Source organism: Quercus lobata, chromosome 4, assembly GCF_001633185.2.
Source record: "Quercus lobata isolate SW786 chromosome 4, ValleyOak3.0 Primary Assembly, whole genome shotgun sequence".
NCBI lineage: Eukaryota > Viridiplantae > Streptophyta > Magnoliopsida > Fagales > Fagaceae > Quercus > Quercus lobata.
Window position 1 is genome coordinate 8,551,239 of NC_044907.1, and position 72,089 is coordinate 8,623,327.

The 72,089-nt window shown below is 36.8% G+C and overlaps 3 protein-coding genes and 1 pseudogene across 3 annotated transcripts; all 4 read left to right on the top strand.

Annotated features, from left to right (window-relative positions):
* Positions 1-5,344: 5,344 nt before the first annotated feature.
* Positions 5,345-11,152, top strand: LOC115984063 (protein OBERON 4-like). Its single transcript, XM_031106940.1, has 2 exons — positions 5,345-8,983; positions 10,297-11,152. Exons 1-2 carry the CDS (start codon positions 5,761-5,763, stop codon positions 10,845-10,847), a joined length of 3,774 nt encoding a protein of 1,257 aa, XP_030962800.1. The 5' UTR covers positions 5,345-5,760; the 3' UTR covers positions 10,848-11,152.
* Positions 11,153-17,213: 6,061 nt separating this feature from the next.
* Positions 17,214-24,703, top strand: LOC115986348 (DNA topoisomerase 2-like). Its single transcript, XM_031109217.1, has 19 exons — positions 17,214-17,893; positions 18,661-18,953; positions 19,046-19,112; positions 19,216-19,486; positions 19,575-19,774; positions 19,873-20,082; positions 20,188-20,301; positions 20,397-20,507; positions 20,608-20,772; positions 20,858-21,199; positions 21,314-21,447; positions 21,559-21,916; positions 22,010-22,196; positions 22,288-22,337; positions 22,442-22,873; positions 22,963-23,152; positions 23,233-23,294; positions 23,382-23,499; positions 23,840-24,703. Exons 1-19 carry the CDS (start codon positions 17,291-17,293, stop codon positions 24,472-24,474), a joined length of 4,542 nt encoding a protein of 1,513 aa, XP_030965077.1. The 5' UTR covers positions 17,214-17,290; the 3' UTR covers positions 24,475-24,703.
* Positions 24,704-28,135: 3,432 nt separating this feature from the next.
* On the top strand, positions 28,136-31,417 carry LOC115984509 (putative disease resistance protein RGA4). The gene has a single exon (XM_031107530.1). It carries the CDS (start codon positions 28,136-28,138, stop codon positions 31,415-31,417), a length of 3,282 nt encoding a protein of 1,093 aa, XP_030963390.1.
* On the top strand, positions 29,888-46,341 carry LOC115986351 (annotated as a pseudogene).
* Positions 46,342-72,089: the final 25,748 nt, after the last annotated feature.

Here is a 72,089-nt window from a genome sequence, read left to right on the forward strand (position 1 = left end):
TAATGGATCATTTTAGGAAAATTTTCATACTATTTTTATGATAAATATTTTTTTTAAAAAACTATTAAAAATCAATTACTTGTTTCCCATAAAAAGTTTTTAAAAATACTTCTTAAACCAATACCCTTAAAGTATCTGTTAATTTTTCCCTTTAATATATAAGATATGATTAGAAACTTGTGACTTTCACTCTTTAATATTAATAGGGTTTTGTTAATGAATATCCTTAGGGTAATTGTTAATAAACTATTTTAGAAAAGTTTTGACATCACTTTTATTGAAAATATAAAAATAATCAAAAAATTAATTTTTTTCATAAAAATTTTTAAAAATAATTCCTAAACCAATGTCCTTAACACATGCATTAACTTTTTCCATATTAATATTAAATTTTATCATTATGTTGAATATTAATGAGTTTACTTTTGATGTAAACTAGATTCAATCATGGATCTATATTTGACAACAAAACCTTCTCTTATTATATATGTAATGTACAAATGTTAATTCGTTAAACAATTTTGTAGCTCAATGTTATTATCCAAAACTTTTATAGAAAACTATTTTTTTAGAGGTAAAATTTCAACTTATAGCATTTGCTCCTAATGATTGTCTTTTATCATTAAACCAAGATATCAATTAATTTTTAGTGCAGGCAAAGATAGAACCTCATATCTCTTATTGAAATGAAAAATATATATATTTAATGTTAAACCACCACCAATCTATTTGTCTAAAAAATAAAAATAAAAATTATTTGTCTAAATAACATTAAAAAAAAAAAAGTACAATGTTGGAAGTGAAGGAATCAAATACTATATTGATGTGGATTGACAAACTCAATTTTGTATTCATCTCATTCAAAATGAAGCGTAGACACGATACTAACTTTCCAAAAGCTACATTGTTTTAATTGGTTAATTTTCCACTCTCCCAACAGAAATAAAAATTGTTCCTTGAAAGTAATTGAAAAAAATGAACATGCATGCACTTGTTAGTTTTATAAAGAAAAATGGTCTAACTTAAGGACAATGCAACAGTCAAAATTGACCGATTAATTATCATAAGACGCCCTTTGGGTAGACTGTCGAGTAGTAAACATCACAATATCATACATATTGATTGTGAGATACATAAAATTAACAAGACCCACGTGTGTCAAAGCGTTTGAGGCATGCAACAACGTGACAATGTACTAGAAGATATGGAGTCCTCTTATATATATTTAAAACAATGTACAGTAATATTATGGGATGTCTTAAGAGTATTAATTAGTTTAATAAATATTTTTATATATTTTTATGGAAAAAAACAATTGATTTTTTTTTTTACAGTTTTTTTATATTTTCATGGGAGTGGTATTTAAAGTTTCTTAAAATGGTTAAATTAATAAGTGCCTTAAAGACACTCATTAACAGGACCCTAATATTATTTATTATGAGTAAGTGTCCTTCCATAACTAGCTTTTTTTTTAGATTTTAGTTTTTTGAACAGCTTTTTAAAATCTCATTTTTATTTCACTTTTCAAAATACGAGCACATTTAACACACTTACAAAAACAAAAACAAAAACAAAAAATTATAAATAAATAAGTAAGTTGATGTCAAACGCACACTAAAAGTATCTTATGGAAGTTAAGAATTTTATAACTCAACTAATACTTTTTGATGTTTTCAACAAAAACTTTCCGGATTTAAATCCTCAATTTCCCAATTATCAGTTATAGAAAAAGAGAATCTTTTCAACAAACAATGATTCCATCCGGATAAAAATGATCTAAGTTCCTAAAATAACTCTATGGTAGAGTTTTTGAAATCTTATCAGTTCATTCTGAAATGAAAATGATGAATTTTAGAATATTTTGAATAGATACTAAAAGTCAAGATTTTTCTAAATGTTGATGACATGGTAAAATTCAATCCACTCATTTCAAAATAAATGAATAGGATTTCAAGAACTTTCTAATAAAGGGATTTGGCTTACCTCCAATACTTTTTTAATTGGAATCTCATTTTATTTGAATGAGAAACTGCCACATCACTTACTAATTAAATAAAATGTGAAGATTAAAACTCATTACCGCTTGCCATTGTGTATTTAAAACAAAAGAAAACATATAATTAAAAAAAGTACTGGATATAATCCAAACCCCTAATAGAATTACCTAAAAACTCTAAAAGATCTGCATCCTTGTTGGTTCAATGTTCAAGTGTAGTAAAAGATCTGCATCCTTGTTGGTTCAATGTTCAAGTGTAGTAAATGAAACACAAAAGTGATAAGTGCTCAACAACATTGTTACGTGTTATATCTAGTGCTCTAGCATTTTATTCAATGGTTTATTTTTTATTTATATAAAATAAAGTTAAATTATACACAAATATTAACAGAAGTAGGCGCCTACACCAAAAACTCAGTAAACATATTTAATAATCCTTAACTTGTATCATATAGAAACTCTAAAAAGTAATATTATTTTTTAATAATTAATGTCTTATAAAATATGACTCCATTTGTCAAGAGCTTTGAACTTCAACAACATTGTTTAATGTGGGTTCAATTAGGTCAACTGATAAAAAAAATATTCAAGGTTCGAATTAGGGATGGCAATTCATGTTCGTGGGTCGAGTTCATGTCATGTCGAGTCATGAGTATTTTGTTATATGGATTAACCCGAATCCAATCTGTATACTAAAAGTGTTAGAAATCCTTAATCCGAACACGATTTGTTTATTAAAAAAGTCAACTCAACCCGACACGTTTAACTCGTTTAATTAACAAATTATGTAAAAGTCAATACAAATGACCCGTTTTATAATCTATTTAATTAATATGTCATACTTAACCAATATAATCTTTATCAATTCCCATGTATATAAAATTAAAATACAATTACAACTACAAATATAGTAATAAACATATAAAACAACCATAAATTAAGTAATAATATCAAAATAATTAATAACTTTATAAGCTAAACGGGTCAAACGGGTTAGGTGGGTTCACATGTTGAACATAAATCTGACCCGTTTATTAAACATGTTAGCTGTGTTAATCTGAATATGATCTGAAACCGTTTAGCCTTAATCTATGACCTGTTTATAAACAAGTTAGTCATTTCAGATTCGTGGGTTATGTCAAATTTTGTCACCCCTTGTTCGAACTTCAAACCTGCCTATAACAAAATTTCATTAAACATATTTAATAATTCTTAACTTGTATCATATAGACACTCAAAAATATTAATATTTTTCTAAAAATTAATGTCTTATAAAATATTGCTCAATTTTTCTAGAGTTTTGAACTTCAACAACATTGTTTAATTTGGGTTCAATTAGGCCAACTAGTAAAACAAAAAAAAAAACAAAAAAAAATTCGAGGTTCAAACTTCAAACCTGCCTATACCAAAAATCCATTAAACATATTTAATAATCCTTAACTTGTATCATATATGCACTCATAAATAATAATATATATGTGGGTGTCAAAAACAACCACCAAAATGATAATGATGGAATAAATGACTAGCACAATTAATTTCTAAAAAAAGGGGAAAATATTGCACAATGGGAGATCTAAACAGAAAATTAAATGAACAAAAGGATCATTTCTTCCATCATTATCATTTTGGTGGTTGTTTTTGACCCCCACAATATATTTTTTTAATAATTAATGTTTTATAAATTATTACTCCTTTTGTCAAGAGTTTTGAACTTAAACAACATTATTTAGTGTGGGTTCCAATTAGGTTAACTGGCAAAAAAAAAAAAAAAAAAAAAAAAATTGTTCGAGGTTCAAACTTCAAACCCACCTACGCCAAAAATTCATTAAACATATTTAATAATCCTTAACTTGTATCACATAGACACTCATTAACAATACTGTTTTTTTTTTTTAAATAATTAATCTATACTACTATTTAAGGGGCTTCTCCGGTTTGGATTCCATATTTTTCATGCCTAAAATACCCTCATCATACCCACTTACAAGTTTTCAACTACCGGGAATAGATATGTAAATTAAAACTCCTATGTTTAAGTAGAGACAAAACTAAAGGACAATTCCGTAAAAATACAATTCTAACTCCCCTAAAACATGGCCTAAAAAATAGGACAAGTTTCCCGTTAATTGTCAAATTATTTTACCCACTTATAAATTAAATTGTAAAAATAAAAATTATATATATATAAAATAAAAACACAGTTTATCTGAAGTTGAAGGACCTCATTGATTTAGCAGCTAGGGTCTTATAAAACATTTTTTTTAGTGTAGGTTCCAATTAGTTAACCAATATAAATTTCTTTCATCAAATAAGAAATATGATTTGGAATTTGAATTCTATTTATTTCATAAATTAATTAGTGTTTTAACTTGATGATAACAAGAAAAAATTGTTTAGTGTGTTGGAACTCATCTTCACATTTTTTTTTTTTGGTTGAAAAGGATGATATGCATTGATTAGCTAGCCATAAAAGGCGAAGTATTGGCTAAAAGCCTTAAAGAGTACAAACCATAAGCATCAGATTCTAATTTGATACAAAGCTCATCCGAGTTAGGAGCATCTAAAACTACAAAAGTCCCTATCATGTTACAGCCTCCTTTTGCGAGATGATCGGCACATCTATTCGCTTCTCGGTAAACATGGCTGATCCTGACTTAGCTGAAATGGCGAAGAAGGTACATGTAGTCATTGAGCAGAGCAGAATAGGAGTTATTGAAGGATTTTGAAGAAAGCATCAGGTCTACAATTACTTTGGCATCCAGCTCCACAAGCAGTTGGGTGAAAAGTTCTGTTGACGATTGTCTTTATAACATTTGATAATAAAACATGGGTGATGTATTAATGGATGTCCTTAGAAAAATTGTTAATAAACTACTCTCATAATAAGAAAGTTTTAACATCACTTTCATGTGAGAAATATAAAAAGCTATCAACAATATTTATTATTTTATCATTTTCCTAGTAAAATATTTCTAAAAATAGTTCTTAAACCAATGTAAAAATATTTTTAAAAAATTTTGATATTATTTTTAAGATAAATATAAAAAGGTGTTTAAAAAGCCAATTGCTTTTTTTTTTTTCTTTCCAAAAAAAAAATGTTTCTATTTATATTTGCTAAACCAATACTACTAAGACATGATTAACTTAAAATTAAAAAATAATAAAAGAAAAAGAAAAAGAAAGAAAAATGGTTGAAAGTGGAGGGCATGTGGAATCATGTGAGTGGTCACACCAAACACACTTACATTTTGACCTATACTACACTCTACCCAAACCCCTCGAACCCCGAAACTCTCTCTCCACCAACAACTATCATGCGCCTTAAAGCGCATTACGCACCCCTCCAAATCCCATAACCCCAAAAACCCAATCCTTTTCACACTTTTCTTATGCCCCCTTCCACGCACTTTGCGTATCCAACTCTCTCTCTCCCTCTCAGTAGTTAAACTGCGTTGACTCCTCATTTCTTTATTACCCATTATGCCCTCACCCAGTCCTCACATTTTACACCGGCGTACCACGAACCAAATATCCCACCACCTTTTATGGCAGTCTCTGTAATTTCGGCGTAATCTCTGGGCTTTACAATACCAAATCTAATTAATTAGAAACAACAACAACGCCACCTCTTCGTAGCTCTGAAGCTGAAACCAAAAAAAACCCTAAGAGATAGAGAGAGAGAGAGAGAGGGGTAGTTCTCGTAAATATTGCATGAGTTTTGGGCAAAAGAGAAAGAGGCGAAGAAGAAGAGGAAGAGGAAGATGAAGAGGTTGAGGTCTAGTGAAGATCTCGATTCGTACGGCGACAAATGCAAGGATCCGAACCCGAGTTTGAATCCGAACCCGAGTTCGAATTCGAACCCGAGCCGTTCCTCTTCGCAGTATCGGACTAGCTTCTACCACAAGTCGGATAATGTGCGGAAGGGCGGGTTGGTTTCTTCGTCGTCTGCGGCGGCGGCGGTTTCGTCGAGGTACGACCGGGATCGGTCGTCCGGCGGGGACGATGATCGGGAGGTGTCGAGGGTGGTGAGGAAGAGATCGGAGCATGATTTCGATGGGTTCGATAGGAGGAAGGGGTTCGATCGGTATAGTGGAGAGAGTAGAGGAGGTGGCGGAGGTTACGATCGGAGTTTGATTCACCGGTCGGAGAGTTTCTGCGGCGGCGGTTCGTCGACTTCGCTGTCTTTGTCTTCGTCGAGGAGGGAGTTTCCGAAGCGGTTCAGATCGGAGCGGTCGTCTTCGGGTTCGGATCCGTCAAGACGAGAAGGGAGCGTGTCGTCGTGGCGGCGGTTCGGTAACAATGGGAATAAGGATTCGGAGGAGAGGAGTAGAATTGGATTGAGGGATGTGAAGTCGCCGACTTGGTCTAGGGATTCGGGGGCGAGCGAGCAATCGAGGATGGTTAGGGTTTCGGCGGCTTCGACGGTGACGGCTAATACGGTTTCGAATTCAGGTTCGTCGCCGTTACGAACGGTGTCGAGATCGGATTCGAGGGCAGTGGCTGCGACGAAGGAGAATTCGGCTTATTCGAATAAGTCGAAATCGAAATCAAAGTCGCCGACTTGGTCGAGGGAATCGGGTGCGAGTGAGCAATCAAAGAGAATGGATGTGGAGATGGCGAAGAAGAGTGAGGAGCCTCAAGTTGAGAGTGGAAGTAGTAGCGAAATGGAGGAAGGAGAGCTCGAGCCGGAACCAGAACCCGAACAAGAGCCAGAGCCTGAGCCAGAACCAGAACTGGAATCGAACCTCAAAGCTGAGGCTGAAGCTGAAATCGAATCGGGTATTGAGAATAAGGAGGATGGGGTGAAAGTATTGAGCAAAGAAGAAGAGAGAGAGGTGCAAAATAAGGAGAGTGATAGTGAGGTGAAAGATGTGGAGAAAGAAGATGATAAAGTTGATGAATTGAGCAGTGGAAGTGAGGACGGGGACGGGGCTGAGGCAGGGGATGATGAAGGTTGTGGTGGTGATGATAAGGAAGAGTGTGTGAAGGAAGATGGGGAGTGTGTTGAGGAGGAAGGAAAGAATGATGGCGTTGTTGATGATGATGATGACGACGACGAAAAGTCTTTGGGGTCAGAAGAGGAGTGTGATAAACAAGACAAGGGTGTGAGCATAGATCTTGAAGCCAAGGTAGAGGATATGGAAATGGAAGTGGAAGTGAAAGAAGCACAGGAGTTGGATAAGGAAGTTGGGGAAGAAAATGGAGGAGAGGGTGAAGTGAATATGGGAAGAGAAAGAGAGGAGGGTTTAAGTCAGAATTTCAAGGATAAGGGGAAAAGTGTGTCGATTGAACCAACCCATGTTGCGGATTCTGCTGAAGATGGTGTATGGATGGAGAGGGAATCGAGGGAGTTTGAGAGGGATAGTGATGATATGGAAGGACCAAGTACTCGGGGGTTTGAGTTGTTTAGTACATCTCCGGTTAGAAGGGAGGAGAAGAATGATCAATCCGGTGTTAATAGGCCGAAGGAAGAGAAGCTGGTGTTGGAACCGTTTGATCTTTCGTTAAGCTTACCGAATGTTTTGTTACCGATTGGTGCTGCTCAGGATACAATTCGAGCAGCTCCTGGTTCACCTAGTCAAGCTAGGAGTGTTCAGTCCATGAGTACTACATTTCGTACTAATTCGGATGGATTTACTGCATCGATGTCTTTTTCAGGTTCTCAGTCGTTTTTCCACAACCCCAGCTGTTCTCTGACACAAAATTCGATGGACAACTTTGAACAATCGGTTGGCAGCCGCCCCATATTTCAGGGAATCGATCAAGCTTCTCAGGGAGCTTGGCAGGGACAGTCTCAGAATGAGTCTAAGCCTAAAGATATCCCTCTATGTCAGAGAATCTTGATGAATGGAAATGGCTCTCTTAATCAGTCTCAAGTATTACAAGGCATTTCGAATGGTCAAGCTGTGCAAGGACAACATCATAGGGGTTTAGAAGGAAGCTCTAAAATGGGCAATGGACTAGAAAGGCAGTTGAGCTTTCATAGGCAGCAGTCGTTCAACGATGATGTTAGATCGCCTTCGCAAAGTGTAGGGTCTCATGACATTGGATCAAATTATAGTTATGACAAGAAGCGGAGAATGAGGGAAAAGAGTAGTGGTAGTTTATATAGGAGTAGTGGCCAGAAGGAGTTTGAATACAGTGGTGGTGGAGCTGAATATGTTGAGAAAATCATTGCCAAGATAGTTGAGGAACCGGTACATGTAATGGCTAGGAAATTTCATGACATGACACCACAATCCATAGTGCGTCTGAAAGAGAGCATCACCGATACCATGTTGAGTGTTGATAAGCAAAAGCAACTCGTTGATTTTCAGAAAGCTCTGCAGAACAAGTCTGATATAACCTTGGAGACACTACAGAAATCCCACCGGGCTCAACTGGAAATCTTGGTCGCTTTGAGAACTGGTCTTCCGGAATACCTTCAGCTAGACGACAGCGTTACGAATGCTCATTTGGCGGAGGTATTTCTCAACTTAAAATGCAGAAATCTTGCCTGTAAGAGTTCTTTGCCTGTGGATGAATGTGATTGCAAGGTTTGTGTGCAGAAGAAAGGTTTTTGCAGTGCTTGCATGTGTCTTGTGTGTTCAAAGTTTGACATGGCAAATAAAACATGTAGTTGGGTTGGTTGTGATGTTTGTCTTCATTGGTGCCATACGGATTGTGCGTTACGAAAATCTTATATTATAAATGGAAGAAGTGCAAAAGGGGCTTATGGGACGACGGAGATGCAGTTTCATTGTATTGCCTGTGATCATCCTTCAGAGTTGTTTGGCTTTGTGAATGAGGTTTTTCAAAGTTTTGTAAAGGAATGGACAGCTGAAACTCTTTCCAGAGAACTTGATTATGTGAAGAGAATTTTTCGTGACAGCAAGGATATGAGAGGAAGACGGCTTCATGAAATTGCTGATCAGATGCTGGTACGATTGGCAAATAAGTTGGACCTTCCTGAGGTTTGCAGTCATATCTTGGCTTTCCTTCGTGGTAAGTCCTTTACAACTCTGTTGGTAATATGAGTTCTTTATATTGGGTACTGTATTTTTTTTCTTCCTTGTATGATTATGAGATCATGTTAACGTAGCAACTTGTCATGGACATATCTACTTGAGATTCTTTACCTGTTTCATGTATTTGTTACAAAATGACATGATTTGGGATAACTTTTGCTCGTTGTCTATGTGGTCTATAATTACATTCATTAGGAAATGATTTTAGATAACTTTAGCTATTCACAGGATACCAGTAAAAGAGAGCTGATGACTTCCGAGGAAGACAAATAATTTTTGGTTCCTAGAAGTTATTTGGGTGAAATTTAATGTGTGGGGAAGGTGCTTTTTGGAAGAAAAAATGCCAACTAAACTGCCTTATTTATCATTATGCCTTTTGTTTCTTCTATCATAAATGTGAACACTGCATGATCTGCATTATTTACAATATATGCATGACATATTAGGGGATATGTGCCAAGAGCCTTGTAGTTCAACTGGTTGGCACCTCCTATGGAGCCATCTAGGGTTCAAAATCCCCCACTTCCAACTGTTGATGTATCAAAAAATTTATTAGGGGATATGTGTGACTTATTTTGATAATTGCTTGAGTTTCTGTATTTATATTTGTGAAGCATATGATGATAAACTAGTGATGTTGTAATGCAGAATCGAGCAATTTTTTTTTTTAATGGAAGATAGAGAAGAATCAAGCAATTTCTGAATTCAATATAGTGAATAAAATATAAAGCATCTCTAGTCCAAAACCCTCCCTCTTTTAAGTGTAAATCATATCAATCTTTGGGCAACTCAAGAATTCCATATGAAGTAGACTTTAGGAACTGATTATTTTATGTAAGACAGAAAATGTTGCTGAGCAACCAAAAACTAATCTGCTTTCCGTAGTTTTGTATTGAAATCATGCATTAGTGTTTTGCTTGGTTATGTTGAGTGTGGTTCTTAGCATTTGACTTTTGTAATATAAGAAAATGGTAAACCATTCAATACAGTGGCTTGGAACTGCAATAGTTGCTTCATTGCTGTTCAGAGGGCAATTTTATGTTTATAAGATCAATAAAGGGTTTAAAGAGGGGAAAATTATTTTTTCTTTTTCTGAGATATTTGCATCAGGTATTGGAATGGGGAAGGGGAAGATATGTCATTTTTTTTGCATGGGTTCATATGTGTGATAGACCTAGTGCCATCAAATGAAATATACTGCAGTGTTTTCTTCTTTTCTATATATCATTCTTTTGAGATCTCAAGCTGAACCACGAGGTTATAATTTATATCCTTTAACTGTTACTGCAGAAGCCGAAACTCCCAAGTTAGGCAAGATGCCAATCTCATCTGGCAATGAACAAGGTAAAGAAAGCAATGGGATTGCTGGGACGAGCCAGGATCCCAGTTGGCTAAAAGCTGTTTATTCAGAGAAGGCGCCTCAGTTGGACAGGGCACCTGTTGTATTTCCTAGATTCAGTTATGACCAGATTGATAAACGCACTTTGGAGACTGAGTTGCAGACAAGTATTCAAAAGGAACCTGTGTTTGATGAATTGGAGAGTCTTGTGAGAATCAAAGAGGCAGAGGCTAAAATGTTCCAAGCCCGTGCTGATGAAGCAAGAAGAGAAGCTGAGGGCCTAAAGCGCATTGCCATTGCAAAGAAGGAAAAAACTGAAGAGGAGTATACAGGTCGATTCACAAAGTTGCGTTTGGCTGAGGCTCAAGAAATGCGTAAACAAAAATATGAAGAAGTCCAGGCTCTAGACAGAGCACATCGAGAGTACCATGATATGAAGAGGAGGATGCAAGCAGATATTAAAGATCTGTTACTGAAAATGGAAGCTACCAGACAATCTTGATTTGTGATTAGCCGATCAGTAGGTCTTTCTATAGAATTGTCATCTTCTCAGGTAATTGTACCCTTACTGCTGAAGGTTCTATGTTGTATTATAACATCATGTGTCCTATCTGTTATAGTTCATGATCATGATCAGTAGGTGAATTTTCTGTTCTAGGTTCTGTTTTTCTTTTTTCTTTTTCTTTTTCTTTTTATCAGCTGCTAACCAGAATCTGTACAGAGATTGCAACATCTCTTTATATCTCTTTGTATGATGAAAGGTTTCCCCTTTAGTGAAGCAATATGAAAGAGATTATTTTACATCAAGCCTTTATTTGCTGATGGAATTTTTAGTTAAAGAAAAGGATTTCAATTTTAAATTTTAGTTTGAAATTACTTGAGCTAAATCTCCAAAGATTTCAAACAGTTTATATTAACAACTATTCTTTAAATTTGTTTAGATTTTAAATCCTCAAACTCAAAACACAACCCGAAGGGATTTATTGTAATGGTTGTGACTTGAGATCTCCATTTTGGACTGGCCTGATTGCATTGATTGGCAATGAATTGGTATTTTGTTAAACAAAAAGTACTCTAAGGAGTGAGAAAAGGAAAAAAGAAGAAGAAAGAAACATTTATGTTTTTGTTTGTTTGCATAGGTCACAAAGTAGACAACTTTAAAACAACGCGTGAGATCTGTTTGGATTAGTTATATTTGCTGGTTTAAAGATGCTTGATTTGCATTATTGTGACAACTTGCAGGTATTGTGTAATGTAATCATCAGATTTTATTTTTTATGGGGTTTAAAAAAAAAAGTAGAAGAAGACTAAAAAATAATATTAGAAGAAGTAGTTAAAAAGACATGTCAATTAAGGAAGTAATGGACTAATAGGGAATATTTTTAATCAAATAAAATTGATAAAAAAAATACATGTAACTAAGCCAACATTGACTAACACAGACTAATGTTGTTGAGAATTCAACCACTCCAAAGAAATTGATCAAAGTATATTTAAAGCCCCCCTATATTTTAGGGTGGTTTTAAATAAATTCTTATAGTTTTCAACGTTTCAAATTAAACCTTAAAATCTAAATTTGATACAAATAAAATAAAACCATATAGATTCATTATTTGTTAAATGGATTTTTCAAATCAGTCCCCCTAATCAATTTGTTAAATGGCTTGAAAAATTCAGGGGTTAAAACAAAAAATAAACAAAAAGATACCAAGAAGGTAAAAGTTTTTCCTATTTTGAATTAAATAAACTGCACGTTGAATCATTGATCTATACAAAATTCACAATGAAGCCAGGATTATGATATCCTTTGACTATAACAGATGTAGAGTCCCAAGCCCAATGCCATGTAGCTATTTTGCTATCTTTTTTTTAATTTATATTGATTTCTTTCTTTCCTACTTTGGTCAAAAGTTCAAAAATAATGAACAAGTCTTCGAAAGGAGCTATCAAAGGGTTGGCCGAAAGCCTAACAAAGAGTCAAAACTCAAACCGGCCTTTCTCTTTTACCCAATTGAAGTGGAAGTGATGATACACTCACCAGTCACCAGTTTTATATACACTTGTGCTTGGTTCTAAAATAATGTCTAAAAGTCCTTTTGGTTCCTAATGCTGTTAAGATTGAGGACTTTCATTACCATATTTTTTATTTGCTTGTCTTTATGCTATATCAATTATCAAACCAAATCAAGATTGTAACTCATTTAGCACGTATCAGTTAAGTGATAGGCGATTCATTTTCAAGGAAAGGGGAATTAACTTTTTGATAGATACAATATTATTTCAAATTTATGACATCCACTTCGAGACGATTGTTCTTTATCATAAGGTTAAGATACCAATTGATTTTCGGTATAGGTGGTGATAAAACCCTAAATCTTTTATTCAACGACAAGAGATTTTAATATTTGATATACCATATACCATTGAAACCCCTCCTTTGTTTAATTAGGGCTTGAAATATTTGACATTCATGAAATTAAAATGTTATATGTGATTTTTGAGCAATGACAAGGATATAAAATATTTCCCTCCCTCTCCCTCTCTCTCTCTCTCATGAATTCATTAAGAAGAAGAATGCTCTCTCCTCCAAACCTCACAAACAGAAGGTGGGAGTGAGAAATTACTGAATACGACTAATGTGGACTGAATAGGTGCGAAATGAACAAAATGGACATATGGACCAATCACAACTGAAGTGGACTGAAGAGGACCAAAGTGGACAGAATATGACCAAAATAGACCGAATAAAACGGATAGGACTGACATGAGCAGAATGGACCAGATAAGAACAATGTGGACTGAATAGAACCCATATTGACTGAATGGACTGAATGAGACCAAAATGTTGGCATTCCTTCTCACCCAACAGAAACTAGTACTACATTTGAAAGAATCTAAACTCTAGAATCATTACCAAAACTTTAAATTTCTCAAGGACAATCAGGACACTCGGTATCCAGTGCATCAAAGCACACTTTTGCATCACCTTCTACAAATAAACCTTATGAAAAAGTTTCAGTTTTGCAAACTGGATTGCCCATAAAATAGCTTCAGCTTCAACTACAGCAGGTGTCCAGGATTGAGCTTCCTTGGTCCAAGCTTTCATAATCCCTCCTGATTTTATTTTGAGCTACCACTGCTAATGTTGCTATAGTTGCCTTCACATTTAATATTACTGTTTCTGTAGGTGGCCTTTTCCAAGCTATGTAATTTATTTACCATTAGTCTCTTCATGGGATTCCACAGCTGCAGTGTGCTCCATAAACCTGTGTTCCAGGGCTTCGATAGTAGTTAGAATGTTTACCTCTGCTGCTTTGTACTCTTACCTAGTTTCTAAGGTTCTAGAGGGCTTCCAAAGTGAGTGCTATTTGCAAGGAATATTGCTCTTGGAGAAGTTTTGATAATATGCTTGAGTTTGTCACAAAATCTGGTGCATCCAAGACCAGCTCAGCAATCTCCACATGGTTGTTGATAGGAATTAGATTTCAATGCAAACCAGATAGCTCAGGCCAGTGGCCACAGCACAGTTGAAGAAAAAGTATGTTCCAGATTCAAATTCCTCCTTGCAAAGAGGACAATTTGTGTCGAATCTGTCAATGGTTCCTAGTTTTTGAGCCAATATTTTTAGGCACTGTCAGTTACAACTTGTCACTTCAATAATTAATTGTGAAAAAAGCATGTGAAATATGTTACGTATATAAATTTATTCATGATTCTAATATGTTTCCCTTGCAAAATCAAATCCATGTCAATCTGGGATTGAGGTAGACGGGACTGGGAAGTTTTTTCACATTGATGGTTTGGAAAAGAAAAACTTGAAAGTTGAAACATAGTTTTCGAGAGAACAAAGTATACAGTAGAACTTATTCTCATTCCTTCAGTTTAAAATGGTTCCAAATATAGTTATTATTAAATTTTAATTTGGAAATCTTATAATAATATAAAATAGGCTAAAATGCAAAATTGATCCTCTAAGTTTTTTTCAGATTTCATTTCAGTACTCTTAACTTTGCTTTTGTTTATTTTAGTCCTTTAACTTTCAAGTTTATTCAATTAAGGTTTTTCTATCAACTTTTATTATATGTTGTGGTTAATTTTTTCAATTTTTTTTTTCTTCAATTTTTTTTAATTGAAAAAAAATTCAATTAATGATTTTTTTTTTTCAAACAATTTTAACTAAAGTTGAGGGAAATGTTTTAATTGAATAAATCTAAAACTTAGAGGATTGAAATTATTAGAAACAAAGTTAGAAAACTGAAATAAAATTTGAAGAAACTTAGAGTCAGTTTGCATTTTAGCTTATAAAATAAGGGTTGTGTTAACGGACACCATAAGGTGCCCGTTAACAACAACTTTTTAGACTTTTTTTTTTTACAACTCGTCTTTTTTGCAGTTTTATGTCATTTTTTTAAAGTTTCATAAGTATTTTTATGTCTTTTTCTTTCATTTATCTCTTTTTTTATTATGTAGGAATCATATTAGGAAAACCTTAACAAGTACCGCACGGTGTTTGTTAACATTCTTTCATTTATCTCATTTTTTAGTTCATTTCAATTATCTAACTTTTAAGTTTATTCAATTAAGACTTTTCTATTAACTTTTATTATATGTTGTGGTTAATTTTTCAATTTTTTGTTTTAAATTTTTCTTCAAATTTTTTTAATTGAAAAAAATTCAATTAATGATTTTTTTTTTCAAACAAATTTAATTAAAGTTGAAAAAAATGCCTTAATTGAATAAATCTGAAATTTAGAGGATTGGAATGAATAAAAATAAAGTTAGAGGACAGAAATAAAATTTGAAAAAACTTAGAGGATCAGTTTGCATTTTAGCCTACAAAATTAGGGTTGTGTTAACGGACACCAAGTGCCTGTTAACAACAACTTTTTGGACTTTTTTTTTTACAACTCTTTTGTCTTTTTTTGTAGTTTATGTTTTTTTTTCTTTTAACTTTATAAGTACTTTTATGTCTTTTTTTTTTTATTTATCTCATTTTTTATTGCATAGGACTCACATTAGGGAAATCTTAACAAACACCACATAGTGCTAGTTAACATTTTCCATAAAATAATATGTCCTGATAAATAAGAGCAGGTAAGTTTTTAAAAGATAAAATTTGCTGCTAATGGGTAGATAAAAGATAAAATTTGTGATAAGGTAATTGATGATTGTATATTTTTACTTTGATGGTTACATTACAGTGTGTAGTGTCTTTTATTGATTTAATTTCATGCTCAGCTTGGAGATCTCTAGGGGCCATTTGGATTACACATGGCTATCATGCAAATGCTGAGAAAGTAGAAACAAATTGAAAGTCATAAAACTTTCAAAGCCTTCGCAGAAGACTAGATTAATGTGAACTGGGCAATTCAGGCCTTGTTGGCCCTTTAAAAAAAAAAAAAAAAACGAATTTTGAATATATATCAAGAGAGAGGAATTTATGTTCTATACTTAGGTCCATTGGTTAAGAAATTGTAATATGCATGTGGCTATATCTAATCTTCTCTGTTCCTGCAGGCCGCGGATCTTTCTATCAGGGAAAGAAGATAGACTTGGCCCAACTGTTTCTTTTGGGCTAAAGCTTAAAGGCTAGGCCTATGTAGGACAAGGAAGGGAATCCATTTCTTTTTGGTGAAAATGGATAAATACCATTCAAAATTTCAAATATTTGAGTCTAGTATTAAGTCTAGGAAGGGAAGCCATTTATTTTTCAAATATTATTATGTCTACAAAATTTCAAATAAAGAATACCAATTTGCTAAATAATATTTGATGGTGATTATAACAAGTTTCATTCATCCATAAGGGTCGTTCAAGCCCAATAACGTCCAAAATAATCTTCAGAAAAGAGAAAATAGAAAGATGCATCACAAATATGAAAATAAGTTGTCCAAGGAAATGCTGTTCGTCCAAGAAGATATTGGTCGTCCATACCATAGGAAGGTGTAGACAACCAACTAACACTTGGTGTGTTTTAGAGTATTTTCTACAATCACAAAACGATTGGACCAGGATTTACTATTCCAAGATGTAGGGAGAGTTTCTTGAAATTTGCTCTACTCTCCTCACTAAGCCCACACATCTCCCATGATGTTAGTGGAGCCTAACTAATAGTCCCACTTCAAAATTCTCCACAAAAGGGCCATGCTTCATCCAACCAAGATATGTTTTATTATTCATCCACTTACTATACTTGAGTTCTAAAGAGAAAAATGACTTAATTGTTAAAGGATCTTTGGTCGGTTCACCCCAATCATCTTTGATAGTCTCTTTCTTTATTTTCAGGTCATCCAACTACAGTTAAAGCCTGAAGCATTTAGCTTACTGATTTCACACCATCATCAATATTAAAACTTTTTTTTTTTTGGTAAAAATAACAATATTTGAAAGTTATTGATAAAATATTGTATTTGTATCAAAACATGGAGCACATCTCTTCAAACATGATATTTTTTCCTGAGTTTTTAACATGAATATTGTTTCCGAAAAAGTTAATTTACCAAATAACTTCAAATGTTATTATTTTGAATTTTTTTTTTATTGATATTAAAAAGATTACTATTTAGCAAAAATGGCCTAATAAAAAGAATTGCATGAACATGACCGAACGAATATATGGCAATATGTCATACATCTCTCTATATTTGAACAAAAATGTATAAAAAGCTAACGCAAAAATGTCCAGATACCTCACGTGACCTCCCGAAATCTAACCACAACCGTCCGATCCCTATCATCGAATCCCATCCATCCAATCTCCACAATTTCAAAACCCCGCCCAAACTCCCTCAAATTCAAATTCAAATTTCAAAAAATCCCACACTCCCCTTCTCGACCGTTGGAATCTCCCTATAAATCCCATCTCTCTCTCTAAAACCCCAAAAACTCATTTCTCTCTCCAAAAAAACCAAAACCAAATACACCGCCGCCACCACAACAACCACCATGGTAGTCGAGAAAAAACGCCCCTTACAGCCCTCGGCCGCCGCGAATGTGGACCCCACACCACCCCTCGCAGCGGCGGCGGCCCCCTCAGCCGCCACCAAAAATGGAAAAACCATCGAGGAAATGTACCAAAAGAAGTCTCAACTCGAGCACATCCTCCTCCGGCCGGACACATACATCGGCTCCATCGAGAAGCACACGCAGTCGCTCTGGGTTTACGAGCCCGACCGCGGCATGGTTCACAGGCCGGTCACCTTCGTCCCGGGTCTGTACAAGATTTTCGACGAGATCTTGGTCAATGCGGCGGATAACAAGCAGCGGGACCCGAAGATGGACTCGCTGAAGGTGGTGATCGACGTTGAGGAGAACCGGATCAGCGTGCAGAACAATGGTGATGGAGTGCCTGTGGAGATTCACCAGGAGGAGAAGGTGTACGTGCCGGAGTTGATTTTCGGGCACTTGCTGACGAGTAGCAATTACGACGATACTGTGAAGAAGACCACTGGTGGGAGGAATGGCTATGGTGCGAAGCTCACGAACATCTTCTCGACCGAGTTTGTTATCGAGACTGCCGATGGGAAGCGACTGAAGAAGTACAAGCAGGTTTGGTTTGGTTTGGTTTGGTTTGCTTTGTTTGTGTTTCTTGAGAGGTTTTAGGGTTTTTGGATTCTTGGAAATGAGTTTTTGGTTTGATTTGAACAAGAAAGTGATGTGTTTGACCTTTTTTTTAGGGTTTCTGTGTGTATGGATTTGGATTCTTGGACTTGATTGTTTCTTTGTTGGAATTTTAGGGTTTTTTGGATTCTTGGAAATGGTTTTGGTTGTTATGAGTTGGGGTTGGTGATTTCAATTTTTGGGGTTTTGGGACTGTTGGACATTTTAGGGTTTTCTTGGTGCTGGATTTGGATTCTTGGACTTTGTTTTGGTGGCATATATGGTTTACTATGTTTATGAATGAATGCTCTTGGATATCTGTGAATTTCAGTTTTTGTTTATGACAGTGAGAATTCTGATCCTGTTTTTTGATTCTAGTCTTTGCTTATTTATCAAATAAAAAAAAAAAAAAAAACTGTACAAAAGTACTTCTGTTATGTAGTTATAGAAGGGTTCTTGTCTAGATGCATATGCACAAGGTTCTGGGTTTCATGGGTTATTTAGTGATTATGTCATAATTAAAATGTTAATGGTTCATAGATTTGTGGGTGTTTTATTACCTAATGTGGTTCAGAGTTCTGTTCACTTTGTGGAGACGTAATATTGGTCACTGAAATTTATTGTTTAATGTAGTTCTAGATTAAGTCTTATTCCTTTGAAAAACATAGCATTTCGTCAATGTGCTAATTCAGTAAAATGGTTTTGGTGATCTGAAGGTATTTTCCAACAACATGGGAACGAAATCTGAGCCAGTCATTTCAAAGTGCAAAGAGAGTGAGAACTGGACTAAGGTTTCATTTAAGCCCGACTTGGCAAAATTTAACATGACTCATCTTGAGGACGATGTGGTTGCGCTGATGAAAAAGCGGGTATTTGACTTGGCTGGGTGCCTTGGGAAGTCTGTGAAGGTTGAACTGAATGGAACTCGGATCCCCGTAAAATCATTTACTGATTATGTTAATCTCTACTTAGATTCTGCTGCTAAATCTAAACCTGAGAAATCTCCAAGGTTCTTTCTATGAAACTTGGAATGTTTTCATTTTATTTGTATTTTTCCCCCTCATAGTAATAATTGCTTACTAGAATCTTTTGTTTCCTCAGCTATCATGTGAAAGTTAATGATAGGTGGGAGATATGCGTTAGTCTTAGTGACGGGCAGTTTCAACAGGTACCTAGGTCTTTTGAAGAAAAGGGAATAATGAGTCAATTGAAATTGCAGTTGTGTGAGACTTACATCGTTTTTTTTTTGTTTTTTTGTTTTTTTTAATCAGGTCAGCTTTGTGAATTCGATTGCCACAACCAAGGGTGGAACTCATGTTGATTATATCACTAATCAAATTACAAACCATATAATGAATTTTGTAAATAAGAAAAACAAGAATGCCAACATCAAAGCCCATAACGTGAAGAACTACTTGTGGGTTTTTGTCAATGCTCTTATTGACAACCCTGCCTTTGATTCCCAAACCAAAGAAACTCTGACACTTCGTCAAAGCAGTTTTGGGTCCAAGTGTGAGCTTTCACAAGATTTTCTGAAGAATGGTTCGTTTCACTTTATTTTTCATTATTGTAGACTAGGTTGCCATTGAAATGCTGGAAAGTGATTCTTATGAACCACTTGTTTTTGCAGTCTCAAAGTCCGGAATTGTAGACAGTCTCCTATCATGGGCAAATTTCAAGCAGAGTAAAGATCTTAAGAAAAGTGATGGAACAAAGACAGAGAAGATTCATGGTATTGAAAAACTAGACGATGCTAACAAAGCAGGAGGGAAGGAATCTGATAAATGTACCTTGATTTTAACTGAAGGAGATTCAGCTAAGGCTCTTGCAGTAAGTTGTTGTGTCATTGTGCAGAGTATTTTAGCATTAAAGTTAGCTCTATTGGGTACCACTTTGTATGATTTTTGACGTTATTCATTTTAATACAGTTGGCCGGGCTTGCTGCTGTGGGTCGAGATTACTATGGTGTGTTCCCATTGAGAGGTAAATTGCTCAATGTGAGGGAAGCCACTGCTAAACAGCTCACTGAGAATAAAGAAATTGGGTACATAAAGCAGATTCTTGGACTTCAGCAGCATAAAGAATACGCCAATGTAAAATCTTTGAGATATGGTCATTTGATGATAATGACTGATCAGGTGCGCCTTAAGTTTCTCTTATTGTTTTTATGCTTACAATTCTCTCTACAAGGCATACTGACAGCCTTCAACAAATATAAAATTTTAACTATAATTGTTGTACAGGATCATGATGGTTCCCACATCAAAGGGCTGTTGATCAATTTTATTCATTCGTATTGGCCATCACTGCTAAAAGTTCCATCTTTCTTAATTGAGTTTATCACTCCTATTGTGAAGGTTGGTATTTTCCTGAAACTAGTTCAAATATTAGCACAACTTCAATATTATTGGAATGTTTCTTGAGGAAAAATGATCATTTATCATCTTTGCAGGCAACTCACAAAAATGGGACACAATTATCATTTTATACCATGCCTGAGTACGAGTCATGGAAGCACAATTTGACGGGCAATGCAAGTGGGTGGTCTATCAAGTACTATAAGGTTTGCATTGTTAAATTTGTTACAAGTGAACCAATTACAGAACCTTTTAGATTAATATCTGTTTTCTGTCTTTTGCGTATTGATTTGTTTGTCTTTTTAGGGGTTGGGAACAAGCACATCAAAGGAAGGAAGAGAGTACTTTGCAAATCTTGAGAAACACAGAAAAGATTTTATTTGGGAAGATGAACAGGATGGGGAGGCCATTGAGCTGGCATTTAGTAAGAAGAAGATAGAAGAGAGGAAGAGTTGGCTTAGGCAGTTTGAGGTCAAAGTTTTTCCATGCTTTCTTCTTGTGTTTTTAGAAAAAGTGAATGAATATATATCTAATATGACACCTTCTGAATGTGCAGCCTGGTACTCACCTTGATCAGACGGGCAAGCTCATAAAATACAGTGACTTTGTCAACAAGGAGCTTATACTGTTTTCAATGGCAGATCTTCAGAGGTCTATTCCCTCCATGGTTGATGGCCTGAAGCCTGGCCAAAGGAAAATTCTTTTCTGCTCTTTCAAGAGGAACTTTGTCAAGGAAGCAAAAGTTGCCCAGTTTTCTGGTTATGTGTCTGAGCATTCAGCTTATCATCACGGCGAGCAGAGTCTTGCGAGCACCATCATCGGAATGGCACAAGATTATGTGGGCTCCAACAACATTAACCTGCTTCAACCAAATGGCCAATTTGGCACTCGTAATTATGTGAGATGAACATGCCTCGTGTCACTCTTTAAAGCTGAATCTAGTTCAGTATGCGTTTTTAGTTCTAATCTTATTATCACATTTTGAATTCACAAATGATCTGTTCGATTTCAGGGAGGAAAAGATCATGCAAGTGCTAGGTATGTCTATACGCGGCTTTCTCCAATCACGCGGTTTCTGTTCCATAAGGATGATGATGACCTTCTTGACTACTTGAATGAAGATGGGCAATCAATTGAACCAACTTGGTATCTTTTTCCCCATTCTTCTATCTATTTGGTAGAAGGGATTTTAGCATTTTGTATGAAGAACTCCTATATATAAATAAGGCTTATACTTTAATTTTTTGGTTATTTTAGGTACATGCCAATTATACCAACGGTTCTTGTCAATGGTAGTGAAGGAATTGGGACTGGTTGGAGCTCTTACATTCCTAATTACAACCCAAGAGACATAATAGCAAATGTTAGGCGCTTGTTGAATGGTGATGCTATGGAGCCTATGGATCCATGGTATAAATGGTTTAAAGGGACTATTGAGAAAACTGCTGCAAAGGAAGGAGGGAATAGCTACACTATTTGTGGAACTGTAGAGGAAGTTAATGAGACGACACTAAGGATAACAGAGCTACCAATCCGTAGATGGACACAAGATTACAAGGAATTCCTGGAATCTATTTCTTCTAGTAATAAAGAATGCAAAGATCCCTTCATTGAGGTAAATTTGCTCAAGTTCTTGAGAATTATGTTATCCAACACAATGTGAATTAGATTGTACCCAATTTCTCATGAAAAATAATGCTGGCTGCAGGATTTTGATATGAATTGTGATGACGTAACAGTAGAATTTGACGTCTTCTTGACCCCTGAGAACTTGATTAGGGTCACTCAAGAGGGCTTGCTGAAGAAATTTAAACTAACCACTACAATTAGCACAACTAATATGCACCTATTTGACCCAAGAGGCGTGATTAAGAAGTATGACAACCCGGAGCAAAGTATGCGAGAGAAATTGGAGTTGTTTACATTGATTTACCAATATAATTTCCATGATAACACACTTACTGTTTGTGATTTTCCCTCCTGCAGTTCTTGAAGAATTTTTTCATTTAAGACTTGAATTTTATGAGAAAAGAAAGGTGAGCTCACTTATGCTCGTAGCAAAAGAGTAGAACTGATACTCTTATTTTCAGCCATTTCTTAGGGAAACAATTATTAATTGCAATTTTTGTATTTTGTGCAGAAATTTCTTCTGAACAAACGTGAAATGGAGTTGTTGAAGTTGGAAAACAAGGTTAGGTTTATCCTTGCAGTTGTGAAGGGAGAGATCATTGTAAGTAATAGGAAGAGAGCTGATCTGTTTGTGGAGCTGCAAACAAAAGGTTTCACTCCTTTTCCAAAGAAAACTAAGGCTGTTGAGCCAGAAGTTGCTGGTGCAACTGATGATACAGAAGAAACAGAAGTGAAATCTCCTGCTGATAGCAGTAGTAATGGGGTACAGATCAGTGATTATGAGTATCTACTGGCCATGGCAATTGGAAGCTTGACCATTGAGAAGGTTCAGGAGCTATGTGCTGAAAGGGATAAGCTCAATAAGGAGGTTGATGATTTGAGAAAGGAGACTCCAAAGTCCTTTTGGAGGAAAGATCTTGATGCTTTGGAGGGGCAACTCGATGTATGACTGAAAAGTTAACAATTCCTTGTGATGATTTGTTTATTTTTGTGTATTTCTGTTTCTTGACTGTTTAGTTTTATGTCATTTAGGAGCTTGAGAAAAGTGATGCTCAGTCAGAGGAGTCAAGAAAGAAAATGAGAGGAAAAGCAAGGGGTGAAGCTGCTATGAAGTCTACTAGACAAGCACCCAAGAACCCACGGAAGAACAATAATAAGAAGGCAAATAATGCAGAATCTGTTGCAGAAGCTGTCTCGTCATCTATGGCTGCAATGGAAATCGGTAGGTGTCAAACAATTTTATGTTTATAATATGTATTAGTTTTTGTTTGATTTTTGGTTTACATCTGCTTGATTTTCCAGAGAAAGCTCCTGAGGCAGCAAAACCCAAAGGCAGAGCAGGCTCTAGGAAAGCTCCTGTTAAGGTCTGTTTCTGTTTCTGTTCCTATGTTTTATTTTTCCTTGTAAAGGATTTCTCTAGAACTCGTGTTGATATTACTTTTTCTTTTCAGGCGAAAAAGCAAACTTTAGTCTTGAATGATGACGATGACGATGACGACGATGATGTACTTGAGCTTAAAGAACGACTTGCTGCCTATAACCTCGACTCATCTCCTGATCAATCAGCTGGTAAATGCTGTATATTATATTTCATTAGACTATTTATTATGATCTTTACACAAACCAGATAATATATGATCTTGTGTGAGAAATTGTGTTTCTATTATTCTTCTTCATAAAATCAATTCCAAGAGAACAAAATACTGTAATGTACATAGATAAAAATTTTCCATGTTACAAGCATCAACTAAAATTTCCACTTGAGTTTCAGCTGAACTAATAATTAGTTTCTTGTGAATTTTTCCATGATCTTTTACTGTGATCATTAGGAATGTGTTGGAGTGTTTTTCTGTAAGTATTTGTGAGGTAAATTTTTTTTTTTTTTTTTTTCTTTTTTGATGCCCGACAGCCATGGAGACTGAAGTGCCCAAAGTACCAGCCAAGAAGAAAGAACCTAGCAAAAGGGCTGCTGCTGCACAGAAGAAGAAGCCCTTGGCAACTGTTTCGGAGATATCTGATGGTGATGATGATGATATTAACGACATTGATGATGATGATGAAGATAGTGAGATAGAAGTTGTAGCTGCTCCAGAAGCCGGGAAAAAGGGCGGGAGAAAACCGGCTGCAAATGCTAAGGCAGGTAAGGCCCCTGCAGCGGCAAAGAAGAGAGGTGCAGGCAATAAGCAGCAGCCTCAGACATTGGGCCAGAAGCTTTTAACTGACATGTTAAAGCCTGCTGAAAATTCTGGGATTTCACCAGAGAAGAAAGTGAGAAAGATTAGGGCATCTCCATTCAACAAGAAAAGTGGTTCTGTGTTGGGAAGGGTTGGTAAGGTAAATGAAGTGACTGAAAATGAAGAAAATTTGGGTTCTGCTTCTACTTCTGCCAGTACAGAAGAAACTATTGAAGTTGCACCAGCAAGAGCAAGACCTCAAAGGGTGAACCGTGCGCAGACAAGGTATGTGTTGAGTGACTCTGAAAGTGAACATGCCACCGAGGATTCTGAATTTGATGAAGTGACTGATGAAAGTGAAGATGAATAGAGTAGTAGTTCTGTTGAGAATGTGACTGGAATTCTTGAAATGGGAACTTAATCTCATTCCCCTTGTAACGTACTCCATTACTCTTAGTTGTGACTTGGATAATTTGCTAAACTGCATTTCCTGGCAATAATCTTTGTCTATTGTGATTTGTTATGGGGCAAGTATGTTCTTTCCCCTTCACTGCAATTCTACTTTAACAACTTACTAATATATATTACAAATTAGAATGTCTGCAATTTAAATAAGTGGAATATTTTCAAAAGAAATAGATGTACCAAATAATTGAACTTGAAGAGATATATAGCATTTTCAGGTGTGTGTTTGTTTCCCAAGAGTCACTTATTAATTCTGATTTATTGTCTAAAAGGGATGGAAAGAGGATTTAAGAAGTCTAAAGAGGATTTCCTTGCGCTCCATCAAAAAGAGTGTCGAACTTTTGGGTTTTGAGTGTGCCAAATTATTGCTAATAATATTTTAAAATTCTTGATTTATAAAGCATGAGCGTGAAATTCACTATTAACGTAAGAGGAGGTGGTATATCGTTATTGTACTTTGAACAAAGTTTAATTATAAAATTGGTTGTAGTCTTAGCTAGTTTAAGGTTACAATCTTTTTTAATACATTTTTATTATAGATGAATTTTGACAAATACATCATTAGATTACATTTTTTTCTTATATCCTCTATGTTTGCAAAATATCTAGAAAAATAAAAATCAATAGTTATGTTATCAATAAATTGTTTAAATTACAAGTTTTTGTAGTTTAAAATTTTGCATAAAATGTAAACTTATAGATCATATAGTAAATAATATCCGATTGACATAAAATTTGACATGTATATTAAGAGTATAAAGAACATGCAATTTCACAGTTAGATTTTCAAATTATTTGTAAAAATATTTATTTTATTGAGTAAGATTGTAGTCTTAAGTTACAACTAATTTTGTAATTAAATTTTGTTTGAGTTTGCTTTTATTTATATCAAATATCATGTAGTTAAGTAGTTTTACTTTAAAAATATCTAATAATTACTTGATATAAAAGTGAGAAAAGATTTTTCTAGACTTCTAATACCATTTACTCAAATACCTTGTCTTCTATCATGGTTTGTTAATGTAAAAGGTTTAGTGCTAATAATATTGTAGTTCACCAATGTTGCATGTATGAAATGAGCACTAGATTTGAACGTGACCTTGGGAAATATCACACCCCTCTCAAATGGCATCCTATGCATGTGGCACTGTGTGTGGGGGTTCAAACCATCATCACTTTGAATCTAAATTGGGGATCTATGCTTTGTAGCAGTTTTAATGATGTTTTGAACCCTCTGGTCACATTTTTCCTACATGTTTATGGCCTTGTTGTTGCTATAGTTGTTGGAATGGATGGATTTAAAAAACAATAATAATTTACAAAAGGAAAAAACCAGAAATAGTGGGAAAGAGCCTTAGTTAGCTAGCTCACAGTATAATTCTCTCACTACTATACCCATGAAAGGTGGAATTTCGAAAATGAGGATGAGGAGGAGGTGATGACTTTACGTATTAGAGAGATAGAATGTGTGGAATTTTGAAAAATCAAGAATAAAGTAAGGTGGTGGTAGTTAATGTTATCTCATTATTAATTTTATAGCTGATGTGATATCATTGTTTTCAAGTTTTAGTTAGTGAATTAATGACATAGTATAATTTGAACTATTTATTTTAAAATGAAATGTTCATATTAAAATAACTCTACGTGGTTTCTCAAAAAAAAAAAAAGAAAAAAAAAGAACTTTGCATGGAATCCTATACATGTGACACTGAGTGGGTTCAAACCATCATCCCTTTGAATCTAAACGTGGGGATCCATGTTTATGGCCTTGCTGCTATAGTCGTTGGAATGGATGGATTTAAAAAACACTAAAAATTTACCCAAAAAAAAAAAAAAAACAGAAATAATGGGAAAGAGCCTTTAGTTAGCTGGCTCACTGTGTTATTCTCTCAATGCCATACGCATGACAAGTGGAATTTCGGAAATGTGGATGAGGAGGAGGTGATGATGACTTTACTTATTAGAGAGATAGAATGTGTGGAATTTTGAATAATCAAGAATAAAGTGAGGTGATTCTCAAAAAAAAAAAAAAAAAAAAAAAAAAAAAAAAAAGTGACGTGGTGGTAGTTAATGTTATCTCATTAATTTTGAGAATATTAATGAATTAACAAGTAATTAATTTGTCACTATTAAATCTGATAAAATATCTCCAATGGAGCTACATAGTAACGGTGTAAAAAAAAATTATGATTAATTTTTTGTAAATATTATTTATAAAAAACAGATTTGGAAATTGGGAGATAACATTCTTGCTCAAATAGTTGCTTTGGTAACCATTAAAACAAAGTCTAGTAAAAAATAAAAACATATTTTAGTAACATAAAATCAAGAATACAAAAATAAATGTAAGATTAAATTAATAAAAATGACTAAATAGTCTTTTAATTCACTCAAGCAATAGATTCATATTTTTAATTATAATAAGGGTACATTACTCCAACTTTCATTGAGGTTTTACAAATTCATACTCCAAAATGTTTCATGAAATAGCACTCTTCCTCTAAGGTTCATATAAATGTTATAGTTAATTGCGTTTTCAAGATTCTTACCCAAATTTTGGACAAAATGATACTTGTCTTAATTTGTTGAGATTTGTGGATGAATAACACTTCCTTGAGATATGTATAAATTAATAGAAATCTTTTTTTTAAAATGAAATATTTTAGTAGTGAAAATTTAATTGTTGATTTTTTAAAAATTGGACGTACTATGGAACCTAAAGGGAGATTGTTATAATTTACCCTTAAAACTATCTTTGTTTACTCTATTTCTAAATGACATGCAATATACTTGATTTTTTTTTTTTTTTTTTTTGAGAAGAAATAAGAAACTTGAAGTTGATTCCTTCAAATATTATAGCACATAATAATTATAATACAAGGGCCATAAGATACTTTCTTACAAAATGTTTCAAAATTATGTGGGGGACGGCTAGTCCTTAGAGTTACTACACGAACCATAATGGTGAAGAGTGAAATGCAATTTGTCATGTTAAAGCGATTTAAATAACAATATAAACCTATGAAATAAAAAAAGCTTACATAGAATAAAAAATCTTAGGCTCAATTAGATACTTGATAATTACAAAGTTCTAAGCCTTGTAATTAGATTCTTGAGAATTTATAGGTTGCTTTTTGCTCTGCATGATTTTGGAGTATATTTTTATTTAAAGGAACACAAAGGTAATGATTAACGGGAAGGAATCAACTTTTTCTTTAATTTAATTATTTTTAGTGAGATCATATCATAAGGTGACCTAACAAATGGGCAATCTATTGAGAGAGAAAAGAATCAGACATAACAAGCTGACACTTTGTGAATGTGAAGGAGACCATTTCTTGTTTGCAGAGAGAAGAATCAAACATACTTGACATATGTGAAGGAGAATATTTTGTTTGTCATCGTTCATAAGCAAAGAATACGTGCGTTATTATCAATGTAATGCAAGCACGCAAAAGCAATTAGTATATATATTGGTTGCTCTGTCTAGTTCATCCTCCTCAAAAAAATTTGTTATCATCTTTCCCCTTTCACAAAGATAGCATTCATTTAATTCCCAGTAAGAAATGGCCGAAGGAGTTCTTTTCGAAGTTGCTAAGGGAATGATTGAGAAAGCCAGCAACCTTGCAATCCAGGAGATTGGACTACTATGGGGTCTCAAAGACGAGATTGAAAGGCTCAAAGACACAATTTTGACAATCAGTGCTGTGCTTCTGGATGCTGAGGAGCAGCAGCAGCACAACAATCAAGTCAAAGTGTGGTTGAAAAGGCTGAAGGATGCCATTTATGATGCAGACAACTTGTTGGATGACATCTCCACTGAAGCTTTACGACGGGAGGTAATGACACGAAATAAGAAGGCAAAAGAGGTACGCATTTTCTTTTCCAAATCGAACCAGCTTGCATATGGTTTTAAAATGGGTCATAAGGTTAAGGCAATGAGGGATAGGCTAGATGGCATAAAAAAGGATAGGGAGTTCCACTTAGAGGAACATCCTGTAGAGACACAAGTGAGGGGTTATAGGATGAGAGAAACTCATTCTTTTGTACCTACTGAAAAAGTCATTGGGAGAGACAATGATAAGAAAGATATTATAAGAATTCTTTTGGATCCCAATGTTAAGGAGAGTGTTTTGGTCCTTCCGATAGTAGGACTTGGAGGACTAGGAAAGACTACCTTAGCTCAACTTGTATTCAATGATGAAAAAATCCGAAATCATTTTGAGCAAAAGCTTTGGGTGTGTGTCTCTGATGACTTTGAAGTAAAAGTAATTGTTAAAAAAATTTTAGAGTGCGCAAAAAATATGAAACAAGAAAATCTTGAAATGAACCCATTGATTAATGATCTTAAGAAAGAAATTGATGGAAAGAGATACCTACTTGTGTTGGATGATGTATGGAATGAGGATCCTCATAAATGGCTTAGCCTAAAAGATCTTTTAATGGGCGGAGCAAGAGATAGTAGAATAATAGTGACAACACGCAGTAATAAAGTTGCAAAGATTACACAAACGGTTCCACCATACGTGTTAAAGGGTTTAGATGAAAAAGAGTCTTGGTTTTTATTTAAACAAATGGCATTTGAAAATGGACAAGATGCAGAGAAACCAATCTTTAAGGAAGTTGGAAATGAAATCCTTGAAAAATGTAGAGGAGTCCCTCTTGCCATAAGGACTATAGGAAGTTTATTATATTTTAAAAACACAGAAAAAGAATGGATGTCTTTTAATAATAATGAACTTTCACAAGTGGCTCAAAAAGAAGATGATATCCTACCAACACTTAAATTGAGTTATGATCATCTTCCGTCGTATTTGAAGCAATGCTTTGCTTATTGTTGTTTATTTCCGAAGGATTTTCGAATTCATAAACCAACATTGATTAAAATGTGGATGGCACAAGGGTTCATTAGGTCTTCAAATCAAAACCAATGCCTAGAAGATATTGGTCATGACTATTTTATGGAATTACTTTGGAGATCATTTTTTCAGGAAGTTGAAGAAGATATGTGGGGAAATATATCACGATTCAAAGTACATGACCTTATGCATGACCTTGCGAAATCAGTAGCAGCAAATGATAGCGCCACTTTTTATTCAAAAGAGGAAGATATTCATCAGAAAACTCTCCACGTGTCATTTGATAGAATGTTTCTCTCATCATTGGAAATTCCAATCTCATTGTATAAAGCAAGTAGGATAAGAACATTTCATTTGCCAACTCAATCATACTATCAAGAAACAAAATTGGGTAAGTCAACTTGTAATGCAATTATTTCAAGTTTGAAGTTCATACGCTTGTTGGATCTAAATACAACGGGGATTGAAACAATTCCAAGTTCTATCGGGAAGTTGAAGCATTTAAGGTATCTCGATGTATCTTATAATCCCATCAAGATGCTTCCTAGTTCCATCACAAGATTATATAATTTGCAAACATTGAGACTCTTTGGATGTAAAATTAAAGAATTGCCTAGAGGTATGAGCAAATTAGTCAACCTCACATATATTGATGGGGAATTGAATTTGACTCACATGCCATGTGGACTGGGACAATTAACTAAGCTTCAAACATTTTCACTATCTGTGATGAGTCGGAAGAGTAGGCGCCACAAGTTGAGAGGAACACTAGAGATTGTGCGATTGATACGTGGGAAAGAAGATGCATCAGAATCTGAGGATTCAAATATGAAAGTGAGAGTACATCTTCAAGACTTGAAGTTTTCATGGATAAAAGAAAATGACGTGGATGCGTCCAACGTTGGGTATGATGAAGAGTCACTTGAAGCCTTGCTCCCACATGGCCGACCTTCAAATCTTCAAGAATTGGATTTAATTAGATACGGGGGAGTGAAATTTCCAAGTGCGATTTCTTCGCTTTCAAATCTCGTAAATTTGTCCTTACTTGCCTGTAACAAATGCCAACATCTTCCACCGTTGGATCACTTTCATTCTCTCAAAACTCTCTCTCTTTGGCAAATGAATGATTTGGAGTACATATCAGAGAGAGAAAACAACGGGGAGTTCTCTGATTCTTCATTCCTCCCATCTCTAGAGCAACTCACAATTAGAATTTGCCCTAATCTAAAAGGATGGTGGCAACGACAGAGGGATTCTGTTGAGGAGTTCCATGATCATTCACTGCCTTCATTTCCTCATCTTTCCGACTTACAAATTTGGAAATGCCCTAAGCTGATATCCTTACCTCTCTTTCCATATCTCGAAAAGCTAGAGCTGTATAAATGTAGCTTGAAGCCATTGGAGCAAACACTGAGAATGGAGGTGATAAACACGGCAACCCCAAAGAACCTAACATCAATAGCAGCAACATCAACCTCTTCTTCTTCTACACTTGCCGCTTCCTCGTCTATCCCTCTCTCCAAATTGAAGTCCATGGAAATTAGGGATATGGAGGAAACTCTGCCCAAGGAGTTGATGTGCAACCTCATTTCTCTCCAAGATTTAAAGATATATAATTGTTGTGGTCCTCTCCCTCTCTCTCGACATCTCACTGCCCTTCAGAATTTGACAGTTTGGGGTTCTGAAGAGGTTGATTTAACAAACGATGGAGATGAGATGGAATGGCATGGCCTTCAGAGCCTTCGCAGCCTAGAGTTCCACAATTTGGCAACTCTACCGGTGGGGATTCAACATCTCACCTCTTTGCAAAGCCTCGAGATTGCCCGTTGTCCAAGTTTGTCGGCTATACCGGAGTGGATCCGTAACCTTACCTCTTTGCAGACACTGCGAATTTGGAGATGTCCCATCTTATCGAAAAGATGCGAAAGGGAAGCGGGTGAAGATTGGAGCAAGATTGAGCACATCCCAGACTTACGTATAGACAGGTAGCTATCTAAGTCTCTCTTTTATCCCAGTCCTTGATAGAACATCAAAATTCCAATTTCTTCTTCTTCACTAAATTTCCTGGTAATTAAGTTTCAGATGAAGAACCTACTCTTATGATTTGGAGCTTAATCAAACCTTTTGGGCGCTGCAATTGCTCAACAAGTCAACAAATTCACCGGTAATATCTCTTTTCTTTTTTCGTCTTTTAGATGCTCATAGGATTTTCATTCTTTAATTTATGAATTCCCATATTAAGAAAAAGAAGGTGTGAATTTTTCCAAATCTATTTCTTCATTTTGGCATATTACATCTTTGTATTTTGAACTGAGTTGATCTGTTTTATACGCTTTATAAACAGAGTAAAAGATCAATGGTACAAGGTGATATCGGGTAATATTGTGAGAAGAATAAAATCTGGTAGACATTCTGCAGGAACTAGCATGTTGTGCAGGTATTTGTTTGATTTAATTTCAATTTCTTGTTATATCTACAGAACTTTTTATTTTTTTGGGGTAAATACTACTATATCTTCAAATAATGATAGACAGTTTAGTATCTGAATTAACAGAGTAATTTTTGTATTTCATCCTGATTTTATTTCAGTATTTGTAAAACACAGTCTTGATACTGAATAGTCCTCACTTTTCAGTTTTTAATAAAAATTTTCATTTATTGTAGGAGACCTATCATTCAGTAAGGGATTTAGCACATCTTGAAGCTTCATTCTATTTATATATGTATACAATTTTCTGGAATTGGCTTACAAGGTGAAGGCAAGGCCCCATCTCAATCAAGCTAAATGAGAAAGATCAATGCTTTTAAATCTGCACTTCCTCTCTGTATGCTTCTCTTGAATGATGGTTAGCACTCTTTCTATCTCTCATCTGTTGATTGTGGAAATTTTTCTTTTTGAATGGTAATTTTTATTTATTTTTGAGGTGGGTATGTCACTTTTAGGAGAATGAAGCATGAAGCAATGCAGGCTATTGGAGAGGTGGATTCGCCACTGATATTTGTGCCCTCACCAGTGAGGATTTTCCAAAGATTTGTAGATACTGGGAATTCATCAGTGTCCCATCTTACCACTAAGATGCAAAAGGAAGTATGTGAGGTTTTCCATAAGATTTGTTACATCCTAAAGTTGGAAGGAGATCCAATTCAGTGGTAAGAAAACTTATGTCTACATATCATTGTTTTTTTCCCTGTCCTTGATAGAAATCAAAATCAAAATTTCTTCTTTGTTCTCTCCAAGAAATGGAGCTTAATGAAAAACTTTTTGGTTTCAACAACAACTCAATGGTATTAGTATTTTTGTTCTCTACAACTCAACAAAATATGTGAATTTTCCTTTTATCTATTTCTTATTTATATCATGGTATCTCAAACTGAGTTGATTAGGTGGCGTATCTGGATGCCATGGTTTTTCACTGTGTAATTTGTAAATAGTGTCAAAATTGGCACTTGGTGACATTGTGGTAATGTTTGTAGGGAAGAGTAAATCTAGTGTATACATCTACAGTGCAGTAATTAGCTTGTTGTGCAGTATTTGTGTTTATTCCTTTTCGTGTTGTGTAGTATCTACAATTGATGATGACAACCACAACAAAAATTCACAAAATTTAAGTTAAGTTGCTAAGAACTATTTTGTCAATAACAGATAATTTCTGCATTTCCTTCTTATTTTGTTTAGTATCTTGGTGTTAATTGAAAAGAAAGGTGCTAGTGCTACACTTGGTGTTCTAGAAGTTCACAATTTTAGGGGTTCATTTCACTTGGTGCTGCACTTGGATTTCACAATTTTAGGGGTGGATTTGGATTCTTGGACTTGATTTTGATGCAATATCTCTGTTTATTTATGTGTTTCTTTGTTTGAATTTTAGGGTTTTAGGTTCTTGGATATGGTTTTGGTTGTTATGAGTTGGGGTTGGTGATTTCAATTTTTGGGGTTTTTGGACTGTTGGACATTTTAGGGTTTTCTTGGTGCTGGATTTGGATTATTGGACTTTGTTTTGGTGGCATATATGGTTTAGCTGGTTTGTGAGGATTCATGGTGTTTGATTTGTTTGATTGAGTTTTCGGCACATGATGGATTTAGTTAGGGTTTCAGTTTGTTTAGTGGTTGTTCTTTGTTTTCTTTGATTCATTCTTGGAACTGATACAATTTTAGGTTATGTGATGTAGGCCAATTTTTAATTAACTCCTTTGTTTTTTCAATCAGTCTTTTGGTTCAACTAGGAATTTAGGATTTACTATGTTTATGGATGAATGCTCTTGGATATCTGTGAATTTCAGTTATTGTTTATTACAGTGAGAATTTTGATCCTGTTTTTTTATTCTAGTCTTGGCTTATTTATCAAATAAAAAGGAAAAAAACTATACAAAAGTATTTCTGTTGTGTAGTTATAGAAGGGTTCTTGTCTAGATGCATATGCACAAGTTTCTGGGTTTCATGGGTTATTTTAGTGATTATATTATAATTAAAATGTTAATAGTTCATAAATTTGTGGGTGTTTTATTACCTAACGTGGTTCAGAGTTCTGTTCACTTTGTGGAGACATCATATTGGTCGCTGAAATTTATTGTTTAATGTAGTTCATGGATATTTTGTCGAGCAGTTTTAGCATCCTGTTGTAAATTAAGTCTTATTCCTTTGAAAAAAAATAGCATTTCATCAATGTGCTAATTTAGTAAAATGGTTTTGGTGATCTGAAGGTATTTTCCAACAACATGGGAACGAAATCTGAGCCAGTCATTTCAAAGTGCAAAGAGAGTGAGAACTGGACTAAGGTTTCATTTAAGCCCGACTTGGCAAAATTTAACATGACTCATCTTGAGGACGATGTGGTTGCGCTGCTGAAAAAGCGGGTTTTTCACTTGGCTGGGTGCCTTGGGAAGTCTGTGAAAGTTGAACTGAATGGAACTTGGGTCCCCGTAAAATCATTTACTGATTATGTTAATCTCTACTTTGATTCTGCTGCTAAGTCTAAACCTGAGAAACCTCCAAGGTTCTTTCTATGAAACTCTGAATGTTTCTATTTATTTCTATTTTCCCCCTTCATAGTAATAATTGCTTACTAGAATCATTTGTTTCCTCAGCTATCATGTGAAAGTTAATGATAGGTGGGAGATATGCGTGAGTGTTAGTGATGGGCAGTTTCAACAGGTAACTAGGTCTTTTGAAGCAAAGGGAATAATGAGTCAATTGAAATTGCAATTGTGTGATACTTACATGGTTTTTTGGTTTTTTAACCAGGTCAGCTTTGTGAATTCGATTGCCACAACCAAGGGTGGAGCTCATGTTGATTATATCATTAATCAAATTACAAACCATATAATGAATTTTGTAAATAAGAAAAACAAGAATACCAACATCAAAGCCCATAATGTGAAGAACTACTTGTGGGTTTTTGTCAATGCTCTTATTGACAACCCAGCTTTTGATTCCCAAACAAAAGAAACTCTAACACTTCGTCAAAGCAATTTTGGGTCCAAGTGTGAGCTTTCACAAGATTTTCTGGAGAATGGTTCATTTCACTTTATTTTTCATTATTGTAGACACTAGTATGTTACCCTTGAAATACTGGAGAGTGATTCTTATTAACCACTTGTTTTTGCTGTCTCAAAGTCTGGAATTGTAGACAGTCTCCTATCATGGGCAACTTTTAAGCAAAGTAAATATCTTAAGAAAAGTGATGGAACAAAGACAGAGAAGATTCATGGCATTGAAAAACTAGATGATGCTAACAAAGCAGGAGGAAAGGAATCTGATAAATGTAACTTGATTTTAACTGAAGGAGATTCAGCTAAGGCTCTTGCAGTAAGTTGTTGTGTCATTGTGCAGAGTATTTTAGCATTAAAGTTAGCTCTATTGGGTTTCACTTCTTATGATTTTTGACGTTATTCATTCTATTACAGTTGGCTGGGCTTGCTGCTGTGGGTTGAGATTACTATGGTGTGTTCCTATTGAGAGGTAAATTGCTCAATGTGAGGGAAGCCACCGCTAAACAGCTCATTGAGAATAAAGAAATTGGGTACATAAAGCAGATTCTTGGATTTCAGCAGCATAAAGAATACACCAATGTAAAATTTTTGAGATATGGTCATTTGATGATAATGACTGATCAGGTGCGCCTTAAGTTTCTCTTATTGTCTTGTTCTTGTTTTATGCTTACGATTCTCTCTACAAGGCACATGGACGGCCTTCAACAAATATAAAATTTTAACTATAATTCTTGTACAGGATCATGATGGTTCCCACATCAAAGGGCTGTTGATCAATTTTATTCATTCTTATTGGCCATCGCTGTTAAAAGTTCCATCTTTCTTAATTGAGTTTATCACTCCTATTGTGAAGGTTGGTCTTTTCAGTTAACTAGTTCAAATATTAGCACAACTTCAATATAAGTAGAATGTTTCTTGAGGGAAAATAATCATTTATCATCTTTGCAGGCAACTCACAAAAATGGGACACAATTATCATTTTATACCATGCCTAAGTACGAGTCATGGAAGCACAATTTGACGGGCAATGCAAGTGGGTGGTCTATCAAGTACTATAAGGTTTGCATTGTTAAATTTGTTACAAGTGAATCAATTACAGAACCTTTTATTCTATTATCTGTTTTCTGTCTCTTGCATATTGATTCGTTTGTGTCTTTTTAAGGGTTGGGAACAAGCACCTCAAAGGAAGGAAGAGAGTACTTTGCAAATCTTGAGAAACATAGGAAAGATTTTATTTGGGAAGATGAATAGGATGGCGAGGCCATTGAACTGGCATTCAGTAAGAAGAAGATAGAAGAGAGGAAGAGTTGGCTTAGGTAGTTTTAGGTCAAAGTTTTGCCATGTTTTCTTCTTGTGTTTTTCTAGATAAAGAGAATGAATATATATCTAATATACCACCTTCTGAATGTGCAGCCTGGTACTCATCTTGATCAGACAGGCAAGCTCATAAAATACAGTGACTTTGTCAACAAGGAGCTTATATTGTTTTCAATGGCATATCTTCAGAGGTCTATTCCCTCCATGGTTGATGGCCTGAAGCCTGGCCAAAGGAAAATTCTTTTCTGCTCTTTCAAGAGGAACTTTTTCAAGGATGCAAAAGTTGCCCAGTTTTCTGGTTGTGTCTGAGCATTTAGCTTATCATCATGGTGAGCAGAGTCGTGCGAGTACCATCATCAGAATGGCACAAGACTATGTGGGCTCCAACAACATTAACCTGCTTCAACCAAATGGCCAATTTGGCACTTGTAATTATGTGAGATGAACATGCCTCATGTATCACTCTGTAAAGCTGAATCTAGTTCAGTATGCATTTTTAGTTATAATCTTATTATCACATTTGAATTTACAAATGATCTGTTTGATTTCAGGGAGGAAAAGATCATGCAAGTGCTAGGTATGTCTATGCACAGCTTTCTGCAATCACGCAGTTTCTGTTCCATAAGGATGATGATGACCTTCTTGACTACTTGAATGAAGATGGGCAATCAATTGAACCAACTTGGTATCTTTCTCCCCATTCTTCTATCTATTTGGTAGAAAGGATTTTAGCAATTTAGCAACATCTTCTTCTTCTACACTTGCCGCTTCCTCATTAATCCCTCTCTCCAAATTGAAGTCCATGTCAATTTGGGATATGGAGGAAACTCTTACTCTGCCCAAGGAGTTGATGTGCAAGTGCAACCTCATTTCTCTCCAATATTTAATGATAGGTAATTGTTGTGGTCCTCTCCCTCTCTCTCGACATCTCACTGCCATTCAGAATTTGACAGTTTGGGGTTCTAAAAATGTTGATTTAACAAATGATGGAGATGTGATGGAATAGCATGGCCTTCAAAGCCTTCGCAACCTAGAATTCCAGTTCCTTCCAAATTTGGCCACTCTACCGGTGGGGATTCAACATCTCAGCTCTTTGCAAAGAATTCAGATTAACGGTTGTCCGAGTTTGTTGGCTATACCGGAGTGGATCTGTAACCTTACCTCTTTGCAGACACTGGAAATTCGGGGATGTCCCATCTTATCGAAAAGATGCGAAAGGGAAGCGGGTGAAGATTGGAGTAAGATTGAGCACATCCCAGGCTTACGTATAGACAGGTAGCTATCTAAGTCTCTCTTTTATCCCAGTCCTTGATAGAACATCAAAAATCCAATTTCTTCTAATTCACTAAATTTCCTGGTAATTAAATTTCAGATGAATAACCTACTCTTACGACTTGGAGCTTAATCAAACCTTTTGGGCGCTGCAATTGCTCAACAAGTCAACAAATTCACCGGTAATATCTCTTTTCTTTTTTCCTCTTTTAGATGCTCATAGGATTTTCATTCTTTAATTTATGACTTCCCATATTAGGAAAAAGAATATGTGAATTTTCCCAAATCTATTTCTTCATTTTGGCAAATTACATCTTTGTATTTTGAACTGAGTTGATCTGTTTTAGATGCTTTATAAACAGAGTAAAAGATCAATGGTACAAGATGATATCGGGTAATATTGTGAGAAGAATAAAATCTGGTAGCCATTCTGCAGGAACCAGCATGTTGTGCAGGTATTTGGTTGATTTAATTTCAATTTCTTGTTATATCTACAGAACTTTTTATTTTTTTGGGGTAAATACTACTATATCTTCAAATAATGATAGACAGTTTAGTATCTGAATTAACAGAGTAATTTTTGTATTTCATCCTGATTTTATTTCAGTATCTGTAAAACAGAGTATTGATACTGAATAGTCCTCACGTTTCAGTTTTTAATAAAAAATTTCATTTATTGTAGGAGACCTATCATTCAGTAAGGGATTTAGCACATCTTGAAGCTTCATTCTATTTATATATGTATACAATTTTCTGGAATTGGCTTACAAGGTGAAGGCAAGGCCCCATCTCAATCAAGCTAAATGAGAAAGATCAATGCTTTTAAATCTGCACTTCCTCTCTGTATGCTTCTCTTGAATGATGGTTAGCACTCTTTCTATCTCTCATCTGTTGATTGTGGAAATTTTTCTTTTTGAATGGTAATTTTTATTTATTTTTGAGGTGGGTATGTCACTTTTAGGAGAATGAAGCATGAAGCAATGCAGGATATTGGAGAGGTGGATTCGCCGCTGATATTTGTGCCCTTACCAGTGAGGAGTTTCCAAAGATTTGTAGATACTGGGAATTCATCAGTGTCCCATATTACCACTAAGATGCAAAAGGAAGTATGTGAGGTTTTCCATAAGATTTGTTACATCCTAAAGTTGGAAGGAGATCCAATTCAGTGGTAAGAAAACTTATGTCTACATATCATTGTTTTTTTCCCTGTCCTTGATAGAAATCAAAATCAAAATTTCTTCTTTGTTCTCTCCAAGAAATGGAGCTTAATGAAAAACTTTTTGGTTTCAACAACAACTCAATGGTATTAGTATTTTTGTTCTCTACAACTCAACAAAATATGTGAAATTTCCTTTTATCTATTTCTTATTTATATCATGGTATCTCAAACTGAGTTGATTAGGTGGCGTATCTGGATGCCATGGTTTTTCACCGTGTAATTTGTAAATAGTTTCAAAATTGGCACTTGGTGATATTGTGGTAATGTTTGTAGGGAAGAGTAAATCTAGCGTATACATCTACAGTGCAGTAGTTAGCTTGTTGTGCAGTATTTGTGCTTATTCCTTTTCGTGTTGTGTAGTATCTAAAATTGATGATGACAACCACAACAAAAATTCACAAAATTTAAGTTAAGTTGCTAAGAACTATTTTGTCAATAGCAGATAATTTCTGCATTTCCTCCTTATTTTGTTTAGTATCTTGGTGTTAATTGAAAAGAAAGGTGCTAGTGCTACACTTGGTGTTCTAGAAGCTCACAATTTTAGGGGTGGATTTCACTTGGTGCTGCACTTGGATTTCACAATTTTAGGGGTGGATTTGGATTCTTGGACTTGATTTTGATGCAATATCTCTGTTTATTTATGTGTTTCTTTGTTTGAATTTTAGGGTTTTAGGTTCTTGGATATGGTTTTGGTTGTTATGAGTTGGGGTTGGTGATTTCAATTTTTGGGGTTTTGGGACTGTTGGACATTTTAGGGTTTTCTTGGTGCTGGATTTGGATTCTTGGACTTTGTTTTGGTGGCATATATGGTTTAGCTGGTTCGTGAGGATTCATGGTGTTTGATTTGTTTGATTGAGTTTTCAGCGCATGATGGATTTAGTTAGGGTTTCAGTTTGTTTAGTGGTTGTTCTTTGTTTTCTTTGATTCATTCTTGGAACTGATACAATTTTAGGTTATGTGATGTAGGCCAATTTTTAATTAACTCCTTTGTTTTTTCAATCAGTCTTTTGGTTCAACTGGGAATTTAGGATTTACTATGTTTATGAATGAATGCTCTTGGATATCTGTGAATTTCAGTTATTGTTTATTACAGTGAGAATTTTGATCCTGTTTTTTTATTCTAGTCTTGGCTTATTTATCAAATAAAAAGGAAAAAAACTGTACAAAAGTATTTCTGTTGTGTAGTTATAGAAGGGTTCTTGTCTAGATGCATATGCACAAGGTTCTGGGTTTCATGGGTTATTTTAGTGATTATATTATAATTAAAATGTTAATAGTTCATAAATTTGTGGGTGTTTTATTATCTAATGTGGTTCAGAGTTCTGTTCACTTTGTGGAGACATCATATTGGTCACTGAAATTTATTGTTTAATGTAGTTCATAGATATTTTGTCGAGCAATTTTAGCATCCTGTTGTAAATCAAGTCTTATTCCTTTGAAAAAAATAGCATCTCATCAATATGCTAATTTAGTAAAATGGTTTTGGTGATCTGAAGGTATTTTCCAACAACATGGGAATGAAATCTGAGCCAGTCATTTCAAAGTGCAAAGAGAGTGAGAACTGGACTAAGGTTTCATTTAAGCCCGACTTGGCAAAATTTAACATGACTCATCTTGAGGACGATGTGGTTGCGCTGATGAAAAAGTGGGTTTTTGACTTGGCTGGGTGCCTTGGGAAGTCTGTGAAAGTTGAACTGAATGGAACTGGGGTCCCTGTAAAATCATTTACTGATTATGTTAATCTCTACTTAGATTCTGCTGCTAAGTCTAAACCTGAGAAACCTCCAAGGTTCTTTCTATGAAACTCTGAATGTTTCTATTTATTTGTATTTTCCCCCTTCATAGTAATCATTGCTTACTAGAATCATTTGTTTCCTCAGCTATCATGTGAAAGTTAATGATAGGTGGGAGATACGCGTGAGTCTTAGTGATGGGCGGTTTCAACAGGTACCTATGTCTTTTGTAGCAAAGGGGATAATGAGTCAATTGAAATTGCAATTGTGTAAGACTTACATGGTTTTTGGTTTTTTAACCAGGTCAGCTTTGTGAATTCGATTGCCACAACCAAGGGTGGAGCTCATGTTGATTATATCACTAATCAAATTACAAACCATATAATGAATTTTGTAAATAAGAAAAACAAGAATGCCAACATCAAAGCCCATAATGTGAAGAACTACTTGTGGGTTTTTGTCAATGCTCTTATTGACAACCCAGCTTTTGATTCCCAAACAAAAGAAACTTTGACACTTCATCAAAGCAATTTTGGGTCCAAGTGTGAGCTTTCACAAGATTTTCTGAAGAATGGTTCATTTCACTTTATTTTTCATTATTTTAGACACTAGTATGTTACCCTTGAAATACTGGAGAGTGATTCTTATTAACCACTTGTTTTTGCTGTCTCAAAGTCTGGAATTGTACACAGTCTCCTATCATGGGCAACTTTTAAGCAAAGTAAAGATCTTAAGAAAAGTGATGGAACAAAGACAGTGAAGATTCATGGTATTGAAAAACTAGATGATGCTAACAAAGCAGGAGGAAAGGAATCTGATAAATGTACCTTGATTTTAACTGAAGGAGATTCAGCTAAGGCTCTTGCAGTAAGTTGTTGTGTCATTGTGCAGAGTGTTTTAGCATTAAAGTTAGCTCTATTGGGTTTCACTTCTTATGATTTTTGACGTTATTCATTCTATTACAGTTGGCTGGGCTTGCTGCTGTGGGTCGAGATTACTATGGTGTGTTCCCATTGAGAGGTAAATTGCTCAATGTGAGGGAAGCCAGCGCTAAACAGCTCACTGAGAATAAAGAAATTGGGTACATAAAGCAGATTCTTGAATTTCAGCAGCATAAAGAATACACCAATGTAAAATCTTTGAGATATGGTCATTTGATGATAATGACTGATTGGGTGCACCTTAAGTTTCTCTTATTGTTTTGTTCTTGTTTTATGCTTGCGATTCTCTCTACAAGGCACATGGACAGCCTTCAACAAATATAAAATTTTAACTATTATTCTTGTACAGGATCATGATGGTTCCCACATCAAAGGGCTGTTGATCAATTTTATTCATTCTTATTGGCCATCACTGTTAAAAGTTCCATCTTTCTTAATTGATTTTATCACTCCTATTGTGAAGGATGGTCTTTTCAGTTAACTAGTTCAAATATTAGCACAACTTCAATATAAGTGGAATGTTTCTTGAGGGAAAATAATCATTTATCATCTGTGCAGGCAACTCACAAAAATGGGACACAATTATCATTTTATACCATGCCTGAGTACGAGTCATGGAAGCACAATTTGACGGGCAATGCAAGTGGGTGGTCTATCAAGTACTATAAGGTTTGCATTGTTAAATTTGTTACAAGTGAACCAATTACAGAACCTTTTATTCTATTATCTGTTTTCTGTCTCTTGCATATTGATTTGTTTGTGTCTTTTTAAGGGTTGGGAACAAGCACCTCAAAGGAAGGAAGAGAGTACTTTGCAAATCTTGAGAAACACAGGAAAGATTTTATTTGGGAAGATGAATAGGATGGCGAGGCCATTGAACTGGCATTCAGTAAGAAGAAGATAGAAGAGAGGAAGAGTTGGCTTAGGTAGTTTTTGGTCAAAGTTTTGCCATGTTTTCTTCATGTGTTTTTCTAGATAAAGAGAATGAATATATATCTAATATTCCACCTTCTGAATGTGCAGCCTGGTACTCATCTTGATTAGACAGGCAAGCTCATAAAATACAGTGACTTTGTCAACAAGGAGCTTATATTGTTTTCAATGGCAGATCTTCAGAGGTCTATTCCCTCCATGGTTGATGGCCTGAAGCCTGGCCAAAGGAAAATTCTTTTCTACTCTTTCAAGAGGAACTTTGTCAAGGAAGCAAAAGTTGCCCAGTTTTCTGGTTATGTGTCTGAGCATTCAGCTTATCATCATGGTGAGCAGAGTCTTGCGAGTACAATCATCGGAATGGCACAAGACTATGTGGGCTCCAACAACATTAACCTGCTTCAACCAAATGGCCAATTTGGCACTCGTAATTATGTGAGATGAACATGCCTCATGTATCACTCTGTAAAGCTGAATCTAGTTCAGTATGCATTTTTAGTTATAATCTTATTATCACATTTTGAATTTACAAATGATCTGTTTGATTTCAGGGAGGAAAAGATCATGCAAGTGCTAGGTATGTCTATACACAGCTTTCTGCAATCACGCAGTTTCTGTTCCATAAGGATGATGATGACCTTCTTGACTACTTGAATGAAGATGGGCAATCAATTGAACAAACTTGGTATCTTTCTCCCCATTCTTCTATCTATTTGGTAGAAAGGATTTTAGCATTTTGTATGAAGAACTCCCATATATATATATATATATATAAGGCTTGTACTTAAATTTTTTGGTTATTTTAGGTACATGCCAATTATACCAACAGTTCTTGTCAATGTTAGTGAAGGAATTGGGACTGGTTGGAGCTCTTACATTCCTAATTACAACCCAAGAGACATAATAGCAAATGTTAGGTACTTGTTGAATGGTGATGCTATGGAGCCTATGGATCCATGGTATAAATGGTTTAAAGGAACTATTGAGAAAACTGCTGCAAAGGAAGGAGGGAGTAGCTACACTATTTGTGGAACTATAGAGGAAGTCAATGAGACAACACTAAGGATAACATAGCTACCAATCCGTAGATGGACACAAGATTACAAGGAATTCCTGGAATCTATTTCTTCTAGTAATAAAGAATGCAAAGATCCCTTCATTGAGGTAAATTTGCTCAAGTCCTTGAGAATTATGTTATCCACCACAATGTGAATTAGATTGTACCCAGTTTCTCGTGAAAAATAATGCTGGCTGCAGGATTTTGATATGAATTGTGATGACGTAACAGTAGAATTTGACGTTTTCTTGACCCCTGAGAACTTGATTTGGGTCACTCAAGAGGGTTTGCTGAAGAAATTTAAACTGACCACTACAATTAGCACAACTAATATGCACCTATTTGACCCAAGAGGCATGATTAAGAAGTATGACAACCCGGAGCAAAGTATGTGAGAGAAATTGGAGTTCTTTGCATTGATTTACCAATATAATTTCCATGATAACAAACTTACTGTTTGTGATTTTCCCTCCTGCAGTTCTTGAAGATTTTTTTCATTTAAGACTTGAATTTTATGAGAAAAGAACGGTGAGCTCACTTATGCTCATAGCAAAAGATTAGAACTGATACTCAATAATTTCAGCCATTTCTTAGGGAAACAATTATTAATTGCAATTTTTGTATTTTGTGCAGAAATTTCTACTGAACAAACGTGAAATGGAGTTGTTGAAGTTGGAAAAAAAGGTTAGGTTTATCCTTGCAGTTGTGAAGGGAGAGATCATTGTAAGTAATAGGAAGAGAGCTGATCTGTTTGTTGAGCTGCAAACAAAAGGTTTCACTCCTTTTCCAAAGAAAACTAAAGCTGTTGAGCCAGAAGTTGCTGGTGCAACTGATGATATAGAAGAAACAGAAGTGAAATCTCCTGCTGATAGCAGTAGTAATGGGGTACAGATCAGTGATTATGAGTATCTACTGGCCATGGCAATTGGAAGCTTGACCATTGAGAAGGTTCAGGAGCTATGTGCTGAAAGGGATAAGCTCAATAAGGATGTTGATGATTTGAGAAAGGAAACTCCACAGTCCTTTTGGAGGAAAGATCTTGATGCTTTGGAGGGGCAACTCGATGTATGACTGAAAAATTAACAATTCCTTGTGATGATTTGTTTATTTTTGTGTCTTTCTGTTTCTTGACTGTTTAGTTTTATTCATTTAGGAGCTTGAGAAAAGTGATGCTCTGTCAGAGGAGTTAAGAAAGAAAATGAGAGGCAAAGCAAGGGGTGAAGCTGCTATGAAGTCTACTAGACAAGCACCCAAGAACCCATGGAAGAACAATAATAAGAAGGCAAATAATGAAGAATCTGTTGCAGAAGCTGTCTCGTCATCTATGGCTGCAAAGGAAATTGGTAAGTGTCAAACAATTTTATGTTTATTATATGTATTAGTTTTTGTTTGATTTTTGGTTTACATCTGCTTGATTTACCAGAGAAAGCTCCTGAGGCAGCAAAACCCAAAGGCAGAGCAGGCTCTAGGAAAGCTCCTGCTAAGGTCTGTTTCTGTTTCTGTTCCTATGTTCTATTTTTCCTTGTAAAGGATTTCTCTAGAACTCATGTTGATATTACCTTTTCTTTTCAGCCAAAAATGCAAACTGTAGTCTTGAATGATGATGACGACGACGACAACGACGATGTGCTTGAGCTTAAAGAACGACTTGCTGCCTATAACCTCGACTCATCTCCTGATCAATCAGCCGGTAAATGCTATATTATTATATTTCATTGGACTATTTATTATGATCTTTACACAACTCAGCTGAAATGTAAGAAAAATTACAGTGGATGATTTGGGGATATTGTTTGCAAACCAGATAATATATGATCTTGTGTGAGAAATTGTGTTTCTATTATTCTTCATAAAATCAATTATAAGAGAACAAAATACTGTAATGTACATAGATAAAAATTTTCCATGTTACAAGCACCAACTAAAATTTCCACTTGAGATTCAGCAGAACTAATAATTAGTTTCTTGTGAATTTTTCCATGATCTTTTACTATGATAATTAGGAATGTGTTGGAGTGTTTTTTCTGTAAGTATTTGTGAGGTAAATTTCTCTTTGTTTTTATGCCCGACAGCCATGGAGACTGAAGTGCCCAAAGTACTAGCCAAGAAGAAAGAACCTAGCAAGAGGGCTGCTGCTGCTGCACAGAAGAAGAAGCCCTTGGCAACTGTTTCAGAGATAGCTGATGATAATGATATTAATGAAATTGTTGATGATGATGAAGATAGTGAGATAGAAGTTGTAGCTGCTCCAGAAGCCAGGAAAACAGGCGGGAGAAAACCAGCTGCAAATGCCAAGGCAGTTAAGGACCCTGCGGTGGCTAAGAAGAGAGGTGCAGCCAATAAGCAGCAGCCTCAGACATTGGGCCAGAAGCTTTTAACTGACATGTTAAAGCCTGCTGAAAATTCTGGGATTTCACCAGAGAAGAAAGTGAGAAAGATGAGGGCATCTCCATTCAACAAGGAAAGTGGTTGTGTGTTGGGAAGGGTTGGTAAGGTACATGAAATGACTGAAAATGAAGAAAATTCGGGTTCTGCTTCTACTTCTGCCAATACTGAAGAAACTATTGACGTTGCACCAGCAAGAGCAAGACCTCAAAGGGTGAACCGTGCGCAGACAAAGTATGTGTTGAGTGACTCTGAAAGTGAACATGCCACTGAGGATTCTGAATTTGATGACGTGAGTAGTGACTGATGAAAGTGAAGATGAATAGAGTAGTAGTTCTGTTGAGAAAGTGACTGATGGAATTCTTGAAATGGGAACTTATTCTCATTCCCCTCGGAATGTACTCCATTACTCTTAGTTGTGACTTTGATAGTTTGCTTAACTGCGTTCCCTGGAAATGATCTTTGTCTATTTTGATTTGTTATGGTCAAGGATTTGCTTTCTTCTTCACTGCAATTCTACTGTTACCAACTTACTAATATGTTAGAAATTAGAATGTCTGCAATTTAAATAAGTGGAATATTTTCAAAAGAAATACATGTACCTATCTCACTTGAAGAGATACACAGCATTTCCAGGTGTGAGTTGGTTTCGTTAGTCAGTGTCACTTATTACTTCTGATTTATTGTCAAAGGATGGAAAAGAGGAATTAAGAAGTGTAATAAAGTGCATAACGTGCCTTGCGCTCCACCAAAAAGTGTGTTGAACTTTTGGGTTTTGAGTGTGTCAAATTATTGAGAATAATGTTCTAAAATTCTTGATTTATAAAGTATGGACAATGACTTATGGAGTTGGTGAACATGGCTACCAAATCTATTCTTGTCTTCTTCTACCTGTAGGGCACTTGCTTCAATAGGGCAATCTAATTAGCTAATTAATTAGTGCAAAGTTGGAAACTACTAAGTTGTACAATATTTTGAAACTACACATGATAACATAGTTTTCCTCTCGTATGAATAGTGACTTTTGCTATGAATTAAATGAATGGAATTCAATATTACATGAGAGGAGGGAGCAAGTCATTATTGTACTATTAGTGTATAATTATTTTTTATTTAGATTGTTATATACTAAAGAAATTTTATCACCGTGCATCCTTGGTGCGGTGGTCACTCCACAAATATAAATACTTGTGAAGTGTGGGGGGCAAGGACCGGGATTTAAGTCTTCAGGAGGGAGCTTCACATTAATATATATAAAAGCAGCGATCTCATGTGGGAGAGCATGAGATTCTACCTTGTTTTTTTTTTTTGGTTAAAATATGATTTCATTCAACAAACTAACCAGGGACAACAGAAATAGAACATCCCCTGTTCACATACAGACCAACAGCATCCTCATCTAAGAACTTTCTAATGTCCACAGGCGGACAATTAAAGGAAATAAAATCAACATCTTGCTCAAAACTCATCCTAGCTAACATATCCGCACAACGATTGGCTTGGCGAAAGCAATGCCTAAGCTGAACCTGATGAAACTGAAGTAACAAATGCCTGCAATCATCCAAAATTGGCGAAACAGCTCTGTTTTGATAGTTTGGAGTAAGAAAAATATCCACCACAGCTTTAGCATCAAGTTCAATAAGTAAAGAATGAATGTTTAGGTTGCTGCAGAATATGAGACCCTCCCGAAGCCCCCAAAGCTCAGCCTCAAAGCTGGAAGTCACCCCTATGCGCCTTGAAAACCCAGCAAACCACCTACCATTCTCATCCCTAACCACGCCACCACAACCCGCCAAACCCGGATTACCCTTAGAAGCTCCATCTGTGTTTAATTTTTTCCAACCAGCCTGTGGCTTCTCCCACCTAACTCTTTTAATGATACTGCAGGTCAAGTCCCTTGGCGAAGCTGCACAGTACAGAAACTCCATTCCTTGGTTAACAATCTCCTCGGCTAATTTTGGGTTCGGGTTTTTCCCTCTAAAAATATACCCATTCCGACTCTTCCATATATTCCATAAGGCAAAAGGAAAAACCATCTTCCAAGGCAATGTCCCAACAACACCATTAGGCTTCCACATCCCATTAAAAACCAACCAATCCTGCAAATCTAACCTCCAAAAATCTTGGTTCGAAGGCAGCACACCCAGCTGCCTCCAAATTGATCTGGCCCAAGAACAATCCCTAAGGGCATGCATCACTGTTTCAACTCCCTCTTGACAAATAGAACAAGTATCATCAATACCCATACCTCTTCTAATAAGACATCCCTTCACCCCTAAGCTGTTATGAGCACATTGCCACATAAAGGTCTTGATTCGAGGCAAAGTATTTGCTTTCCAAATCCATTTAGCCGAGAAAGTCAGGTCTTGGGCAGTACCATTAGCAAGGCTATAAGCACTTCTAAGATCAAAAATACCTCTTGGATTGTCTCTCCAAGCTAAACTATCCCTTCCTCTACCGGTTAAAGGAATAGGAGTGGCTTGAATCATGAGCTTCACCTCTAAAGGGAGCACAAAGGAAATCTGATTTAAATCCCACCCCGTATCTGTCATAAGGTCTTTCACTTCCCACTTGGATTCCTCCTGGTTTAGAGGGCCTTGAATGAGATGCCGAAGGGGCCCTTTCTTAGTCCAATTCCCATACCAAAAGCTCAACTTGCTTTCCCTTCCAACCATCCACATGCTACCTGCATTAAACACTTCCCTACCCTTCTTCATTGCTGCCCAAACGCGGGAACAAGGCAGCCTATCAGCATTAGGAGAGGCAATTCTTCTGCTGTTACAGTATTTAGTTCTTAACACCTTGGCCCAAGGAGCATCTCTTTCAATATTAAACCTCCAATTAAGTTTACCAAGAAGGGCTACATTTCTTCCCTTAGCAGTTTGCAGCCCGAGACCAGCTTCATCTTTAGGCCTAGTCACCTTTTGCCAACCAACCCAATGTATCTTCCTAGCAGTCTCCGAAGAACCCCAAAGAAAATTGCGATTGACCCGATCTAATCCTTCAAGAATATTAACTGGGAGATGAGTGCATTGCATCACATACGAGGGGATAGCAGAGGTGGAAGCTTGGATGAGAACAGCTCGGCCAGCCATTGATAACAAATTAGTCTTCCAACCGGCAAGTTTTTGCTTGACCCTATCTAAGATGAAATTATAGTCATGAGAAGAGGATCTCTCATGCTTAATGGGAAATCCTAAATACTTTCCAAGGTTAGAGGTTGAAGCAAAACCAAGTATATCACAAAGGGACTCTCTAGTATCTCTATTCACATTAGGAGAAAAGAAGACTCTAGACTTGGCTTCACTTATAGTTTGGCCGGATATACTGCAGAAATCATCAAGAACGTCCCTAATAACTGAGCAATTAATGTGATCTGCTCTAGCGAAGAGGACAAGGTCATCCGCAAAGAAAAGATGAGAGAAAGTCGGTCCACTTTGAGAAGCTTTAACTGGCTGCCAAAGCTGCATATGACACTTCTCTTCAATGAGCTGGCCAAGGTAATCCATACAAAGAATGAAAAAATATGGGGATAGCAGATCTCCTTGCCTAATCCCTCTTGAAGGATAAATCGGCTCTAAGGCCTCCCCATTCACCAAAATGGACGTGGAGGCCGACGAGACGCAGCTCATAATGATAGCAATGAGATCAGCCGGAATATTTGCTCTAACAAGCATCTCCTTAATGAAACTCCATTCAAGCTTGTCATAAGCTTTCTCCAAATCAATCTTTAAAGCCATATACCCAACTTCCCCCCCTTCTTCTTTGAGATAGAATGGATAACTTCTTGGACTATAATTGTATTATCTAATCCTTTCCTTCCAGGAACAAAGGCTGCCTGAACCGGGGATATAAGCTTATCCAAGAGCGGTCTCAATCTAGCAACTAAAACCTTAGTGACAATCTTATAGACAGTGTTACATAGACTAATGGGTCTATAATTTCCTAAGGTCTCCGGACCTTGTATTTTAGGAATGAGAGCAATGTGAGTTTTATTCAAGTAGCTAGGCACTTTTCTCTCCACAAAAATCTTCTGCACTTCATTAATGACCGATCTACCTACCACCAACCAAAATCTTTGGAAAAACCCCGCATGCAACCCATCCGGCCCCGGCGCTTTGAAAGCCTTAAGCGACCACAAGGCAGCCTTAATCTCCTCCTCCGTCACTTCCCCACTAATACTTTCTTGCTCCTCTTCCGAAAGCTTGGCTTGCCAAGGCAATATAGATGGGTTTAGCCGGGAGGCACTGACCAAAGAAGTTGTATATATACTGCTAAAACCCTCCCTAATAAACTCCTTGACCTCATTTTCTTCATGCAGCCATTCCCCCATATTATCTTTGATAGCTAAAATTTTATTTCGTTTCCTTCTCACCAAAGTGGAGACATGGTAAAAAGCAGTATTGCGGTCACCTTGGATCAGCCAATTAACTCGGGATTTTAAAGCCCACAACTCCTCTTCCTGCCTTAAGATAGTATCTAACTCTCCAAGAAGCTCCTTCTCAAGCTCAAGAAGAAAGGTAGATGGTCTAACTCCAACAACCTTTTGAATGCCGTTAAGTCTAGCCTTGATTTTCTTTTTCTTCGCAAAGATATTCCCAAACTGCACCTTATTCCAAACCAACGCTTCCTTCGAGAAAGTTTCTATAGCCCCCTCAAGAATGTTATGTTGTCTCCACGCATGGGATACAATCCTAGGAAAGGTAGGATCAGTCAACCAGCATGTTTGAAACTTAAAAGGCCTCTTCCTACCCATGTGATTAGTAGGCAACATATCCAGCATAACAGGACAGTGATCAGAGTGACATCTTGTGAGGTGAACAACCCTAGCTTCAGGATACAAAGTACACCAGCTGGCATTGACAAAGAATCTATCAATTCTTTCTTGGATGAGTGCTTGAACTTCTCTTTTATTAGTCCAAGTGAACCGAGGGCCAGAAAACCCAATGTCAATCATCCCACAATTATCAAGGCATTCCTTAAAAAGAAGAGACCTATTCACACTCACCGCTCTCCCCCCAAATTTATCCTCATTTAAGAGAGGTTCATTAAAATCTCCCGCTAAAACCCAAGGCATATTATGCAGCTCAGCTACTTTATTTAGATTTTCCCAAAGAATATGTCTCTCAGCAGTCCTAGGACTAGCATAAATAGCAGTAAATAATCAGCTTAAGTTGGAATTTAATACCTTAACAACAGCATGAATTTCCTGCTCTGTGCTGGATAAAATGGAGACCTCCACCCTATCTGAGTTCCATAACATCCAGAGCCCACCAGCATAACCGATAGTGTCAGTATGAAAGGCCTCATCAAAAGGGAGTCTACTTGAAATCTCTTTAGCCCTATCACCTCCAATTTTGGTTTCCATCAACACTAAGATCGCCGGATCATGATATTGAACCAGCTCTCGGACATGACTTTGAAAAGAGGGCTTTAGAGCACCTCTGCAATTCCAAATAATTGTATTCATTAGGAATTGATAATACTTGGTAAAACAATCAACAACAAGAGCTAGGGACATCACCTTCCCCCTCAAATTCCATCCTATCATCTTCATCATTTCCCACACCATGTGACGCTTCTCCTCCGGTGAAGGTGTACTGGTTAGGACCTACCACCACGGAATCCTCGCCTTCTTCCATGCTAGGATTGTCAGTGCGAAACCTCTCTTCCAAGTCCAAATCTTCTCGTTGGACCAGCCCCTCACCCAAGTCGGTTTTGCACGGATTAAAACTACCGCTACCTCCGTTAACTCCACAGCCACCACTTCCATGTTGATTGCCCATTGCTGACCCGGACATACTTGATAGCTGACTTTCATTTGGAGATTTCGGCCTTGCCATTCTCTCCCTTTCTTGCTTTGAATCTCCATCACAACTTGGTATAGAAAGAACCTTCAACTTGTTTGCTTTCTCAAGCTTTTGAGGTGTGAACTGAAATGACTCCTCCTTTACGGCTATTGAGGAAGAAACTTGTGAAGCCCTTGTACGCGCAATGGCCTTTTTGCCCTTAACAGAGCCATTATGATTTATCTTGGTAGGCCTTACCTCAAGTTCAGCCCGTGGTTGCCCATCAGTCCCATTAAAAACTTCTGGGCTTTTAGTTAATGGCTTGTGGGCCTGCTGGAAGCTACTCGGCCTTAGACTCTTAATTGAACTAGCAACTTGGGCTTGGCTTAACTGCTTTGGAGGAGATAACTTCCTTTTGGCTTCTCTATTTGGCTCAACCCCATTACTTGGATTACCTACTGTGAACTTGAAATTTGCCTCACTTTCAACCTTTCTTTGCTCTTGTCGTAGCCTACCATTGTCCGTCCCAACCAGAGGCCCACCACTTCTCTGATTTTTCTGCGCATGTCTCCTACGTTCCACTACAATCCACGGACCGTACGTCCTTTCCTGCCCCTCCTCAGGCTCACTCCCATGCACGTCCTTGGTTTGCCCCGCTCCCATGTACAATCCCTCAGAAACATGCTTAATGCGTGAGCCATCCCTGACCTCCCTATCACTCTCCGATGCCACCTCCCTCATGTCTTTTGGCAGCGGAGCTTGACGGATCATGTATGGACAGTTCTCCCTCTTGTGCCCCATTCTTCCGCAGGAAAAACAAAGTTTTTGGACGCCCTCATAACATACCGGTTGTTCAAACTTTCCAATCAACACGGCTGTCACCAAAGGCTTATCCACATCCACCTGAACACAAAGTCTTGCAAATCTACCTCTCGCTTCATTCGCAGTATGCGTATCAACTCTAAGCACGTTACCAATGGATTTTCCAATCATCAACAGAGCTTCTGAATTGTAATATTCAATAGGTAATGCATTTAATCTAATCCAAACAGCCACCGAAGTGACATTAGTCGTCTCAGGCCGGAAATTCGGTTCCCATGGTCTAATGGAGAGAAAATGCTCTCCAATAAACCAAGGACCCCTCCTGAGAGTTGCTTCGTAATCTTCCTTCAAGTAAAAACGGGTAAGGAAGAAGCCCTGTTCTAGGTCCACACAATCCAATCTACCAGCCGGTTTCCACAAAGAGAGCAGCCTGTTTTGTAAAAAACTTAACCCAACAGCTCTTCCATAAACCTTCACGATAAGAGCTTTGGTCCATGGGTTGCGGATTCTCTGTTTAAAATCTTTAGAGAACTTAACAGCTACCAGACCTTCATGAAGGTTTTCAACCTCCTCATCAGATCCGTCTTCATCCGCCATGCTATCGTCAAAACAAAAAGCCTGAGAGTATGCGCCTGGAATATCCCCAATGAGTTTATCCCTGAAGGAGCTTGAATCAGGCCCTGTTCCTTGCTCATGAGTAGGACACTTCACTTTCTTATTACTCCGTACCAGCTCTTCTTTCTCTTCTGTGGAGAGCGTAGGAGAGTCCATCTAAAGAATATACTATAGATTCTACCTTGTGACGCTTGACAAAGAATTTGTTCATATAAATTCTTTACTCAAATGTCACATCAAAGATAAAGACTAATTAAAATTCTAAAGATAATTCCCATAAAAAAATTCAAAAGATAAAAACTTTTTATTTTCTTAGATTCATTGTATCAAGATATTTCTTAAGTGCCACATTATAGATAAGAACTAATTAAAATTTAAAAGATAATGACCCTTTATTTTCTTGAGTTCAATGTTTCAAGACTTTCCTCTCTCACAAGGCACAAAACTTTTCGTGATTCCACTAACCGTTTTCACTTCTTGTACTTCCATTACTTTAAATACACCTGCCCATAGCCTTTCATTTTCATACCATTGTTTATGTACTTTTTTGTTTTGTTTTAACCCTCATAATTTCTTGGCTTCTTTGTCATTTTTGACTACTATTTAGTGTGGTATTGGTATAAGCCTCGACCATAAAAGTAAAAAATGATGATTATTTTGGAATTGTCTTTGTTTTGAATCAAGATTATCTTAGCTTTAGTTGCAACCCCAAGTTTAGTTGCAACTATTCAAGAATAGGGTGGAAACGGTGTACAAACCTCAATCTTATTTTGTAGTTCTCTCCATCAAAGCTACAATTTAGTAGTTCTTCACATACTTTTTATATTCTTTCTCACGCATCTTTCATGTATAGTATTGATCCATTTGTATCTTTTTTATTTCTTTTGTTAATGCTATTAATTATAGTTGTTGCGGTTTGTTATGATTAGTTTCAAATTATTTAATTTGTTGTTACGGTTTTGATATACAATTGTAAGTTAAATTAGTGTGCTCTACTTCTGTATATAAAGACAAAGCTCATGTGTAAAATTAATAATACAAGATCAGTTCTCCCAATTTTAACTTACAATTTTCTTGAATTTTAGCATTCTCTCTTTGTTTTTGTTTTGTTTTTTTTTTAAAAAAAAAAAAATTATATAAAGGTCCTATTAGAGGTAATTAAATATTGATAAATGCAAGTATATTTAGCCAATTTTTCTTTATTTGATTACGTTCTCTTTATGTTGGTACACAAATAATTTTGTTTCATTTAGATTATGAGCAAAGTGTTTGAGGTTGGGGTCTTGAGATTTGGTGGTGAGAATGAAGTGGTTGAGGAAGTGTTCAATTTTAGAAATAAAGTCTACTTTTTATTTAGATGTTATTTAATTATTTTGAATATTAAATTCATAATATTGTATAGACTCTTAGAAATTTCTAATAACCATGCAATTCCAATCTTATGTATATATATATATATATATATATGTGGGGCCAGAGAATTTGCGACCCTGACCCACTTTACATTAGGACCCAAGGCCTAAGCCGAGGAGAACTATTGCCGAGGACGCATAATGAAAGTCCAAAAAAGGTCTAAGGATATGGCTGAGGACGATCTTATGCTTGGCACCTCATAGAACCCCTAAAGGAAAGGACGAGCTCAGTGCAGGAGCAGGCCAAGTGAAAAAGTTGCCAATACTGCAATAAAGAACTCTGCATCTGACAGGTTCATGCTCTTCACCATGCTATTCAACTTTTACAACCACCCCCAACCATTCTAGGTATGGGTTGATAGGACAAGTCTTAACCCCAGAAAGTAGAGCTTACACGTGGACATTGGAAGGAGGGTAAATGCTAGTATAAAAGGGAAAGAGAACCAATGGAGAGGGGGGGACTGGTCTCCCAGACCAAGAAGTCCTAAAAAAAGGAGAATGAGAAGAACACTAAGCTCCTTGGACGAGGTTTAAGGACCGGAACCACTTAGGCCGCACCAGAAGAAGGTTTTGCTAGACATGCCAGATTCACCCTCGTATAAATTTCCATAGAAACCATTACTAATCGTTGTCCGGTGACCAAATCCTAACCTTTCAAGCCCACGCTCTACAAATTATATTGTTTGGGCCCCTAACGTGTGAACCCAACATTATTTTGTGGGTTGTTACAAATTGTGTCCCTACAATATCAATATATATATATATATATTAGTAATGAAAACCCACTCAGTAGTTGAAAACTACCTCTAGGATAAGGAAAAATTATAAAATATGAATTAAGAAAATTAAGTTTTAAAGCATTCAACAATATTATGGGAAACATCATAAACATTATATAACAAAATGTTTATTATATATGGGTTTTAAAAAAATAAAAATTATTTTCAAATGAAATTACAATGCATCCGTGCATTACACGGGACATTATCTAGTGTCTAATAATTACTCATCATGAACATGAGAAAATATTTTCCTAGACTTATAATACCATTCACTCAAATATCTTCTCTTCTATCTTGGTTTGTTAATGCAAAAAGTTTATGGCTAATATTTGCAGTATCACTAGTGTTGCATGTATGAAATGAGTACTAAAATTGAATGTGACCTAGGGATAATTTGGGAAATCGAGAAATATCACACCCCTCTCACATAAGGGTGGATTCCACAAGTGTGATATATCCACAAGGTAATACCAAAATACCTTCTCATCCTAAAAAATTAGGAGTCAAATGGCATCCTATGTGTGTCACTCAGTGGGTTCAAAGCCATCATCTATTGGAATCTTTTTTTCTTTTTTTTGAGAAACAATCATCTATTGGAATAAAAAAATGTGGGGATCCATGCTCTGTAGTAGTTTTGATGATGTTTTGAACCCTTTGGTCACATTCTTGCTAAATGTTTATGGGCTTGTTGTTGCTATAGTCGCTAGAATGGATGGATTTAAAAAATAAAAAAATAAAATTAAAAATTTACCCCCAAAAAAATCTAGAAATAATGGGAAAGAGCCTTGGTTTGTTAGCTCATAGTAAAATGTACAGTATAATTATCTCACCGCCATACCCATGACAAGTGGAATTTCGAAAACGAGGAAGAGGAGACGATGGTGACTTTTTTACGGATTAGAGAAAGAATGTCTGGAATTTTGAAAAATCAAGAATAAAGTGAGTTCTGATGGGCAAGAATAAAGTGAGTTGGTGGCAGTTAGTGTTATCACATTAATTTTTAGAATATTAATGAATTAACAATTAGTGTCTTTTACTCTTTTTCATTATTAGGTAACGGTGTAACTTGAATTTATCTCATGTATATATATATAAGTGTGTGTGGAACTAATATTGTGACATGTTAGTTTCCTGTTTTTAAAATGAAATGTTTATATTAAAAGAACTCTAAGGGTGCATTTGGTACATTGAATGTAGATTATAATAGGAATTGTAATTTTTATTACTAGGAGTTGACTTAGTGGTTCCTAAAGTTTTATGATATTCATCGATCCTAGGTTCAAAACCTCTTTGGGTCATCCTCATGAGAGTCTTTCTTGTAATAACTTGGTGTGTGTAAGACAGGGGGACTGCATACACCCAAGGAAAAAGTTAGATATACTCGAAGAGATCTAGACACCTTTGTTTGTAAAAAATAAAAATAAAGAACTCTAAGTGGTAAAGTTCCCTAGGAACTCTAGAGGATCTTGGTCCTAAATGGGTATTAATAGTGTAAAAATATTAATCATTCATAGGCAGTGCATTGATTATTTGTGTAAAATAAAATTTATGATTAATATATATTTTTTTAAAATTATATAAAGAAAAACTGATTTGGAAATTGGAAGATGAAAATCTTGCTCAAATTGTGTTGCTTTAGTAACAATTAAAACAAAGTCTTGCAAAAGATTAAAAAAAAAAATTATTAACACAAAATCAGGAACAAAAAAATAAACATACAATTAAATTAATAAAAATAACTAAATAGTCCTTTAATTAATTCACTCATGAAGAAGATTTTTACCTAAATTATGGTCAATTCACACTTGCCTTTGTTGAGGTTTGTGGATGTGTAACACCTCCTTGAGGTATGTATAAATTAATAGATATCTTTTTTTAAAATGAAATATTTTTGTAATGAGAATTTAATTGTTGTATTTTTTAAAACTAGGAGTATTATTTTATGAAACCTCATATTGTTATTTACCCTTACAGCTATCTTTATTTACTCTATTTGTAATGACATGTAGTATACTTAAATTTAAAAAAAAAAAAAAAAATTTTGAGAAGAAATAATATGCTTGAAGTTCATTCCTTCAAATATTAGAGCACATAATAATTACTAGCTCAACAGAGAAAGTCTCTTTTAGCTCCTACGACTTTACTTTCAGACACTTCCTAGAAAAGAAGTACTAGACTGATAACAGGGAAGAGAACTATTTAAGACATATCACTTAACTGATTGCAACATAAGTGCAGTATTAGAGTAAAGGAGGAACTTTTTAAAGACCAATTGATTACTTGCTGACAGACAGGCTATACTCGATACCAAAAGGAATGAAAGACCTGTGGTCCATCGCACTTGCGATAGGCTACACTTGATAATTACAAAGTTCTAATAAGCGTTGTAAATAGATTCTTGAGAATTTATTATAAGTTGCTTTTGCTCTGCATGAGTTTGGAGTATGTTTTTATTTAAAGGAACACAAATTAGGTAATGATTAACGGGAAGGAATCGGCTTTTTCTTTAATTTAATTATTTTTAGTGAGATCATAACATAAGGTGACTTAACAAATGAGCAATCGATTGAGAGAGAAAAGAATCAGACATAACAAGCCGACACTTGTGAATGTGAAGGAGACCATTTCTTGTTTGCAGAGAAAAGAATTAAACAGACATAACTTAATTGCAGGTCGACACTTGTGAACATGAAGGAGAATATTTTTGTTGTCATGGATTATAAGCAACGAATGCGTGTGTTGTTATCAATGTATTGGTTGCTCTGTCTAGTTCACCCCCCTCACAAAAATTGTTCTCATCTTAACTCTCTTCAGAAAAATAGCATTCATTTAATTCCCAGAAAGAAATGGCAGAAGGTGTTAAAAATCACAAGCTAAAACAACAAGCTTCAAATCAAGAAAGAAAACACAGAGAGTTCAAGAAGATTCGAGAGAAAACAGAGAGAAAATTCTGAGTGAAAGAGAGAAAACTTTATTGCTCAATCTATGTATTACAAAGGACTATCCAATTTACACATATCAATACCTATTTATACTAGAAGTTACAGATCAGAAAGAAGAAGAAAAACGCGGGAAAACCTCTAACAAACTCTAACAGAATTTCCTAATTTTGCTCCTCCAATAAGCTTATGACAAGTGTCACTCTACTGCTAACTAACTAACTGATTACTTCTTCTCACGTGCAACTCACACGCTTCTATTTAACTCTTTAATATTGCAGCAATAATCTTCTTTAACCATACTTTAAGCTTCTTTTGATTCAAGCTTTGATTACCTTGCTTTGTTTGTGCAATGTTCTTCTTCAAACCAGTCTTACATCTTTCCTTCATTTTTGCTATACCCTTCTTCAATTCAACTACACCCTTAGTCTTTTTCTTAACAGCCCCCCTCAAGACCAAAGCTACCTCTGATGTAGAAATAGCTTCTGTGTCTTGCAATGACTATGGATAAGTAATGTTGGCACTAAAAATATTGATCAAGCCTAGCCTACTTATCAGGTCCAGAAAGGTAGGTATGCCAAGTGCCTTAGTGAAAACATCAGCCAATTGCAAATGTGTTCGTACATGGAAAGTTTTCATCATACCTGCCTGTATCTTCTCTCTAATCAAATGACAATCTACTTCAATATGTTTTGTCCTCTCATGGTATACAGGATTGGCAGCTATGTATAGGGTTGCCTTGTTATCACAATAGAGTAATGTAGCCTTTGAATGTTCAATTCGAAAATCTTCAAATAAGTAAAAGAGCCAAGTGATTTCACAGCAAGTTGAAGCCATTGATCTATATTCAGCCTTTGTTGAAGATCTGGATACAACACTTTGTATTTTTGATCTCCAAGAAATCAAATTCTCTCCAAGGAAGACACAATACCCTGTCAATGATATTCTGGTATCCGGGCAGTCAGCCCAATCTGCATCACAGAATGCTTTCAATTGAAAATCTGACTTGGCTGAGAAAAACAACCCTTGCCCTGGAGTGCCTTTAATGTATTGCAAAATCCTGAGTGCTGCCACCATATGAGGCTGCCTAGGCTTGTTTAAGAATTGACTTTTAGTCTATTTACTACATAACAGATATCAGGTATTGTCAAAGTTAAGTACATCAACCTCCCTATCAACCTCCTGTATTGTGAAGGATCATCAATTAAGTCACCCTCATCCTTAAACAATTTGAGATGCTGTTCCATAGGAGTTCTCATAAGCTTGCAACCTAACATTCCTGAATCTGTCAGCACTTCAAGTGCATACTTTCTTTGGTTAAGACTGATCCCCTTTAGAGGTAGATTGAAAATCTGAATCCATAAGCGTGACCATTTTAGCTCAATCTCCTTTGGGGTTAACTCTCCTTCAAAGTCTTGGATTAGCACCAACTGTTTTTCATAGCTCCATGGACATATATCAATCACTTCCTTCTTATCTTTCCCATGTCCGAACTCTACCAGAAACAAATCCGCCTCTAACTCAAAAAAATTAACTCCCTTGTTTGTTTTCCACAACATCCTCAAGTTCTTCCTCAGTGCATCTAGGCTTATGCTTCTATGGCTCAATATCTTCATAATAGCATAGTTCTTTCCTATCTCTTTTGCAGCCTTGGTACTACTACTTCCAAGCTCAATTCCTTTGTCCTCCTCCTCTGTGAAGGATAATTTCTTCCATAACTCTTCAAGCTCCTCTGACATTGTATGCTTCCTCCTTTAGCCACCTTAAATGGGTGTTATTGCCTAACAACCCCACCCCCGACCTCACCCAAGGAAGGCAACTCTAACTCTTGCAAGAGCTGCAAGACTAACATTTACTTCTACGTGCACAAGCACACGAGAGCACACCTTACATGTGTTTGTGGTTTCTTTGATATCATTGTACTATCACGTGTATTATTAGTATATCATACAAGCACTCAAACAATCAAAATCAACCATAATGTTAAGTTTGTGAGAGAGAGAGAGAGAGAGAGAGAGTGAGAGAGAGTTGGACTTTTTTTTGGATTTTGAAAGGTATATATCTTAGTTGGATGGCTGTGACTATAGTTGTTGGTGGCACCGGTGAATGATGTGTTTTGTCTGCTTTTGATGCAAGTTGTTGGGAAAAGCATAGTCTATTTGTAATTAATAAATTATAGCTGAAATTATATCATATAAGTAAATTAGATAGAGTTATTTTAGTTTCCATAAAATTGATTCATGAACCTTAAATGTTTTATCAATAATATTTACTAAAAACTAGACTATTTGTATTATCAATAAATTAAAATAATAATTTAATAATTTGTAAATTTATTTACAAAATTACACAATCTAATCTTAAGATTATATAAATTTATTTTTATATGTCTCTTCAGGGACACTCGAGTAATAGGTTCAATAGACTTAAAAGATGTGGTGAAAAACTTGAAGTCTCAAATTTCATCTACCACATCCTAGAAAAGTCTCATAAGCATATAATGGAATAATCTAGCTAAAGATTAGGATACCACTTCCGTATTCTAATATATATAAATACACACATGCATAAACTCATAAAATTTTAAAAGGCTTTTATTTAAACATAAATATATTTAATTTTCTCTCTCTCTATATATATATGTAAGGACACGATTCGTGGCGGACCGCAACAGTGTCGGGTTCGCACGTGAAAAGGCCCTAACAATATCATTTGTAGAGCGTGGGTTTGGAAGGCTAGGCCTTGATCGACAGGCGGTGGGTTTTTCGCGGTGTTCGTACAAGTTTAAGTTATCCTTCACCCCTGGAGTCTTTCTCCTGGAGGTGGGCTGGGAGGCTCTGGTTTTTGGCCATTTTTCCCAACCTCCTCCCTAAATTACTCATTTTTCCTTTTATATTAGCCTGCGTCCACTGTCCTTCGTCCACGTATAGGGTCAACATTTCCAAGACTGATACTTGTCCCATCAGTCTAATCCCAGAATTGTGGGGGATGATTGATAAGGCTGGAGAATACGGCTCTGCTAGATGCAGAGTCTTATCTGGGAAGGGTCACAAGGGTAACTTTCCCAAGATATTTTAGGTCTCTTTTCAAGTTTAGTCCAATTCCAATTTTACCCCTTTATTCCGGTAGGATTTTGGATCTGCTGAGGACTGAACTGTCCTCGGCTGTATTCCAAAACAGTTTTGTGCTCCGTGTTTATCGGGCTTGGGCCATAGCTCTCCTCGGCTTGGGCCTTCGGACTCTCCACGAGCAAATGGGCCTGGCCCATAGATTATTGGGCCCCACAATAGCCCCTCAAAACCCGGCTATCCAACCTCTTGGTTGGAAAGGGGGGTTTTGGTGATGCCGAACCTCTTCCTACGGCCCAATCAATTTGGCCTATTAATAATGCTGGCGCCTCTTCATCTGTCCAAGAAATGCACCGGTTTATGAAACAGTTTTTTGTTTTCGCGCTTGATGCGTTCTTATCGTTTGGGTATCCAAAACGCGCTTTTAATGACCACTATTTACGAGATTACTTTAATTCGGCGGTTTGTTTTGATGGGGTGGAGAAACGGAACCGGTATGTTTGTGTTGGCAGATTCCTTTGGAGATCTGAACCTATTAAATGTCTCCCGCTCCACCCTCTGTATAAGAAGGAAGGGAGGAGATCATTGTTTTTGTAAAGAATCCCTTTTCATCCTTCTGAGATTTGAAATACTTGGCCTCCCTTAGGGTTCATTTTACCCACTGGTTCATACACTAAATCGTGATACACTTTACCATAACAAATAATGAAGAAACCACACCCCTCCTCAAAGCGTCATGTTCTAGTAAAGCTCGAAATGGCTCGGTCAGGGCAAGGATGGCGGAGGCTTAAGATTCGTCTTACCTTCCTTTCAGCCAAAATCCGAAGCAGAGACTCGTCACGTCAAACTTTCGGCGTGACTGAGTCGAGAACACCCATCATCAGTACTAACCGCGCTCTCATGAGCATACCTAATATGGCTCTAGTGTGGTGGGAGTCAGGATCGAGACAGGGACCAAGTGCCCCTGCTTCTTCCTCTCTTCCTTCACTGGTGCTATCCCCCGTCTCCCTTTCTTAGTCTTCCCAGCACCAGATCCTTCCTGGTGCTTTCACTTCTCCCTCTTTTGCTTCTTTTTCTTTCTTTTCATCTCTTCTCTCTTCTTTTCCTCCTTCTTTACTCATGTCCTCCATCTTCTTCATTGATTTCTTCCTTACTATTTCCTTCTCTTTCATTTTTTTCAAAGAAGGTTCTTATCGTAATACGAGCAGTATTGAGGCGGAGATTGGAGAGACTTTGAAGACGAGTTTAAAAGACGCCTGACAGTTTACTTATTTGTACTACGGATGTAATTGTTGCTTAGGCAGTTCACATTTTGTATAGGCTCGTTTGAGCCCCTCTTTGTACGTTGTAATAATTTTTCGTATTAATAAAAATTGTTGTTATTTTATTTCGCATGTTTGTCTCTATGCCTTTTTTTTTTTAAATTTACAAACGCTGCTCGGCACCATAATATAGCATCTAAATCAATGACGACTAAGACCAAAATACTTGATAATAAAAAGATGTCGCCATAACTTTAATAGAAATGCTTGGCACAATAAGGCCGACCAGTGAAAAGTAATACTTACCCCATGCTAGCCGAGGAGAAAAACGAAGGCTTGATGCCGTGTGAGGAATAACCATTTGAAGATATATCACCCACCAAATGAACAGCCTTCTTATACGACTAAATGCTGGGGCGTTCCACCACCTTCCTTACACCTTTATTGGCCTTAACCTTTTATGGTGTTTAAGCCGTGGATGAAGTGACCTGACATTTTTATCAAGTAACCCATCTTACGAAATTCAAACCTTTTCTTATCCAAGTATTTGGTTTCCCCATTGGCTTGGGTCCGAGGACCATACAAGGCCTTGGTTCTGTCCAAAACTTGTAATAATTATAATTTTTTGTACTTGGTTTCCCCATAGGCTTGAGTCCGAGGACCATGCAAGGCCTTGGTTCTGTCCAAAACTTGTAATTTTTATAATTTTTTGTACTTGGTTTCCCCATAGGCTTGAGTCCGAGGACCATGCAAGGCCTTGGTTCTGTCCCTGGGCTCCTATGCTGAACGGGCCTGGGCCGCGAATTTACTGGGCCCGCAAATTAAGAGGTATTTCCGTAGTCTTTGATCACGCGGTACTTTTTGGCGTCCCAGTGTTCGAGGTGCGCCTTCTCGAGACTCCTTTAGCCTCAGGGTTGCAGACGACGTTGGAAATCGAGCCAGAGACATTTTGTCTGTAGCGTTCCTTGGGACGCTGCGTGAATTAAATGCCTCCACCTTATCTCTTAAAATAAATAGGAGAGAATGTCGCTTTACTTTCGCACAAATCCTTCTATCTTCTCTCCTAGTACATCATGTTCGAAGCGAGGGTTGGGGCAAAAGGGCTCTCTCCGCCACAAAGGCGTCGTGTCCTCCTGAGACTCCAGATAGTGAGGCACGGGCAAAGGAGGCACAAATTCAAGAGTATATTCCAGTTCGACAGAGGGGAAAGGGTGTTTCTCCCTCTTTTAGTCAAAATCCGAAGCAGGTTCTGGTCATGCCAGATTTTTGGTATGTCAGAAGAAGGAATTTCCGCCATCAGCGCCGTCTACCTTGTAGCAGGCAAATTTTTGCGGGGGCTCCCCAACTTCCGGCTCCCTGCACCTTTTCTGTAGATGGTGTTAGCCTGAGGTCAGGTCCCTTGCACCTTTTCTTCACCGGGGCAGACCCCAAGTTGGGTTCTTTTGCTGCCTGAGTTATGGGCGTGCAAAAGCATTGAGGAGGAATAAGGTCTCGAGGCAGTAGCCAACTTCTCCTCTGTGCTTTCTCCTCGGCTTTATCTTCACTCTCTTGTACTTTTCATTACTTACGTAGTTAGCTTCAATGTAGGCTTTGTTTCAGCTTTTCATTGTACACTGTACTGTTCCTTTGTCTTAATAAAATATGTGTCTATTTCACTATACATATCTTTCTTCTCCGTAACAACTACTTTATGCATGAATATTAAATATAAGCTCGCCCTTAACGATATTCCAGGCAGAAAAATGCCTTAACACAGATTCCTACTAGTTTAAACTTACAAATATTATCAAGCATAACAAGGTTAATCATCAATAAATTAAACTCTTGGAACTAACCGGGATAACGGCTGAGTGCTGCGCGATGCATGCTAGAGCGACGTCCGAGAGCGATAAACTCTAAGTAATTCGTCCGAGAGGGTAGCCGAGTAGCGAGGGACTTTGGTTGTGCTTTTGGGTAATATATTGCGCCGTATCGCATCAACCCCTTTGATACTGGGGATCCGAGGGTAGACCGAGGAATCCGCGCAATCAAGGTATTAACCCATCTGTTAACGCGGAGTTCTCTTCGGATGGATTTCGAGATTTATGGGCCATAGTTTTTTTTTTAAATAGTTGGTTCCTCATCCAAGTAGTTGGTTTTCCCCTAGGCTTGAGTCCGTGGACTATGCAATGCCTTGGTTCTGTCCAAAACCTAGTTTTCCACATCCAGGTAGTTGGTTTCCCCAGAGGCTTGAGTCCGTGGACTATGCAATGCCTTGGTTCTGTCCAAAACCTAGTTTTCCACATCCAGGTAGTTGGTTTCCCCAGAGGCTTGAGTCCGAGGACCATGCAATGCCTTGGTTCTGTCCAAAACCTAGTTTTCCACATCCAGGTAGTTGGTTTTCCCCAGGCTTGAGTCCGAGGACCATGCAATGCCTTGGTTCTGTCCAAAACCTAGTTTTCCACATCCAGGTAGTTGGTTCCCCCAGAGGCTTGAGTCCGAGGACAATGCAATGCCTTGGTTCTGTCCAAAACCTAGTTTTCCACATCCAGGTAGTTGGTTTCCCCAGGCTTGAGTCCGAGGACCATGCAATGCCTTGGTTCTGTCCAAAACCTAGTTTTCCACATCCAGGTAGTTGGTTTCCCCATAGGCTTGAGTCCGAGGACATGCAATGCCTTGGTTCTGTCCAAAACCTAGTTTTCCACATCCAGGTAGTTGGTTTCCCATAGGCTTGAGTCCGTGGACTATGCAATGCCTTGGTTCTGTCCAAAACCTAGTTTTCCACATCCAGGTAGTTGGTTCCCATAGGTTCCCCAATAGGCCCATAGGCTTGAGTCCGTGGACTATGCAATGCCTTGGTTCTGTCCAAAACCTAGTTTTCCACATCCAGGTAGTTGGTTTTCCCATAGGCTTGAGTCCGTGGACTATGCAATGCCTTGGTTCTGTCAAAACCTAGTTTTCCACATCCAGGTAGTTGGTTTTCCCATAGGCTTGAGTCCGTGGACTATGCAATGCCTTGGTTCTGTTCAAAACCTAGTTTTCCACATCCAGGTAGTTGGTTTTCCCATAGGCTTGAGTCCGTGGACTATGCAATGCCTTGGTTCTGTCCAAAACCTAGTTTTCTCTTTGTGTGGGATCTTGGCTTTAGGGGAGTTAGCTCCTCAGCCAAGCCCCTAGAGTTTATCCATACGATTAACGCTACCAAGTGCCTAGTTTGCTCTTTACGGGGGACCTTGGCTTTAAGGGAGTTAGCTCCTCAACCAAGCCCCTAGTCAAGAAACGTAGTCCCTAGCAGAACTTTATACTAGAACTCTATAACCAACGGTTAGAAATAACGAAGAAACTCTATCGACCCACTTCCTATACCAACACACAAGCCTTTCCCACAGACGGCGCCAATTGTAAGGACGCGATTTGTGGCGGACCGCAACAGTGTAGGGTTCGCACGTGAAAAGGCCTTAACAATATCATTTGTAGAGCGTGGGTTTGGAAGGCTAGGCCTTGATCGACAGGCGGTGGGTTTTTCGCGGTGTTCGTACAAGTTTAAGTTATCCTTCACCCCTGGAGTCTTTCTCCTGGAGGTGGACTGGGAGGCTCTGGTTTTTGACCATTTTTCCCAACCTCCTCCCTAGATTACTCATTTTTCCTTTTATACTAGCCTGCGTCCACTGTCCTTCGTCCACGTATAGGGTCAACATTTCCAAGACTGATACTTGTCCCATCAGTCTAATTCCAGAATTGTGGGGGATGATTGATAAGGCTGGAGAATACGGCTCTGCTAGATGCAGAGTCTTATCTGGGAAGGGTCACAAGGGTAACTTTCCCAAGATATTTTAGGTCTCTTTTCAAGTTTAGTCCAATTCCAATTTTACCCCTTTATTCCGGTAGGATTTTGGATCTGCCGAGGACTGAACTGTCCTCGGCTGTATTCCAAAACAGTTTTGTGCTCCGTGTTTATCGGGCTTGGGCAATAGCTCTCCTCGGCTTGGGCCTTCGGACTCTCCACGAGCAAATGGGCCTGACCCATAGATTATTGGGCCCCACAATATATATCTATAATATTCACACATTATACATTTCAAAATTTGTAGCTAATTAAGTACCTCAAAAATCTTTATAACATAAGAAAGTTAATATTATATATATATATATATATATTTTTTTTTTAATAAAGAGTGATATTTTACTATTACAAAGTTTAGCATGTATGTCTTATAAATAAATAAATCAAATTCTAAAACATGAATAATAAATTATTGATTATGTTATTTATGTGACATCAATTACCTTCATTAACACATTGGTTTTTGAAAATGCAGGGACTTGTTTGTTTGTTTTTTTTTTTTTTTTTTTTTTTTTAATGAAAAATGCAGGGACTTGTTAGTCATGAATCATGATGCATAATGGCTCTTAACTTTTTTGTAATTCATAGAAGAACTAAAAAGTTCATGTCTCTCTGTCTGAGGAAGTGAGCTTGCTCTCTTCCCTTAGCAGTAGAAGTATTTTTGTCCCTTCTAACGAAGGAGAGTTTTGTATCTCTAAGGTAATAGGTTACCTTTAGAGCTAGTGGGTTTCGGTTTTTTTGGGTTGTAGGGAAACATAATTGTTTTATTTGAGTTTGTATCTCTGTTTTTTTTGGTATGGAGGACTTAGTAGAAAAATGGAGTCACTTTACTCTATCAGAGAGGCAAACTATAGGTTCTGTACTTCAAGGAGATCATCAACTCGGTGAGTTCATCATGGCAGCACAATCCCACGGTGTTCAATCACAGTTAAGCTCGTCGGTGAGAGAGGGGAAGGGAGGTTCGATGGAGGTGTAGCCAGCAGAAGGGATGACAGAAGGGGACGATGATGATGTGGCATTACAAAACATTAATGGAGAGATGTTACAAACCGTTGAAGGCAATAAAGAGTGTGAGGCGCAAGATAATTATTGCATGGAAGTGGTAGACATGTTACAACCAATTCAGGGAATCCAACATAGTTCAGATTCTTTATTGCCTCCTATTAATGCTCCTAATAATAAGGAAGTTATTTTGGAGTCCAAAATTTCAATTCCAAATTCGGTTTCAGTGTTTGACTTACTTGATTTATAAATAAGGGAATTATAGGAGAAGGAAGTGCAAGGGCTAGCTAGCAACGACAATTCTACATTTAATTCAAATAACTCGGACCCTGACTTCACGCATAGAAATCATTACGTGATAAATCAAGGCTTCATGTCCGATATGGTTACTAAAGAGTAGTCCAACACGCAATTGAATGAAACAGAGGCTGAGTTGGACAAATCAGATCATCATGATTTTATTTCATTTAATCCTCATGATTTTGACTCACGTGCATCTTTGTGTGCCTCAGTCCAAACTCAAAAAAAAGAAGCATGTGCCTCTCATGATGCGGCTAGGGTTCCCACACCAGATACCCCATTGCGTGTTCTTCCTAAGTGGTCACGCAGAGTGAGAGAAGTACACCCCTCGGCAAGGCCAGTAAGTGAATCTCTTTCAGGTCAAAAATCTGATGCATCTGACATGGATATTTGTTCTGATTTACCTTCTAAAAGGCAACAGGTTTATTAGAGTGATGTTGAAGAAATTTTTGAATTGGTGGAGGCTGATCATCAGCCTCGCCAGGACCAATGAGTTGCCTAGCATGGAACTGTCATGGGCTTGGGAACTTGCGTACAGGGAAGGAGCTTGTAAAGATAATACAAGCAAAAGATCCCTCTGTCGTCTTTTTAGCCGAAACACTGACAAATGAAGTAAGGCTAGATACGGTACAACGAATCATTGAGTTTGACCATCGGTGGGTGGTTCAACGAGAAGGGAAAGGAGGTGATTGGTTCTGTTCTAGAAATCATCAGTGAATTTGAAGATTGAGGGTTCACATAAGTATTACATTGATGCAGTCATTGATAAACATACAAGTGATCAATGGCGTTTCACCAGTTTTTACGGTGAACCAAAGACAGCAAAAAGAAGCGAGGCTTGGAATAAGTTAAGACTGCTAAATTATGATCTGGGTATTCCATGGTTATGTGTGGGAGATTTTAATGACATTACAAGACCAGATGAGAAATTGGGAGGTGCATGGAGGTCTCATAATCAAATGAAATTGTTCCGAGATGTTATTGACAAGCGTAGCTTCATGGACCTTGGGTTTGTAGGTCCGAAATTCACTTAGGCTAGACACTTTGAGGATGGAAGATCTACTTGAGAGAGGCTTGATAGAGGACTAGCCAATAATGGGTGGTTTCTGAAATTCCCAGGGGCTCGGGTTCATCATTTACATTGTAATTCTTTAGACCATTGTCCACTTCTTATTGTTCTTGCACCTTTAGACATTTCTCAGAGGAAAAAACCATTTCGTTTTGAGGAAATGTGGTTATCTCATCCAAGTTATGGAGAAACTATTCAGGTAGCATGGGACTCTACGGTTGGGTCAGAGTTGAGCAATGAAATTTTGGAAAAAATTGAGAAGTGTGGGTCGGAATTACTTGGGTGGAACCGTAATGTTTTTGGAAATGTGAGACAAGAATTAATAAAAAAAGGGAGTTGTTGAGAAGGGCCTAATTTGAAGCTCAAGTCAATGGAGTTAATCATCGGGTAAGGGAGTTAAAAATAGAAATTGATGTACTCATGGATAGGGAGGCGAGAATGTGGGCTCAAAGGTCACGGTTATTATGGGCTAGTCAAGGGGATAAGAACACGAAATATTTTCATAGTCGGCCAACGAAAAGATTCCGAAAAAATCAGTTTAGGGGTATTAAAGATGGGATGGATACTTGGAAAACTGAACCTGATGAGATTGCAGCGGTATTGACAAGTTACTATCAGAATCTTTTCACAACTTCTACTCTTGAGAATTCCAGCAATGTGCTAGAGCATGTCCCTAAATTAATTACGGATGAGATGAATTCTTATCTATCACGTGAGTTTTTGGAGTGCAAAGTTTTAGCAACTTTGAATCAGATGGTCCTACTTAAGGCTGGGTCCAGACAAAATGCCACCCCTTTTCTACCAACATTTTTGGGGGATAGTGGACAAGGATGTGACCTCTTCTATCTTATCTTGGCAAAACACAGGTACCTTACCCCACCCTGTTAATCATACTTTTATCACACTCATTCCAAAGATTGAAAATCCTGAATATGTTACTCAATTTCGCCCTATTAGTCTTTGTAATGTGCTGTATAAAATTTTTTCTAAAGTTTTAGCCAATCAATTAAAGAGTATCCTTCCCACAATAGTCACTAAGCACCAGTTAGCTTTTACAAAAGATAGATTGATTTCCGACAATATCTTAGTTGCCTTTGAAACACTACGTGGTTTACAAAAATACAATTCCGATTCCTCGGGATTCATGGCTCTTAAACTGGATATGAGCAAGGCTTATGATCGGGTTGAATGGATTTTCCTTGAGGAAGTCATAAGGAGAATGGGGTTCAATGAGAGATGGATCAATCTGACCATGATCTGTGTTAAAACAGTGACTTATTCTGTTCTAGTGAATTGGGAACCAAGAGGCCTTATTCACCCATTTAGAGGTATCAAACATGGTGACCCTCTATCCCCCTTTCTTTTCTTGCTGTGTACTGCAGGATTGAATGGGTTGATCAAAAATGCTAAATTGAAAGGAGATATTCATGGCTTCTCCCTCTATAGGAGGGGTCCAAAACTAACTCATCTCTTATTTGCATATGATAGTCTCCAATTTTGCAAGGCAACGGTGGAAGAATGTGTCAATGTTCTAAAAATTTTGGAGGCATATGAGAGGGCTTCAGGCCAAAAGGTGAATAGGGACAAAACAGTTCTCTTTTTTAGCAGATCTACTTTGGATGATATAAAATCTAGCATCAAACAAAGCCTTGGGGTGTAAGAGATTTTACACTAGTTCTTGGGGCTTCCATCCTTGGTGGGGAAAGGAAAGAAGTCAAGCTTCAATTATATTAAAGAAAGGGTGTGGAGAAAGCTTCAAGGTTGGGAAGGTAAACTACTCTCTCAAGCTGGAAGGGAAGTCTTAATAAAATCTGTTATTCAAGCAATCCCCACATACCCTATGGGATGCTTCAAAATTCCCTTGGGTTTGTGTTATGATATTGAAGCAATAATTAAAAATTTTTGGTGGGGACAAAGAGGTGACCGTAGAAAGATTCATTGGGTGAAGTGGGATGAGTTGACAAAATCCAAAATGGTGGGTGGAATGGGATTCCGAGATTTGTCATTGTATAATGACTCTTTGTTGGCAAAGCAAGCTTGGCGCCTTTTACATAATAGATCATCTCTATTTTATAAGGTGTTCAAAGCTCGTTTTTTTCTCAAATTGTTCAATTATACGCTTGGAGGAGTATCCTTAAAGGGCAAGATGTCATTCAAAGAGGGGCTAGATAGAGAGTTGGGGATGGGAAATCAATTAACATATGGCAGCATAGATGGATTCCAAGGAAAACCTCCTCCCTAGTCGTTTCATATCCAATTGAGTCCATGGAGAATTGTTTGGTGGCTATCTTGATTGATGAGAGTGAAAGGAGGTGGAATAAGGAATTGATTGATGGAATTTTCTCACAGGAGGAAGCAGCAATTATTAAAAAAATTCCATTGAGTCGAAAAGTGAATGAAGATGTCCTGATTTGGCCATACACGAATGACGGACAGTGTACTTGTAAAACGGGCTATAGGTTCTTCAAGGAAGAAGTTGAGATGGATTCTGTGCAGGTAGATTCAAGTGCGGATTCAAGTTTGTGGAAAGGGATTTGGTCTCTCCAAATTCCTAACAAAGTGAAAAATCTGTTGTGGAGGGCCTGCAGAGGTGCGATGCCAACAAAAGAAGCATTAGTCCGACGTACCATCATCGATGATCCACTGTGTGACCATTGCCATGAAGCCCAGGAGTCTCCGCTGCATGCTCTGTGGCTTTGCAAGGAGCTAGACACGGTATGGGAGAGATCTGCTCATGGCTAAATGCACCAAGAATCAAGCTTCCTGAATTTCAAAGAATTACTCTCATGGATACTCACACAATCAAGTGAAGTGGAACTCTTTGCGATGGTAGCATAGGGGATATGGAATCAACGTAATAAGGTCTGACTCAACCAGGTTGCTGCTCCACTACACCAGATTTTCCAGATTTCTTCAATGAAACTTGCTGATTTCTTGGCCAGTTAACCATCTACAACTCCGGTGATGGGTGGGCAGGTCAATCACAGAACTAGATGGCAACCTCCTCCCGCGGATTTAATGAAAATTAATTTCAACGGAGCTGTTTTTTTAAGTGCTAACGCAGCAGGCATTGGTGTGGTTATTAGAAACAACTCAGGTCAAGTTATTGCTTCTTGCTCCCAACGGTGGTCTCAAGCCTACAGCAGCAATGAAATTGAGGCTTTGGCAGCAGCTAAGGCGGTGTCTTTTGCAACAGAGATTGGCATTACCAAGGCTATACTGGAAGGTGACTCACTCACAATTATGAAAGCTTTATCAAGCGACCACAGTTCACTAGCTCCATTTGGATTGTTGATTGATGACGTTAAGTTATCAATTACTTTACTCTCATGTAAAAAGATAATGTAATTCTGTTGCTCATTGTTTAGCAAGACATGTTTTTAATATTTTGGATTTTTTAGTGTGGATAGAGGATGTTCCACCACAATTTTTAGTTG

What these genes read in the sequence shown, in the direction of transcription:
- LOC115984063 (XM_031106940.1), top strand. Translation starts at nt 5,761, where the DNA reads ATGAAGAGGTTGAGGTCTAGTGAAGATCTCGATTCGTACGGCGACAAA. An exon ending in TATCTTGGCTTTCCTTCGTG is followed by an intron (nt 8,984 to 10,296) that starts GTAAGTCCTTTA and finishes CTGTTACTGCAG; the next exon opens with AAGCCGAAACTCCCAAGTTA.
- LOC115986348 (XM_031109217.1), top strand. Translation starts at nt 17,291, where the DNA reads ATGGTAGTCGAGAAAAAACGCCCCTTACAGCCCTCGGCCGCCGCGAAT. An exon ending in CAATCAATTGAACCAACTTG is followed by an intron (nt 21,448 to 21,558) that starts GTATCTTTTTCC and finishes TGGTTATTTTAG; the next exon opens with GTACATGCCAATTATACCAA. An exon ending in CTAGGAAAGCTCCTGTTAAG is followed by an intron (nt 23,295 to 23,381) that starts GTCTGTTTCTGT and finishes TTTTCTTTTCAG; the next exon opens with GCGAAAAAGCAAACTTTAGT.
- LOC115984509 (XM_031107530.1), top strand. Translation starts at nt 28,136, where the DNA reads ATGGCCGAAGGAGTTCTTTTCGAAGTTGCTAAGGGAATGATTGAGAAA.